The 72,089-nt window shown below is 30.2% G+C and overlaps 6 protein-coding genes across 8 annotated transcripts in view; 3 read left to right on the top strand and 3 right to left on the bottom strand.

The window, feature by feature from the left end:
- LOC101491178 (inositol hexakisphosphate and diphosphoinositol-pentakisphosphate kinase VIP2-like) overlaps nt 1-8,181 on the top strand; it is a 43,564-nt gene extending 35,383 nt beyond the window's left edge. For both annotated transcript variants that reach the window (XM_073365837.1, XM_073365836.1), the window contains exons 16-31: nt 41-119; nt 499-657; nt 783-825; nt 1,199-1,281; nt 1,460-1,522; nt 1,604-1,678; nt 1,781-1,906; nt 3,587-3,828; nt 4,402-4,446; nt 4,664-4,730; nt 4,991-5,062; nt 5,171-5,424; nt 5,515-5,572; nt 6,678-6,845; nt 7,240-7,314; nt 7,700-8,181. In XM_073365837.1, coding sequence (XP_073221938.1) covers nt 41-119; nt 499-657; nt 783-825; nt 1,199-1,281; nt 1,460-1,522; nt 1,604-1,678; nt 1,781-1,906; nt 3,587-3,828; nt 4,402-4,446; nt 4,664-4,730; nt 4,991-5,062; nt 5,171-5,424; nt 5,515-5,572; nt 6,678-6,845; nt 7,240-7,314; nt 7,700-7,957 — 1,867 coding nt within the window. In that variant the 3' untranslated portion in view covers nt 7,958-8,181. The remainder of the gene's footprint in view (nt 1-40; nt 120-498; nt 658-782; nt 826-1,198; nt 1,282-1,459; nt 1,523-1,603; nt 1,679-1,780; nt 1,907-3,586; nt 3,829-4,401; nt 4,447-4,663; nt 4,731-4,990; nt 5,063-5,170; nt 5,425-5,514; nt 5,573-6,677; nt 6,846-7,239; nt 7,315-7,699) is intronic.
- An 8,927-nt stretch (nt 8,182-17,108) lies between these two features.
- On the top strand, nt 17,109-17,609 carry LOC140919602 (uncharacterized mitochondrial protein AtMg00300-like). Its single transcript, XM_073365970.1, has one exon. The coding sequence runs from the start codon at nt 17,109-17,111 to the stop codon at nt 17,607-17,609; it is 501 nt and encodes a 166-aa protein (XP_073222071.1).
- A 12,605-nt stretch (nt 17,610-30,214) lies between these two features.
- On the bottom strand, nt 30,215-31,902 carry LOC101491494 (thioredoxin H2). The gene is made up of 3 exons (XM_004489106.4): nt 31,706-31,902; nt 31,493-31,615; nt 30,215-30,508 (listed from the first exon to the last, which is right to left on the bottom strand). Exons 1-3 carry the CDS (start codon nt 31,844-31,846, stop codon nt 30,377-30,379), a joined length of 396 nt encoding a protein of 131 aa, XP_004489163.1. The 5' UTR covers nt 31,847-31,902; the 3' UTR covers nt 30,215-30,376.
- Nucleotides 31,903-48,828: 16,926 nt separating this feature from the next.
- Nucleotides 48,829-53,565, top strand: LOC101491808 (serine/threonine-protein kinase PBL34-like). 2 transcript variants are annotated; one of them, XM_004489107.4, is made up of 6 exons: nt 48,829-49,185; nt 50,265-50,599; nt 50,699-50,834; nt 51,518-51,657; nt 51,743-51,866; nt 52,651-53,565. In XM_004489107.4, the coding sequence occupies exons 1-6, from the start codon at nt 48,999-49,001 to the stop codon at nt 53,157-53,159; spliced, it is 1,431 nt and encodes a 476-aa protein (XP_004489164.1). In that variant the 5' UTR covers nt 48,829-48,998; the 3' UTR covers nt 53,160-53,565. The 2 variants fall into 2 exon arrangements, with proteins under 2 accessions (XP_004489164.1, XP_004489165.1); XM_004489108.4 differs by having other exon boundaries at nt 48,860-49,185; nt 51,521-51,657.
- A 1,701-nt stretch (nt 53,566-55,266) lies between these two features.
- LOC101492376 (outer plastidial membrane protein porin) lies at nt 55,267-59,594 on the bottom strand. Its single transcript, XM_004489109.4, has 6 exons — nt 59,387-59,594; nt 59,202-59,269; nt 57,897-58,007; nt 56,869-56,955; nt 56,484-56,692; nt 55,267-55,867 (listed from the first exon to the last, which is right to left on the bottom strand). The coding sequence occupies exons 1-6, from the start codon at nt 59,433-59,435 to the stop codon at nt 55,561-55,563; spliced, it is 831 nt and encodes a 276-aa protein (XP_004489166.1). The 5' UTR covers nt 59,436-59,594; the 3' UTR covers nt 55,267-55,560.
- A 7,201-nt stretch (nt 59,595-66,795) lies between these two features.
- LOC101492708 (probable auxin efflux carrier component 8) lies at nt 66,796-70,898 on the bottom strand. Its single transcript, XM_004489110.4, has 6 exons — nt 70,345-70,898; nt 69,139-69,316; nt 68,583-68,668; nt 68,129-68,286; nt 67,137-67,213; nt 66,796-67,039 (listed from the first exon to the last, which is right to left on the bottom strand). The coding sequence occupies exons 1-6, from the start codon at nt 70,850-70,852 to the stop codon at nt 66,973-66,975; spliced, it is 1,074 nt and encodes a 357-aa protein (XP_004489167.1). The 5' UTR covers nt 70,853-70,898; the 3' UTR covers nt 66,796-66,972.
- Nucleotides 70,899-72,089: the final 1,191 nt, after the last annotated feature.

Raw genomic sequence — 72,089 nt, 5'->3', positions numbered from 1 at the left:
CAAGAGTTTTGAATTAACTATAGCTGTATATGTTTTCTAGACCAGATCGAGAAAGTGATAGTGAGGCTGAAGTAGAGCATGGTGAAAAGCTCCGTCAAGTTAAAGCTGTTCTCGAAGAGGTTGTTTTTTTTATGTTATTCATGAGTTTATATAGTACTAATAACCTGATTTCAATAATGACCTCTTTGAATACTTGATTTTTGATAGAACGCTGGTTTTATTTGTTCCATGTAGTGATCCCACTTAGTGAAAAAAATATTTTGTTTTTGCTGTGCATTTATCTAGATAAAAGAAAAGTTAATGTGGTGAACAAAAAATACAGGAAAGTCTGTTGGCCATGACATACCAGTCAGATTGCTTCCGAAAGAGGAAGATAATACTCCTGCTTGTACTTTTAAATCCCAAACAATTGTAGCCTTTACTTTTGTTTGTTTTCCCATGATTTTTAATCTAAAAGATTTTAGATGTTTCATAGGTTTTTTTCCCTCTGAATATCAGGGAGGGCATTTCTCTGGCATATATAGAAAAGTTCAACTAAAGCCACTAAAGTGGATCAAAGTGGCCAAAAGTAATGGTGAAGGTGAAGAAGAACGGCCTGTTGAAGCTTTGATGGTTCTTAAATATGGTGGCGTTCTCACACATGCTGGTAGGAAGCAGGTATAAATTAGTAACATAAAAATATTTCTTCTCAGCTTGAGTTTGATTGTATTGCTGAGGATAAATTTACTCTCCTATAGATAATCTTCTTTTAAGTTGTGTTGATTATGTTTTTCTCTTTGCAGGCCGAAGAACTAGGAAGATATTTCCGGAATAATATGTATCCAGGTAACTCAAATATATGTTCTTCTCTTTGATATGTTTTAATGTTTTTAAACATGTTTTATGCATTTTTACACAGTTCAAAACCGATTTTCAGCAGTTAGAAATATTTTTATGCATTTTGAAAATATTTTGTGATGCTTTTCAAATGGTTTTACTGATTTCGAAAAGTTTTGTTCAAGAAAAGTAAAATACATGCAAGTTGAACAGTAAGTGAATACACGCATATATACCATACTTTTATATTGGGAAACGGGAGCATCAGCGCGTCGTAGCTTTTAGTTGCCATAACTATTTCAAACATGATCTTTGTAACTCTTGCATGATAGTTGACTGTTGTACGTGAAATAAAGGAAAATCAAATTCTGTAAAATTGCAGGAGAAGGTACAGGCCTGCTTCGCCTCCATAGTACATATCGTCATGATCTTAAGATTTACAGTTCTGATGAGGGTCGTGTGCAGGTATGAGCTATGTTTGTCTAACCCTCCCATAATCAATATAAGGCTGAAGTGGTTTACTGGCAGTTTCTCCACTTGTTATTTGATTATTTGTTTGATATCTAGATTTTGTTTCTACTTGCCTAATCTGTCCTAAAGAGCATCATCTGAAAGTCATTATATACTTGGTATATGTTGACAGATGTCTGCGGCCGCATTTGCCAAAGGTCTTCTTGATCTTGAAGGGCAGCTAACCCCAATCCTGGTTTGTTTGTTTCCTTTTCCTGAAGAAAATATTTGATATGTTCTCTGTTCTGGATATAGTTTAACTGAAATGTTATCTCAGGTTTCCCTCGTTAGCAAGGATTCCTCTATGTTGGATGGGCTTGACAATGCCAGTATTGAAATGGATGAAGCCAAGGTTTGTGATGTTATGGTGATTTATATTGTCTTTTTTCTACCTTATAGGCATTGCAATATTGATGATAAATTGAAAGTGGATCTATGCTCGATTATTCTGTAGGCTCGGCTGAATGAAATCATTACCTCTAGTTCAAGCACAATTCATAGCAATGAAACCCCTGAATTTTCTTGGATGGTTGATGGAGCTGGATTGCCACCGAATGCATCCGAGTTGCTCCCCAAGTTGGTAATGTTTTGTAAATATAGAAATGCATCATCGTGTCTTTAATCTACTTCTTCACAATTCAGAAGGGAAGCTAAAATTTACTTGTTTGAATTGAAGAGTGTAATCTGGCTATCTTATGAAGATTCTAGTATTTAACTTCATTTTAGATTTATCTAGTGTTTCTAAAACAAGAATAATGGGAAAACTAAAGCCTTAATTCCTGTTGAGATGGACCTGCTTGTTATAGATTAAAAAGTAATGGTTTTAATTTTATATTTCTAAAAATGATTTTTATGAGAATTTATTCAAAAATCGTAGATGCTATTTCAAACTTATTTGTTTCAAATTAAAAGAGTAATTTTGACATTCAATAATTTAGATATTCATTGTTAGAGATGTTAACATAATAAAAATCCTATTTTTTTAAAACAATATTTCTCTCGAAAATGATTTTTATGTGAAGCTACATAAAATAGCTTCTCATTTTAAGCATTTTTTGAAATTTCATCCAAAAAATATTTTAGCCAAAAGATGAAATACTTAAAATGATTTTTTATGAGAAGTCATTTAAACCAATTTCTCATTTGAAGTCTTTTTTTATAAAATTCTCTTTTAAAAAAGTTATAACAAAAAACTGAAATACTCATTTTTAAAATATGCTGTAACAAATGGGCCAAAAATCTCAATCACATATTCTATTAATCATGCCATAACATTAATAATTATTTTCTTCTTGAAATGTTATTTTTAATTTGCTTTGCGATCCTAGCAACATCTTATAAATAAGAAAACTAAAATTTAAAGTTGAGCAACCCCATCTAATCAAAATAACCACTTTAAGGAGCTAAGGTGGAAAACTATTGAAAGTATCTTCAAACAATGGGCAATAACTTACTGCTACATATTTTCACAAATTAAGATGTTTGTTGCCAAAATATTGATGGAGTGGCACCAAGAAAATATCATTGCAAAGATGAAATCCATTGTAGGAGTGGTGTTGCTTGTCTGGACAAAATGATGTGGGATTGGTGCCTGATTGTTTTTTCTTCCAAAAGATATTGACATAACATGGAACCCTTTGTATCTGAGAAGTAAATGAGAAATAGTGAAAAAATGATTCATTATGTTTAAAATGCACAGTAGTAAATAAGATAGCCTTCTAAACTAGCAAACTGATAAATTGAGACCTGAAGAGGCCTCAAAATGCAGCGAAGCTGTCCAATCTAGATCAATGTGGGAAAAACTCCCCAGCGGTTGTAGGTTTTGTGAATGGACAGATGGACATTCATTTTTAAAAAAGAACAGAGCCCCTGTTAATCAACCTTGAGTAGAATGCCAAGTATGACATAATTTGAATTCTTAGACTCAATTTGTCAGAAAAAAGTTGATTTAGTTGGAAATTATCAATTTTCAGTAGATTTTGTGATTGTTAGAACAGGTTTGCTTTTCCTTTTCCAAGATCATGCTGATTTTTTCTTAGTATTTCGACCATGTCGCTTCTGCTTGTGGGAATCCTGTTTGTTGTTGTCTGAGTTTTTTAATCAAGACAGGATAGAGTATTTTTGATAAATTATTACCTCCTAATTCCTTCTTATAAGCTTTCACTATTAATACAATGTAATACCATTCTTGTATATATAATATATCTGCAACTAAAGCTATTTTTTTTCTTCCAATTTCCCCTGCTTATCTCTTGAATAGGTAAGTTTAATTAAGAAGGTTACCGAACAAGTAAGACTTCTTGCCAAGGATGAAGATGAGAAACTCACAGAAACCAGCTTATATGATGTTATTCCTCCTTATGACCAAGCAAAAGCACTTGGGAAGACAAATATTGATGTTGATCGTATAGCTTCTGGCTTACCTTGTGGTAGTGAAGGGTTTCTCTTAATGTTTGCTCGGTGGAAAAAGCTTGAAAGAGACCTATATAATCAACGGAAGGAGTAAGTATTTACCATTTTTTGATTTGATCTTGTTTGGTTTTATTCTGTTTTGGATTTTAAGAGATAAAAGGTTACTTCAAAGGCCATTATACATGAGAAAGGTTTAGTTACATACATGGCGGAAGGCTGCCACATTAGAATTTTAAGAACTATATATACTGTGAAGTCAAAACTTATTGCAGACCCCATGGTTTGCCTAGGGACACTGTATGTCTATCGCTTGATGCATAGATGAACTTATTACTATGAAAATATCTATATTAAATTATCTCATCTAAATTGCTTTTCTTGCCTATCCATTGCAATATAGCATGATTTAGTTTTACCTTTTTGCATGTTAAACCAGCAAAATATTCTTTTGCGGTTGGAATTCTAACTTTCCTTCCATTTATTAAAATGCTTTCAGCTATTTCGACTTCTAGTTTCTATTTCATATTAGCTTTTTCCAGTGACAATTTATTGACAAAGCTATTATGAATTTCTATTCGTATGTCATATATGTATAGCCATTATGCCTTCATTGTGTGTGTGTATAACTTGGTGACTAACACTCAAATGGTGTTACTTGCACAGGCGCTTTGACATAACCCAAATTCCTGACGTGTATGATTCATGCAAGTAAGTTATCTCTTTCATTAGGTTTTAATGACCGTCCTCTTCCTTAACCAAATACTTAAAACTAAATCTTATATATATTTGTGTCTCAGATATGCATAAAGATTTAACTAATGTTCAATTTCACAAATTTGAAAATTAAATTGACGGCTTCATTTAAATTATGTAGTTTCTTTTATTCTTTTCTTAGGAGAAGTTAATTTTTACTTGCAAATTACAGATATGATCTCTTGCACAATGCACATCTTAATCTAGAAGGACTGGATGAACTATTTAAAGTTGCTCAGGTATGTTATGTTAGGAAAATCTCTGCTCAGCTAGAACTGATTGAACCAGTGCAAGACAAACATTTCTTATAAAATTATGAACAGTATTTTCCCTTAAATATTTTGAATGGAACATTGTATGTTAAAAACAAAGACAGTGAGGCATTCCCTTGCAGAAATGAAACACAAAAATATGATATTTATCTTTATATTACATAACCTTCCTTATTCATGAGTACTATTTGTTCACTTTCCTTGCTGCACCGCCTTCTTATTTGCAGGCACTTGCTGATGGTGTAATTCCAAATGAATACGGAATTAATCCAATTCAGAAGCTGAAGATTGGCTCAAAGGTAACCTCCAGCTGTAAGGAGTATTGCTAATTGCCTGTATCTGTACAGAATTTTATGTTCAGTCTGATTTGATGCATTGTTTCAATTGTTTGTGCCTTTTAAATCCAGATCGCACGTCGATTATTGGGGAAAATTTTGATTGATCTGAGGAACACCCGTGAGGAAGCCATTAGTGTTTCTGAGTTAAAGAGTAACCAAGACCCCGATTCATCATTCCCAAAAACTGAAAAGGAAAATACAGACACCAAGCCAAAACTTCTAAATAAGAATGATGAAACAAGAAAATCGATTACTTTGAACGATATATCAATAGACCAAGATGATGATGATGATAAAGAGACCAAATATCGTTTGGATCCAAAGTAAATATCTGCTCTTCATTTTTTTAAGGGGAATCTTGTTTTCACTTTATGTTGTATTCTGATATTGTTTATTACTTTATTCTCTGCCAGGTATGCAAATGTAAAGACACCCGAACGTCATGTGCGAACACGCCTATACTTCACATCAGTAAGTGTTATGTTGCATTATGTTATAAACCCTCAAACAGAAATTTACTTCTCAATCCCTCCTTCCCCAGTAGATTGTTGGAAAAAAATTATTTCCTATCTCGTTAACTTAATCACTACATGATTCTCATTACATCTATACCTGTTATGTGGTTTAATTTTCCCAAACTAAAGAATTTTAAATGAATTTCTTGTTTAGTGATTTTCCCAAAATTTATCATGTTTGCTGGGCACTATTGGTAGAGATATAAATCATTTTGTTGTTGGGCACTATTGTTTTCAAAAATTTATCATGTAAATGATTTTGTCTATATAAGTTGACAATTTTAATACCTATAGTTATATTGCATCTGGTCTTTGTTCTAAATTCCAATAAACCTCGTATGCTGATTTCTCAAGATGTGAACACTTTTTAATATCAATCTTGGACAAGATTTGTTCAAACTTGCATTAATATATTTCTGTTTGTATACTTGTTGAGTTCTACTCCCTATTCTTATATGGTTGTAATTGATGCACAAAAGCTGTCAAAGGTGTTTTGATTTTCTGTTGTAAAATTCTGCTATTTGCAGAATGTCTCAGAAACCAGACTAGACATTAAAATGCTGTGGCCACCAGTTCTACAGTCAGTTTGATGTTGGTCAACCCGAAAAGATAAAATAAAAAGAAAGTGAAAAGAATTTAAAAGTAAATGTGAATTTAAAAAATAATAATTCTATATTATAGCGAAATCTGGTTTCGACTTTTGATAAAGTGCGGATTCGGGGGGTAACATGACTAGAATGTCGACATTCAAACATGAATCCATTTGACGTAAGATATTTTGTTCATTTTGTGTTGCGTATTATTATTAACATAACAATATTTTTGTGGAAAGGGGATCAGGGTTCTTTTAGTGCAAGTTTTAGGTCTGAGTTTTGTCAAGGACTTGTCAGGGAATATGTGAGAATTAATTTTAACAAATCAAATTATATTAGATGTCTTTATCTAAAACATGCATCCATATTTCTAGATTTATAAATAAAATTCTGTTACATTTGCAGAGAATTCATCTTAGTTTTGTTTCCATACCCTCGTGTTTTTTACCTTATTATTTTTGTTAACAGGAATCACATATCCATTCTCTCATGAATGTTCTTCGTTATTGTAATATGGATGAATCTCTTCAAGAAGAAGATAGCCTTGTTTGCTACAATGCTCTAGAGCGCCTATATAGAACAAAGGAGCTTGATTACATGAGTTACATTGTGCTGAGGATGTTTGAAAACACAGAGGTAGGTTATTTTGACAGTTTTGCCCAATCAACATTTCTGATTTGTTACTGCAATATCCTACCTTTTACCACTAGTTGGCATAGTAAACTTTTTATTATGATTCCTTAGTGCCCAATGCTCTATTAGTTTTTTTAATTCCTTTTATGCTTTTGATAGAAAAGTTTAGTAGGAGAGAAGGCAGAGTGCGTCTGAAGCCTTTGTAACGTAGAAAGTGATTATGTATTAAATCGAACATGACTTTAATTGGTTGTCTAGTTGAAAGCAATAATTATTTTTTAAGACATTTACAATATTTTCAAGAGACATAATTGATTGTCAGGAGATATTATAACGTGTGCTAGTATCTGTGTTGCTGTCTTTTTAAAAGAAATTACTTTTGACTTTCGAATTACAGGTGGCTTTAGAAGATCCAAAAAGGTTCCGCATAGAGCTGACCTTCAGTCGTGGTGCCGATTTATCGCCTTTGGAGGTAACTATACAGTTTATTTGGTTTGCCTAACAGAAAATCTAGAATGGGGGTTTGAACTATTAAGACATGGTTTGTATAATAAGAGTGAGATTTAATTCATTATCCCCAGGTTTTAAGGGCGATTCATTGTTTTTTCTCAAGCTATAAAACTAATGATTTTCAAGCTATACCAGATAGCTGCTGCTTTGTTTTTTCTCAAAACTTATGTAGCAGTATGCAGTGGATTTTAGTTTTGCAAACATATCCAATGTGAATTCCATTTATTATTATTGATGTGATAAACTTCATCCTCTTGACAACTTTTCATGTGAAAAATATAAGTATACAGATTACATATTGAATTTCACTCCGTTAACTTGTTTATGTTCTGTTTTATGGTTGACAGAAGAATGATAGTGAGGCTGCTTCATTACATCAGGAGCACACACTCCCTATTATGGGCCCTGAAAGGCTACAAGAAATAGGTTCATATCTCACTTTAGAAAAAATGGAGATGATGATTCGTCCATTTGCTATGCCTGCAGAAGACTTCCCTCCACCAGCAACACCTGCTGGATTTTCTGGCTATTTCTCAAAAAGCGTGCTCGAGCGTTTAGTAAATCTTTGGCCTTTTCATAAGCATGCCAATTCTAATGGGAAATAGTAAACTTGTAAAATGCTCTTCATTCCTCTCTATGCTTTAGTGTTTCCAGTTTCATGTTTGTTAATGTACATGATAAGATTCTGAAACAATCAGAGTGAATCTGGAACACGGTTGTTGGGGTTCATTTGGAGCCCATAATGATAACCTCATATTTAAACTGTTTCCTTTAGGTACTTTTGGCATTATCAAAAGTGTTTTTAAATGTGAGAAGAGCTGAGAAACAACTGAAAATGTTATTTATTTTCATTTTTAGTTTAACAATGAAAATAGTTTGTCTTTTGAGAAATGATACTAACGAATAACTTAATGGGATTTTAATTTACGATGGAGATGTTTAAACTAAACCAAAGACGTTATTAATTGTGCCACAAACAAGTGAAGCAACGATGAATTCATGCAAGCATTAGCAAATCCTTAATCCTTCACCACTAAAGTATAGCCACATAACTGAACCTTCAATTGCTTTCTACAATCGGTGTCATGGGTGACTCTGGTGCATAGCATATTTAAGATATTGAGAATATTGACAGTTTCAATTACCTAGAGCTTAATAGTTTGTATCAACACTAAACTAATAAAGCCAATGGGTCTCAACATTTTTCCGTCTCTTGGAAGAAAAGGCAATGTTTTTGACATGTTTAAGAAAGAAAAACATTAGGTGTTTATTGAGAAGAGTACTTTGTCAACGGGTGAAAATTGAAAATTCAAATCTGCAATTGAGATTCAAGATGAAAACTAGTAAAAAAATATGCAAATAAGTTAAATGCTCAAGGATCACATGAAATTTTGAGACCGTATTTCAATCTAAAATCTTAAATCAATAGACATATGGACACATCATTTATATGTCTAACCTTCAACTAATTCATAGTTAATGTTGAACATAATTACTCACATTTTAACTCAACAATATGAGTCAGCATATCCTACTATATAATATCTTGTACAGATTGTCCATAACAAGCAAGTCTTTTTACACATATGTTTTGCTCTCATAAATAGGTTGAACTTAAAACTCAATGAGTGAGATAAAAGAATACAGTTTAACAACCTATTGTGTATTGTCCCAAGCAAAAGATTTGAATTGTAATTTAGATTGTTATCTACACATATTAAGACAAATTGTGGGTTTTCTAGACTCGTTGCTCCTATACATATCCGAGATTTCCTTAAGTCCAAAATCAAAGATGTCCTTGTTAGTGGATCAATGTCTATCCCAGATTATCTAACTAACAATTTTGTGAACTTGATGAGATTAACAATAACATCATTCCTAACTTTGTTAAAGATGATAAATTAGTTTTGTCTGTTAGAAATCAAGATTGTTCTAGTTAAAAATCATATTGATTAGAATAAACCATAAACATTCTTAGTTTTAGTAAGTGTTGTAATTCAAGTTAAATATTGATTGTATGTAATTACTAACTAATTAACCATCTGATTAGTTAGTTAGGAAGTTAGAGTACAGGTAGAATGAACTATGTATAGATAACACAATTCATTCATTCAATAAATAAGTCCTACAACTCATATGCTATTTCACTTTTCTATTTTCTTGCACTTGAAGTAGTAAGCTTGAAAGCTAACAATTGTTCTAGAGCAAGGTTTTGATCCCAAAATGATAAACACGAGTGTAGTGTGAGGGTCAAACATGAGTGAAGTGAGAATGAGTTCCAGTGCAAACAATGAAAATTTTTCAGCCTACATGTCACATTTTAATGGAAAGAATTGGGATAGATGAAAAGTGCATATTCGAGCATTGTTTGGATTTCAAGAAGTGTTAGAATCATAGAGAAATGTTTAAAGATCTGGGAGCCAATCCAATAGAGGAGTAGAGGTCGATTTTTAAAGAACACAAGAAGAAAGATTGCAAGGCCACCTTCATTCCTCATCAATACTTTGACACAATCAACTTTGACAAAATATCTTATGCAGGAACTGTCAAAGAAGCCTAAGACATTCTTGAGAAGTGTTATTCTGGAGGAACCAAGGTTAAGAAAGTGAAATTGCATACCTTACAAAGATAATTCGAGTTGTTGTAGATGGATGAGCAAGAAAAGGTCTGTGGTCTGATTTCAAGATTGAGGAGCATCGCAAATCAAATGGTTGGTTGTGGGGAGAAGCTTACTGAACAGAAGCTATGTGAAAGGATATTGAGATCTTTGCATCCCATATTCGATTACATTGTGTGTGCCATTGAGGAGTCCAAAGACATTTGCACATTGAGTATTGAAGAGTTGCAAGGAACTTTATAAGCAAAAGATTTGAGAATTGAGGAAAAGAGCAAAATGAAACCTGGTATCAGGCGTTGGCAGCACAAATGTACAAGAAGGGAGATCAGAAAAAGAAGTGGAAGAAGAATAAATTCAAGAAATCTGAGGACAAGTCTGATTCTTCATCAAAGGGATGAAGTACAAGTGGTACATCCAAAGGAAAATCAAAGAATTTTGACAAGAAGAAGGTTCAATTTTACAATTGTGAGAAATTTGGACATTTGTTGATGAATGCTGGGTTAAGAAGAAGATGATGCATGTTTTGCTCAAAAAGATGACTCAGATTCACACATAGTTTTATTAATGGCTACTACAAACGAAGAACATTCTTCATCTCAGTTCTAGTTTTCTGATACTGTTTGTTCTAATCATATGGCAAGTCATAAAGAATGGTTGGTGGATGTTGATACCTCAAGAAGAAGCAACATCAGATTTGCTGATGATAGAACCTTGGAAGCTAAGGGAGCTAGCAACATGGTGATCAAGAGAAGAAATGGCAAGACAGTAGTGATTGAAAATGTGACGTATGTACCAGGAATGAAAAACAATTTGAGCATTTAGCAACGGATTCAAAAAGGGTTTCAGGTGATCGTGAAGGATGATGCTTTAGAGATGTATGATGGGCAGAAGAAGAAGATATTATAGACTCATTTTTCAAAAAACATAACCTTTGTTATCAACATACAAGCTGCAAATATTCAATGTTCGAAGTCAGTAAGCTCAATTGATAACAACTGGTTGTGGCATTCAAGATTTGGTTGTCTTAGCTTCAAAAGCTAACAGCATCTTGGAGTCAAGAAAATGGTGAGTGGAATTCCTATGATTGATGTCCCTGAGAAGGTGTTCGAAGTGTGTATGGCAGGAAAGCAATTAAGAAATTCCTTTAAATCACAAGTGCAAGCAAGAGCGAAGGGAGTTCTTGAAATGGTTCATAGTGACATATGTGGACCATTTGAGGTGCCATCATTAGGAGGAAATAAGTATTTCATAATCTTTGTTGATGAATTCAGTAGGATGTTATGGATTTATTTGATTAAAACAAAAGATGAAGCATTGAACATATTCAAGAACTTCAAGATTAAAGTGAAGAAACAAAGTGGAGAAGTTGTCAAGGTGCTAAGTACAGATGAAGGAAGAGAATATACTTCACATGAATTCAAGGAGTTTTGTGTCAAGAATGAAATTGAACATGAGGTAACAGCTCCTTACACACCTTAACACAATGGTCTGACTGAAAGAAGGAATAGAACCATTCTTGACATGACTAGAAGTATGATAAAAGAGGGACTGCCACCCAAGTTCTGAGGAGAGGTTGCATCAATTGGTGTCTAAATTCTTAATAAATGTCCAACAAAGAAACTGCTAGAGAAGGTACTAGAGGAGACCTGGAGTGGAAGGAAGCCATCGGTAGGGAACTTGAGAATATTTGGTGTTTTATGTTTTAAACATGTACCAGATCAGAAGAAAAGAAAGTTGCAAGACAAAAGTGAAGTCATGATCTTGGTTGGGTATCATCCAACTAGGCATACAAGCTATATGATCCTGTCAGAGGCAAGGTGGTAGTCAGTAGGGATGTCAAGATCATTGAGCAAGAAAGTTGGGACTGGAAATAGATAGGCAACATCAGCTATGACTGGAGCGAAAAGAACAGAAGCCAGCACTGCAACTAGGAACAAGAGACCAGTAACACAAGCCATCCCATACAAATACCTATGCAAGAGCAACATGATCATCATACCAATGGAGACAGAGATGAAGAAAGAGTGGAGTCAAGTAGACCTCATAGGGCAAGACAACTACAAACACATTTAAGAGAATTTGAAGTGTACAATGATAGTGAAATTGACAAAAATAGAGATCTAGTTCATGTTGCCTTATTTGCAGATACAATACCTTTGAATATTGAAGAAACATTGAAGAAAAGACCTTGGAAGGAAGCAATGATGGAAGAGATCAATGGAATTGAGAAGAATCAAACATGGTACTTGACTGAATTGCCTCCAAAACAGAAGCAGAATAAAGTGAAATGGGTCTACAAATTGAAGTTGAATTCTGATGGAACAATTGCTAAGTACAAAGCTAGATTGGTTGCCAAGAGATTCCTACAAAAGGCAAGCATAGACTATTCTTAAGTGTTTGCTCCAGTGGCCAGAATTGAAATAATCAGACTCGTAATTGCACTGACCTATGCTAGGGGCTGACTGATGTGCCAACTTGATGTGAAATTTTTATTTCTGAATGGATGGTTGGAAGAATAGGTGTATGTCTCTCAACCACCAAGATTTGTGATTGAGGGACATGAGATAAAGTGCTCAGATTGAGGAAAGCTCTCAATGGTTTGAAGCAAGCACCAAGAGCATGGAACAAAAGAATTAATTCATTCTTAATTGGCCTTGGATTCATCAAGTGTATAGTGAAGTATGGATTTTATGTGAAGCATTTCACACTGAATGGAAGGCCTGCAATGATCCTGATGTTCCTATATGTTTATAACATGTTGGTAACTAGCAGCAGCAACAAAGCAATTACTGATTTCAAGGAAATCATGAAAGATGAGTTTGAAATGGCAAACTTGGGGAAACTAAGCTATTTTTTGGGCATGGAGTTTACTGAGATTGAAGAAGGCTTGTTGATAAATCAGAAGAAGTATGTAAGAGAGATCTTAAGAAGGTTCAATATGACTGGCTGCAACCCTGAGGTCATTCCAATGGAGATCAATGCAAAGTTGAGAACATAAATTGAAGAAGAACAGGTTGATTCGACCCTGTTTAAGTAGGTTGTGGGTTCCGTAAGATACTTGTGCAATACAAGACCTGATATTTGTTATAGTGTGGGCGTGGTAACCATATTCATGGAGAGACCCAAGCATTCTCATTGGTTGGCTTTTTAGAGAATCGTGAGATATGTTCAAGGCACATTGGAGCATGGAATTCTATTTCCAAAAGATTTAAAGCAAGATTGGTGTGGAGATAAGAATGGTAGAAGGAGCACTTCAGGTTATGTGTTCAAGTTCATGAAATCTCCAATAGCATGGAGCTCAAAGAAGCAGCCATTAATAGCATTGCCATCATGTGAAGCTGAGTACATTGTTGGAAGCCAGCCTGCCAAGCATTATGGCTGGAATCATTGATAGCAGAATTGAAGATTGAAGTGTGCAGGCCAGTACCATTCATGATTGACAACATCTCAGCCATAAACCTAGCAAAGAATCATGTGTCTCATGGAAAAAGCAAGCACATTGAAACAAGGTTTCATTTCCTAAGAGATCAAGTTGGAAGATGCAAGCTTAAACTCATTTATTATCAAACTAAAGTACAATTGGCAGATATCATGACCAAGGCATTGAGGACAATCAGATTTGAAGAGTTAAGAAGATTGTTAGGTGTAAAATCACTTAGAAACTTGAATTAAGAGAAAATGTTAGAAACTAAGATTGTTCTAGTTAAAATCCAGACTATTCAAAATAAACCAAGAACATTCTTGGTTTTTGAAAACGTTGTAATTCAAGTTAAACATTGATTGTGTGTAATCAATAACTAATTAACCACTTGATTAGTTAGTTAGGAAGTTAGATGACAGTTAGAATGAACCATGTATAAATAACATAATTCATTCATTCAATAAATAAGTCCTACAACTCATATGTTATTCCACTTTTCTATTTTCTTGCACTTGAAGTAATAAGCTTGAAAGCTAATATGGTCAACATCGAATTATGGTGATATGAATTTCAAGGAAACTTATTACTTTATCGATCTGCATAGTCAATAAATGTGTTCCATATGTGGTACTAAATTAGAAGACTTTGGAGATGAAATCTGTTTTGGGTAGTTAGTTTTCAGTTAGTTAGTTATAACTACCTTTGTTTGTTACTCCAAAATTATATATATATATATATATAGTTAAAAATATATCGGGTTGCTGAAAATTGTATCTATCAATTGAGTTGCGACGAAAGTAGATATTTTTATCAAATGGTTTGAGAGGTTATGGGTGAAATGGTAATTTTGAAAAATATATAGATATTTAGATATTTGTTAAGTTATAATTAATATATATATATATATATGTTTGGAGGGAAAAGGAAAGGAAGGAAAAAGAAAGAAAGGAAAAACAAAGGAAAACAGATGAAAACAAAAACGTTTCCTCCCTGCCTCGCGACCATTCCTTCTTCTTCCTTTTTCCTTCCACTTCTTTTTTCTTTCTTTGGCTTCAAGAAAAGAAACCCAAGACTTGGTGGGTGAGAAAGAACAGATTTCCAAGCTTCCTTCTTCTTCTCTGTTCGAAAACAAGGAAAACGGTGTTAGGGGTTTTCAAAATCGTCAAACCCAAATCTCTGTTTTTCTTCGACGTTTGAGCTTCGTTTCGAGAAGTGATAGAAGGGAAAACTGCTCATCTCTCCGCTACAGTGCTAGTGAGCTAACTTTTAAAGCGACGTCGCGAACTTAAATTTTACCAGAATTAATCGCGGTGTCGTAATTGTTTGCTAAAGGTACCGTTAAGGTAAGAGCTCCTTCTAAATTTCTAGTTTGCATACAGGACTCTATATGTGTATTGTGGAAGATGAATTTTAATGTGATTTATGAGTGTTTGTGGAAATTGAATTTGGAGGTTTATGTTTGAAAATGTGGAGTTTTGAATTTGGTGATTTATGGTTGAAATTTGTGGAGATTAAATTTGGTGATTAATGTTTGAAAATTTTGGAGATTGAATATGGGTGATTTAAGTTGAATTTGGGGAGAATTAAATTAAATTTGATTATGTGTTCATAAATGATGTTATGAATGTTTTATGTGTTTGAGGTATATTTGTGGAAAATGAATTTAATTCAATTTATGTGTGAATTGGTGGAAGATGAATTTAGTTCAATTTATGTGCGGATTGAAGTTGGAGATGTGTTTTATGTGTAGATTTGTGGAAAATGAATTTAAGTGTGGTTGAGGAAATTGTTTTGATGTGTTTGAGGGGTGGTTTGTGGAAATTAATTTGGTGTAAAATTATGTTTTAAATTGTGGAAATTAATAGGTGAATTATGGTTGAAATATGTGGAGTTGTAATATGGGCGATTTGCGGATTAAATTTGGTGGGAATTGAGAAAATTGAAATTGATCAGTGAATTGTTGAATTAAATTAGTGGTGGTTAGTGGGTGAATTTGTGGAGATTAATTTGGATGTGATTATGTGCTCATAATTGATATTATGAATGATTGTGGTGTGATTATGTGTGATGTTGTGGTGATTAAGTTTTGATGTGATTATGTGTTCAAAACTCCTATATGTATGTTTAAGGTGCGTTGAGATGCGATTAAGTGGTGACCGCGATGTTTAAGTGGTGACTGCGATGGGCCACGATGTTTAAGTGGTGACCGCAATGGTCCACGATGTTAAGTGGTGACCGCGATGGGCCACGGGATGGTTCCATGAGTGGAGTTGTTCATCTTATCCTTACGAGGATTTAACTATGGTGTTTGTCCGTGAGAGACTACACCCTAGTAAATTGTGTTTGTCCGTGAGAGACTGCACTGGTGTTTATTCGTGAGAGACTACACCCTATTAAATTATGTTTGTCCATGAGAGACTGCACTGGTGTTTGTCCGTGAGAGACTGCACTGGTGTTTGTTCGTGAGAGACTACACCCTAGTAAATTGTGTTTGTTCGTGAGAGATTGTACTGGTGTTTGTCCGTGAGAGACTACACCTTAGTAAATCGTGTTTATCCGTGAGATATTGCATTGGTGTTTGTCCGTGAGAGACTACACCCTAGAGAATTGTGTTTGTCCGTGAGAGACTGCACTCGTGATTGCGAAACCATTTCAAAACTGAATTCTGCATTTTTCTGCTGTTGTATTCGAATACAGTTGTGCTGTTTTTGCTACTGACATGTCATGTCTCGTATCCGACTACATCCTGTCACGTATTCGAATACAATTGTGCTGATTTTGCTACTGACTTATGAATTAGCATTGTATTCGAATACAAGAATGATGTATTTGAATACGATAGTGCAGTTTTGTTAAAAACTTCGTTTTTCAACTTTGATTATGAATGTTTGGCATATGAAAACCCTTTCAAAGAGTATGCTAAGTTGGAAGGTTATTTTGTGCATTTAAAATTTAAATGTTATGTGATATTTGTTAATTTCGGTTGGTGACCTTTACAATTATTGTGGAAATCTGGGTTTTGCCCTCATATGAGAACCAGGATCATCCTACCGGTTAGTACCCTGGAGATGGGAAGGTAGTTAGGCATACCTGACCGATGTTGTGTTAGAAAGATCTTGCGGGGCGTGTGGAGATCACCTGGGTTGTATAGCTTTTTGCAACATGATCAGATTAGATGGTTGTATGGGGACTAGTTGTCTTTCTTTTGTGGATGTATTTATTTCAATTTAGAAGATTGTACCTATACCTCATATTGTGAGCTAGACTTTTATTTTGATGGGTCCTTGTACCACTTTCGATGCGACGTGGGGAAGTTTAAATTCTTGGGGCAATGCTTTGGTGCAGGGTTTAGGGGTATGAGCTATGTCCGATAGGTCTCATAGCCCCGATGTATTTTGTTGTTTAAATACTTTGGGTTTGTGTTTCAAAAACTATTTCTGCTGCTTGTAAATATTTGTTGACTCTTGTCGTTATGTTACGACTTAAATATTTTATCCAAAAGTATTTCTTTCTTTATTTCTTTGTTTTATGAATTTGTTTTATGAATTTGTTTTATGAATTTGTTTTAAAAAAAAAATACACTCGCGCTGTTAAAAATCGGGGTGTTACATATAGCCTCTGAACGATGTGAAAGCACATAAGTTCTTATGGAAAATTCAACTAAGATCATAGAGATTGGTTTCTTGACTACAAAGAAACTGATGGAGGCAATGTGATTATGGGGAACAAATCAGCCTGCAAGGTAGTTGGAATTGGTTCAATCAAGCTAAAGCTGGAAGATGGAACCATGAAGATTTTGTCAAAGATCATACATGTTCCAGAGCTGGAGAGGAAGTTAATTTCTCTAGGAATGTTGGAAGAAGTTGGTTGTTCATACAAAGCAGAGAAAGACACTCTAAAAGTCATAAAAGGATCATTGATAATCATGAAGGGAACAAGAGACCATGGCATCTACCTTCTCAATGGTCAAGCAGTGACAAGAATGGCAGCAATAGTTGTCCAAGCATCAAGTAAAGTCAATATGTGGCATCAAAGGGTGGGACATGTTAGTCTAAAGGGAATGCAAGTTTTGGACACGCAATGCATGCTAGGTGGGGACAAGATTAGTGATCTTGAATTTTGTGAGCATTGTGTGTATGGAAAGATGCATAGGGTCAAATTCTCTACAGGGAAATATTGCTCAAAAGAAATTATGGAACATATTCACAGTGATCTATAGGGCCCTACAAAGATTGCTTCACATGGAGGTAACAAGTACTTCATTACATTTCTTGATGATTATAGTAGAAAAGTATGGATTTATTTGTTGAAAAGTAAGGATGAAGCATTCAAAACCTTTAAAGACTAAAAATCTATGGTTGAAAACAGAACTGATAAGAGGATTAAAACTCACATCAAATTGAAGCTGAAAGGTTTGGTCTTGAGGTGGAGCAAGCTGCAGAAAAGGAGCAAGATCAAAAGGAGAAGGATCAACAAAAACCAAGAACGTTCTTGGTTTCAGAACAACAACAGGCTCAGCAAGACAAGATTGATGATAACCCAGCAGAACATGTTATGTTTTCAAAATAGGAATTAGTTGATTATAACCTCATCAGGGACAGAGAAAGAAGGACATCAAAACCCATTCAAAGATATGGATATGCAGACATGATCAAATATGCATTACATGTTGCTGAAGAGATCATACAAGAAGATCCCAAGAACTACAATGAAGTTTTCAGGTCTCAAGACAAAGACAAATGAATTTTAGTTATGACTAAGGAGTTCAAACTCATACCTAAGCCAACCAACTCTAGAATTGTAGACAACAAGTGGATCTTCAAGAGGAAAGAGGGAATTCCAGGAGTTGAACTACCCAGGTCCAAAGCAAGGCTAGTAGCAAAGGGATTCACTAAAAGGGAATGTGTAGACTATAATGAAATCTTTTCTCATGTAGTCAAGCATGCATTTATAAGGATAATTCAATCCATGGTAGCACACTTTGACAAGAAGTTAGAGCAGATGGATGTCAAAACAAAATTTCTCCATGGTGATCTAAATGAAACAATCTTAATGCAACAACCAGATGACTTTAAGACTCAAGGAAAGGATTATTGGGTATATTTGCTAAAGAGATCAGTCTATGGGCTAAATCAATCACCAAGACAATGGTATTTGAGATTTGATCCATTCATGCTTAGTCAAAGTTATGCTAGAAGTAATTTTGATAGTTGTGTATATTACAAACAAGTATCATCAACAACCTACATTTACTTGCTGCTATATGTGGATGACATGCTAATAGCATCTAAAAGTATGAAAGAAATAGAAAAATTAAAGAGCCAGCTAAAGAAAGAATTCGAGATGCATGACTTGGGCCAGCCAAGAGGATCATATGAATGGAAATCATTAGAATTAAAGAACAAGAAAAACTGTAATTTCCCAAGAGAGCTACATTGGAAAGGTTCTAAATAAATTCAATATGAGTGAATCAAAGGAAGTCAACTCTCCACTAGCAGTTTACTTCAAACTTTCTTCAACCATGTCACCAAACACAAACTAAGAAGCAGAAGACATGAAGAATATACCATATGCAAGTGCCATATGGAGTATCATGTATGTTATGGTCTGCTCAAGGCCAGACATTTCTCATGTTGTAAGTGTCACAAGCAGGTTTATGGGAAATCCAAGAATGGGCCATTGGCAAGCTGTCAAATGAATTCTAAGGTACCTAAAAGGAACTCAAAGCATGTGTTTGGAATACAGCAAAAGTTCAAATCCATCAAAACCGATCCAAGGATTTGTAGACTCTGATTATGCTGGAGATTTAGATAGAAGAAGATCTCTTACAGGATATGTGTTCACAGTGTTTAACAACATAGTCAGTTGGAAAGCTAATCTTCAACACATAATGGCATTATCAACAACAGAAGCAGAATATGTTGCTCTTGCTGAAGCTGTGAAAGAAGGAATTTAACTGAGAGGATTGATCACTGAACTTGGTGTTAAACAAAAGTCTGTTTGCATAAGTTGTGACAACCAAAGTGCTATTCATTTAAGTAAAAATCAAATATATCATGAAAGAACCAAACATATAGACATCAGGCTTCATTTCATCACGTATGTCATTGAAAGGGGTGAGATAAATGTGGCAAAGGTGCACACAAGTGACAATCCAACTGACAGGTTTACAAAACCTGCCACACTTAGCAAATTCAGGCATTGTTTGAATTTTCTTAATATCAATTTCAGAAATTGAGATCTAGGACTAAGAGGATCAAATTTATATGATCACAAGCTGAAGTTTCTCATTTGGTACCAAGGTGAAATTTTTCATTTGGTACCAAGGTGAAATTTCTCATTTGGTACCAAGGTGGAAATTAGAAGACTTTGGAGATGAAATCTGTTTTTGGTAGTTAGTTTTCAGTTAGTTAGTTGTAACTACTTTTGTTTGTTACTCCAAAATTATAAACAGTTTGTATATAAGGCAAAGCAAGACTAGCAAATATAGTATATAGAAGCAAGTTGTAGTTTTGTATAATTGTGTTGAAAACTGGCTGCACAAAGCTTGTTGAAAGTTGAAATCATTTTCATCTCATAATAGTGATAATTCAAGTCGGATCCAGTCCCCCAGATGTAGGAGTTAATATCTGAATTGGGTTAACAATTGTGTGTGTTCATTTTAGCATTGCAAGGCTTAATTCAGTTTGACAGAAAACACAGAACTTCTCTGTTTTGAAATCTGAACATTGTGCATTTTTTTTATAAACCAAGAACATTCTTGGTTTAGTTACTGATTAATCATCGTTTTATTTTCAATCAATCTCTAATCTGACACCAATGACATTCTTAGTTTATTGACTGATTGATCTTCATTTTTAACAGCAAAAGTATTTCTTGATTTGGTGCATCTTCCTTGATAAAAAGGCCTATGGATGAAAAACTTCACAAAAGGGGATTATAGTGATCTCATTTTGCTCTCTTTGTGGACAAGAAATCGAGGATGCTAAACATTTTTTTTGGAATGTCCCTTTGCTACTAGATTTTGGATTTGTCGGGGTGAAAATCTACGCATGATAGCACTAGTCTTTTTATTTTTTTTCCTGTAGGGATAAGAATTTTCTCCTTAACTAATATAATTTCTCTTGATGGTAATAGATTTGTTATCAATGTTGATTGTCACTTTGGAATTATGTATTCGTGTATAGTGCACTCTTTGCACTCTTTTTTCCTTCTTGGTAGTCATGGATTCTTATCGAGATAGTTGTTCATCTTAAATAATTAGTTTTGTATTTTGATTTAATTCTCTAAGGTTTTATTTTATTTTTCTTTATTTTTTAATAATATTTTATTGAGATGATGCAAGAATTATGTCTCTGCGCTTCATTCACCTTTTAAAAAAATTCTAAAAAATATAGACAAAAATAATGAAAATAAATTTGATTTTATCTCAAAATATTAAAATTAAGTATATATAATTATAATAAATATGAAGATCAACTGTAATAAATATATATTTACCATTTTTATGAATAATTTTTTTAGTGGGTAATTGTGGTAGTAGAATAGAGATACAATGAGTATGGTCAACAAGTGTCTGCAAATAAATATAATAATAATTTACTACATGTTTTGTTGGATAAAAAATTAAAAATAATATACGTGTCTCTCTCATATACTTGTGAATCTGAAATTGCTATATATATATATATATATAATTGCAGTTTTTGTCATCCTATTTTAGCTGAATCACGAAATAGTCTTTCTATTTTATTTTTCTTCAATTTTAGTCTCCAAACAGAATTTTGGTACAAAATTTGTTTAAGTGTCCTTTTTTTTGCGCTTATTTAAGTTGTAAGACCCGTAATTTTTAAAGTACCATTTATGTATTTTTGGTGTATTTTGGATTTTGGCTCGGAGGCTTTTAAGCCTAAGTTAATAATATTTTGGAGTTTTATAATCAAAAAGATATTTTGATGCCAATTAAAATTTCTCGTCGATAAATAAATTGAATTTAACTGCGTTGAATCCTTTACGGAGAATTTAATGCGTTTCGGGTGAAACGGTAATTTAACAAATATCTAGATTTTGAGATATTTGTTAAGTTATATTTATTTTATCTATATATGTTTGGTTGGAGGGAAAAAGAAAGGAAAACTAGAAGGAAGGAAAAGGAAAAGAAAATAGTATAAAAGGAAGGAAGGAAAAAGGAAGAAAGGAAAAAGAAAGGAAAGAAAAAGAAAGGAAGGAAAATTGAAAATCCATCGTCTTCTTCCTCTCCCGCGGCCAAATTTCTCTCTTTTCTCCCATTTTCAGTTTCGTCGCTTTCTTTTCTTCAAAACTAGTAACCCAAGGTTGGGTGAGAGTTAGAACAAGGATTTCGCAACTCCACTCTTCCTCTTTGATTCGAAAACGAAGAAAAACGGTTTTTGAGATCCAAACACAAACCCCTCCGTTTCTTCTAGATCCAAACCTCATTTCTCGAAGAGATAGAAGGGAAAGTTGCTCACCACCACGCTACGGTGCTAGTGAACTAATTTGGAAGCGGCGTTGCGAGCGGAGATTTTACCGGAATTACTCGCGGTACCGGAAACGCACGTTAAAGCTAACGTTGAGGTAAGGGCTCCTTCCAAACTTCTAGTTGCATTAGGGACTTATCTATCTTTTAATACCTCGGTTTACTTAATGTGTATTTGAGGAAAATGTTTAAGTTAACTGGGCGTTGAGAATGGGGAATCTCTTAATGTCTCGGTTACTTAACTATCGTTTTTGAAAATCGTTTCGGTAAATGAGTATTAAGAATGGGGAATCTCTTAATATGACTGTTTGCTTAACGTTTTGTTTTGAAAATCATTAAGTTAAATCGGTATTAAGAACGGGGAATCTCTTAATGACTTATTTAATTAATGTTGTTTGAAAGTCGTTTAAGTAAATGGGTATTAAAAATGGGGAATCTTTTAATACCTCGGTTTACTTAATGTGTATTTGAGGAAAATGTTTAAGTTAACTGGGCGTTGAGAATGGGGAATCTCTTAATGTCTCGGTTACTTAACTATCGTTTTTGAAAATCGTTTCGGTAAATGAGTATTAAGAATGGGGAATCTCTTAATATGACTGTTTGCTTAACGTTTTGTTTTGAAAATCATTAAGTTAAATCGGTATTAAGAACGGGGAATCTCTTAATGACTTATTTAATTAATGTTGTTTGAAAGTCGTTTAAGTTAAATGGGTATTAAAAATGGGGAATCTTTTAATATCTGCATTTGCTTAACGATTGTTGTGAATGGAGTCTGTGTATGCTCATGCATTTCATTTTGGTAAATTGTGTTGACCCGTGATAGGTGACACCTCGGTAAACTGTATTGACCCGTGATAGGTTGTACGTTTACGATTTACTATTTAGTAATTCGTGTTGACCCGTGATAGGTGACACCATGGTAACTGTACTGACCCGTGATAGGTGGTACGTTTACGATTTACGTTTTTGGTGAATTGTGCTGACCCGTGATAGGTGGCACCTCGGTAAACAGTATTGGTCTGTGATAGGCGGTACGTTTACGATTCCCGCTTTTTCTTTTAGTAAATCGTGTTGACCCGTGATAGGTGACACCATGGTAACTGTACTGACCCGTGATAGGTGGTACATTTACGATTTCCGCTTTTTCTTTTAGTAAATCGTGTTGACCCGTGATAGGTGACACCTCGGTAAACTGTACTGACCCGTGATAGGTGGTACGTTTATGATTTACGCATTTTAGTAAATCGTGCTGACCCGTGATAGGTGGCACCTCGGTAAACGATACGGGCCCGTGATAGGCAGTACGTTTATGGTTTACGCTTTTTAGTAAATCGTGCAGACCCGTGATAGGTGGCACCTTGGTAATCGGTACTTTGGCCTGCGATAGGCGGTACAATTATGATTTACGGCCCTTCGAGGAGGGTTTTGGTTTGGAATTCCGAGTCCATGCATTTTGGCATATACGCATTGCATTAGGGTGCTTGGCACGCGAGTCGTGGTTGATTTGAGTTTTATGATTAAGTGATTTGAATTTGAGTCGTTGTGGTAATTGCGTTGAAAATGCTAAGTGTTATGTGTTGATTGTTGTGTGTAAGTATGATGGTTATCGAGATCCCAATTGCCGTGGTAATCGTGTAGGAATTGCTAAGTGTTAGGTTGTGAACTTGATTAGGAATGACTTGAGTTAATGCATGAAATTTTGGAAAAACGATCAGGGAAATCGATTTCCCAATCGATTGGATGAGTTGCAGGAAGTTCACCATTTTGACCTAATCGATTTGCCAATCGATTGTATAAATATATCTTTCAAAATCTTTTAAGAAATCGATTTGGAAATCGATTGGCAGAGAGGCAGGAACTCAGCAAAACTGCCGAAATCGATTTGGAAATCGATTTGGCAACACAGGGACTCATCAGAACTGACAAAATCGACTTAGAAATCGATTTGGTCATGCAAAAACTCAGCAGAACTGACCAAATCGATTTGGCAATCGATTGGCTCAGCAAAAGTCCTCATTTTGAGTTAGATAATCGATTGCTCAATTGATTTATCAATGCTTTGGTCAGTTATGTATTACTTGATGGTTGGAGAACTTCATTTTGAGTTCATTGTTAATTGGCAAGCATTATATGAACTTTTAGCATATGGAAAATCCTGTTAAGGTGCATGCTTAGTTGAAAAGTTGTTTTGAGCATTTAAAAACTTAATTGTTATGTGTTAACTGTTATTTTCTGGTTGGTGACCCTTTACAATTATTGTGGAAATCTGGGCTTTGCCCTCAGATGAGAGTCAGGACGGTTTTACCGGTTCGTACCCTACGGACGGGAATGGAGATGGGAACGATTGACTGCAGTCACGTTAGGAGGATCTCACGGGGCGCGTGGAGATACTCAGGGTGTATAGCTTTTTGGTAGGATGATCAGATTAGGATGATGTATAGGGACTAGGTGTCCTTCTGTTTGGATTGGAGTATTTTTTTAGTTTGGGAAAATTGTATTTATACTATCATTGTCAGTTCGACTTCTTATGTGAATGGGTTCCATGTACCATTTATGGTTATGTAAATGTTTTGGATTTATAATTGGAGAAACCTTTCCGCTGCTTGTAAATTTTAATGACTCAGTTATTTATCCAAAGGCATTTCTTTATCTATTTCTCTGTTTTAGTTTAATTACTTTTGAAGAAAAAAAATATACCCTCGCTTTGAAAAACGGGGTGTTACATAAGTCAAATCATGTCTCAAGATCTCGTGGTGCAACAATTATACCTGAAATTTATTATCAAAAATCGTATGGTGTGGCTTAAAAAAATCACATTTCATCAAATTTTTGACCAAAATTTTGTTTGGGGAGAAATAAAATGATAGGACTATTTTTGTGATTCAGCTAAAATAGGGGGACCAAAACTGCAATTATGCCATATAAACATAAATATTTTTGAAAAACTTGCATTAAGTAAAAAATAATTAACTTTTTAAATTTTGTCCATTTGCTTTCTCTTTTTTGGCCAACAAAATTAGTAATAACTAAATTAATAAACTCAATATTTAACATATCCATCTATATTCAAACATGCAATTTATTTCTCATTTTAGGAAAAATAATATATGAGTAAGAAGGTAGTTTAGTAAACATCATCCTAAGATTATGCTCAATTTTTCTTTTACCATTTTTAAAGAAAATAAATATAGATTAATAAAATACATGTTAAATACATGATTAATCGCATAATTTTAATGGTTTATGATATTATTAAGTGGTTAATAGACTTGTTTATTGAAGATGTTTTTAAAAATAATTTTTATAGTGTTTTATATTTTTATTACAATATTTCCATAAAAAAAAGATAAAATAAAGTTTCAAATGAAAAAAATGATTTAAATAATTTATCTTAAAATATCATTTTAGTTATTTCATCTATTTCTTACAACTTTTTTTCAATAATAAAATTTCAAAAAATAATTAAAACGAAAAATTATTTTGAGAAGTTTTATAAAAATTATTTTTGAAAGATAGTTTTTAGAAAAAATAATCTTTATTATATTAAAATCTATAATAATAAAGATAAACAAGAACGTTTTTTATATTTTACTGCAAAGATAATTTAATAAAAAGCACCCCCACTTGCTCTTTTTGTCTTTTCCAATATTTGTTGAATCTTAGTACATATATTGTCTCTATATCGTAGCATGATTTATTTCTGTTTTACAATCTTTACTGTAATGTAATGTTTCAAGCCTTCAAGTAATGTTATGATATGCTTATCTCTATACTCCAATACAACCATGTTGAAAGCCTCGCACATGTTTACTTGGAGGTCACATTGCGTAATAGTGTGAAATGCAGACCTAGTCCACATAGATGGTGGGAGTTGCATTATGTCTTTTCAAGCATCTTCATTGATTGCCTTAATTTTTTGCATTGTTTTCTCCCAGTCCTGGACCACCGTAGCCCTTGCTGCCAACCAAAGAAGTTCTTTCATATGTCATGCGGGATACTTTTTTTTTTCAATTTACATACAAGTGGTTAACACATAATCCGTGTTCCACATGGGCCCCAATGTTGGCAATGGCAGGTACCAATCTTGAAATCAATTCATAATAATTCAACAGAGCTAATGAAGACAAATCAATTCATAATATTATAAGAATAATAGAACCAATATAACCAAACCCATCATAACTATATGAAGGAAAATCAGTTCATAATATTATAAGAGGACCAATCAGTTCAGATTGCATAATGTTAAAAAGAATTCAACAACTTCAGCATACATACCTTTTGTTGATCTGAAATGAATGCATATTGCATATGTTGAACATTGTTTAGATCATCCAGTAAAAGATTCAGGAACCATTGCCATGAGTCTCTTGTTTCCGCTTCAACAATTGAATATGCAATGGGAATCATTTGATTATTCTCATCTTTACATACTGCAGCTATTAACTGACTGCCATATTCTCCCTTCAAGAAACAAGCATCCAACCCAATTAAAGGCCTGCATGTATTAGCAAATGCAGCCTTACAAGCCTCCAAACATACATATATTCTCTTAAAAATTGGTTCAACATCAGACATACCACACTTAATAATAACCGTAAAGTTTGGATTTGATCTCCTAAGTTCATCGACATATTCTCTCAAGTGTCCATATTTCTCCCTTTGAGCACCTTGAATCATTTCTATGGCTCTTACTTTGGCTCTATATGCTTGGTATGTAGACAATTTCACACCCCATTTCTCAAGTGCCTCAACAATCAATCCATTGAGTTTCATTTCAGGTGTATGTCTCAACATAGGAACGAAATTCTTGGCAAGTCATTTAGTCTTAGCTTATTTGTTTTTTGTCCTCCTATGACATGTATGATCATCTATGAGACTCACTAATTGCCAATATTCGTTTGAAGTTCTCTTACTAATCCTCATGTAAAATGGACATTTTGGCTCACACCTAACAATCATTCTATTTCTATCATTCTTTTTGAAATACAAGTTTTTCTTAGTCTCCATTGCAAAATCTTTAATAGCATTCTTAACCAGCTCTTTTATATTGAATTTAAGGCCCAACTCAAAACTTATTTCATCACCATTTTCAGGTTGGTTAAATTTAGGAAATTTCCTAATATCTTCTTCATCAACTTCACTTCCTGGTGGAGTATCCAAATCATCATAATTCACATCATTTTCTTCAAAACCAGTTGCAAAACTAGGCATTAGGTTTCCTCTTAGGTTTGCAGGTCTTTCAGATGAATTTTCATCACTTACAACATTAACAAATATCTTAGTTGGTATTTCAGAAATTCAGTCCCAATCCTTGCCCTCATATAATTCACCCATATCATCATCTTCATCATCTGAATTAGCAACATAATCTTCATCTTCTTCACTCACATAATCTTCACCTGCTTCTTGTCCAATTTCAACATGGACTAGTTCAGATTATGGTTGAACTGGTTCAGTTTGAACAGGTTCAGTTTGAATTCTTCAGCTTGAATTGGTTCAGTTTGAACTTGTTTAGCTTCACCTTGGAGTTTTTCAGCTTCAACTGGCTCTTGAATTGGACTTTTATCGCTAATAATGGGATTGTCTATAGAGTGTTCTACAAGTACTTCAATACTTTGAACCCTTTGACATCTTCAACAAATTTTACTACATCGTCATCATTGTTGAGACGTCTAAGCCCACATGTAAATGAGTATTTGGGATGTTGGTACCACAAACATTTAATATTCATATATCCCCAAACTTTTAACCAATTTAATAATTTGCATGTGGGACATTAAGTCTACATCCCAAGACCAATTCATCTCATCCACTTGGGCACCAACGTACATCTTCACTAGGTGATTTACAAAACTACCCTCATGGTTAATTCTTAACCTAACTCTGTGGACTTTAGTTGGCCTACACAAAACTAACTATTGAATAACTCAGTCAAATTATAATACAAAAAACTACACATGGACCACAAAATAACACAACAAAGCATATGGACCACATTAATAAAAAGGCATAAAGGCATAGAGTTTAATACTGTTAACATTGTAAAGATAAAATTTTGGCCCGAATTTTTTGAATACAGAGTTTAATAATGTTAATAAAAAAGCAAAGTGAAAACCTTAAAATTACATACCTAGCACAAAAAGTTGTATCTTCTTTCGTCCGTGAAGATGGAGAGAACTTGAAATGGCTTGGTCGATTTTAGGGTTTAGGTTTTTCAAATTTTATTTTTGAATTATCGTATGTGCGTCTAATTTGTGTTAGATATGTTTTTTTAATTATTTGGCTTATTAAATTTTGTTTCAAAAAACAGAATTTGTATTTTTTTAATTTGGAATAATATAATAATTTATTTAATCCACATAGACCTCTGCCACATCACCATTTTTTTACACGTCATTAAAAAAATGACAATTCATCAAGATTTGGAACCAAATTATGTTTTGGGATCAAAACTGAGGACAAATAAAATTAGGGGATTATTTTCGCGATTCACCTAAAATAAGGGGACCCAAAGTGCAATTAAGTAAAACTAATAATACCAATTATTATTAAGATTACATGATCAATCGTGAATTTATCAGTAGAATCTACAGTCGTGTAACAAGAAGTTCACCATCAACTCTACCCATACTTGATTTAATTTGAAAAAATATATAAATTAAAAAATATAGCAAATTTAATTTATATATATAAATACAATATGTTAAAAAAATAATGTACTTATTTAAAAAAAAATATATATGCATTTGGAAAATTTGAGTAATATTCTAAATTTTTTAAACTTTCATCTTCATTGAAATTTTTGAAATGTAATATTACATTTCGAAAGTTTTATTTTGAAAATTTTCAAAAATTTTAATGTTTCGAATGCTTCAAAATTCCAAAAATGTGCATTTTGAAACGTAATTTTTACATTTCACTCCTCCTCCTCCTCCTTCTTCTTCTTAGAACCACAAATCACATAATTAATTATCTAATAGCAGTAAGCGTGAAGTACATTTTGAAGTAGATATTGATTTCAGCAGTAAGTGTAGAACGCATCATAGTAATTACATTTTTTGAAATACCTTTATTGATTTTGTGCAGCTTGTGATTGCGATACTTAAACTGCATATTGGTTCTCATTTAAACTGCATATTAAAGAAGAAGAAAAAGAAGGAGAAGGAGGTGGAATGGAATTAGAGATTAGAATATGAATGTTATTTTTTTAAGTTTTTGTAATTAAATGATATAATATAATAGGAAATGTGCTTTAAAAAATAGAAAATGTGTTTTATAAATTATGAATAATAATAAAATGTAATTAATCCACATGGAATCTTCCACATCATCTTTTTTTTTTACACATCATTAAAAAAAATGACACTATTAAATTTTGATTAAGATTTTATTTAGAGGACCAAAACTGAGAACAAATAAAATAGATTGACTATTTTTGTGATTCAACTAAAATAAAAAACTAAAACTGCAATTAATCATTATCTATTTGTCTAAAAATTAATAATCTAATTTTAGCATCCCGACTTTTGAGTTTTGATCTTCATATCAATGGTAGTAGATAATCTTGACGGAAGTCGAGTAATATGGAGGGAATGTCCCCCAAAAGGTGACATCAGATTTTATAATGAGAATTTCCCCCATACTATTGGAATATTTTATAATTTAATTATAACGGGAGTAAATATATTTATAACAATTATACAAAGTTCAGATTAGTTTAGTTGTTATTTACGGGAATTATTTTACGATTTATTAATTGATAAAGCAGTCAAAGATTAATTATTTATACAAACAAATAAAACTTATTTATATATAGACTAATCAATGATTTATTAATTGATAAAATAGTCAAAGACTAAATATTTATACAAGCAAATAATACTTATTGATATATAGACTTATCAATTAGCAGATTAACTAATACAAAGCAACCAAAGTCCAAGAATTAAAACTAATTAATAACAATAATATCAAACAATAAAGATATCCTATAAAATATAAAATTAAGTAACTTCATTAATTGCAAAACAAAAAATTATTTTATAATAATTTAACAAGTTCAGATTAATTGCGAAAAAAACAAAAGTCAATGAATACTTAGTATTCATCTCTTTTTCCATTTGTTTTTCAGGATGGCAGTCGAGAAATTATCCACCTAAGAAAAAAATATATAGTGATTGTACAACCCCTGAATTTTGTTTGAGAGATCCTTGAGTTTAATTGTATGATGATAAAGAAAAAATTAATATGATGGTCAATAAATTACACACAAATACCTATTGACATCAACTCTACCACATTCACGAATCATGACTAAACAAAAATGCAAGACAAACTACCAAATACCATTTATTTTGCTAAACAATAAAATATACATTATCTCAGTGAATCAACCCAATAAGTTCAAATTTTACAACATCATCATCACGATAAGATTATTATCAGTTTTATATCATATTTTAAAGAAAATACAGATAAATACATAACTAAGCTATATGCTTTTGAATCATGGTTTTAAGTTCATCCTTCCTGGCCCCAACAAGCCTATCAATCTCTTTCCTTTCCTTCCACAAAACAAATGTTGGCATAGCCTGCACCTCAAATTTCTGCGCCACATCCTATTATTTTCCCCAAAAAACAGAGAAAAAAAGATTATAAATAAATAAGTTTAATTTTCATGCAAGTACTTTAAGTGTAAAATGTTCTGCAATGTGTGATTTGAAAATAAAATATACTATATTTATATTATATTTCATTTTTTTTAAATAAAATATAAATAAAATTAGTCTATACGTTTTAAAATAAAAAATATAAGTAAAAATCAATAATTTCTCTCTTATTTTTTGTTCAAAAAGTCTTTCCTATTTAGGAAAGATAGTAAAGATACCCTTCATTTTAATTTCTATTGTAATTGTTTAGATTATATTATGTGTAATTTGAGATGGTGTCCAGTTTGAAGTAAAGAAAATCTTAAGACTCCGAAATATTTATGAAGAAATTTATATTTAGCTTATTTTTTCTTGTAATTTATTCCAATTTTTTACACCGTTAATAAATCACAGCTATTCATAAAATAATTATAGATAAAAACCAAATATATTTAATAATTTAATCATTATACAATATAAAATCTATTCACATTAAAAAGTATATAAATTAAATCTTATATAAATATTATGAGAGTAATGATAGTGGATGTCAGTTATAACACACCAAGAGTCATTGCTATTATAATTTTTAATAGATTGAAGTTATTATAAGATAAAATTATGATAAAATCAATAATAACCATTATGTAAAATTGGTTTAAACCGCACTACCTTTTCTCATATATTATTATTATATAGGATTCAATACGTTTTTAATCATTGTTATATCACTTTTAGTTTCATAAAAAAATTTGGCACTTATAGTCCTACAAATAATATTTTTTTCAATTTTAATCCTACAATTAAAATTTAAAACAATGATATTTGTAGGACTAACAAGTGTGAAAAATTTTATAATCTAAATATTTATTTAACATTATTATATATATATAAAAAAGTAAAACTAAAAAACAGAATAGTTGATAGAAATGAAATTAGGAATAAGAATGTTACAGATAATTCGTCAACATCGATCTTGACGAAATCAACGTCAGTGATCTCGTTAGCCATAGCACGAATAATCGGCTCCATAATTTTACAAGGTCCACACCAGGACGCAGAGAAATCAATCACAACCTTCACAACAGATCCAAAAAGTCAAACACCAGAAAAATTAGGAGAAAAAAAAAGGGGGAAAAACGAGATCTGAAGAGAAATAGAGTTTACGAGGCGAGAAGTTTCGTTGATGTAATGGTGCAAGAGTTCGGATGAGTGGCAGGTTTTGACGCGATTATTATCCGGCGAATCGGAAGCGGCGGATGAACCTTCGGAGGAACCGCCGATGAAGGAAGAGAGAAATGAACCCATTGAAGTTGCTTTGCTTGCTTACTACGCCTTATTATATGCAGTTTCTAAGATATTTCTATTATTTCTCTTTTATATACTACCTCATTCCTAACCTTTAACTATTATCTAACGTCATTTATTATACTTTTTTTTTTTTATAAATATTTTATAATTTATAAATTATTCTTTTTAGGGATTTTTAAAAAAATTAAAGAGTTATTTTATATTTATCTGTCGTAATAAAAATCAGTTTTTAGATTTTTATTTTTATAAAAAGAATATATTAGTATATGTAAAATTTTGAAATTATTTTATTTTAGGCTAAATTACATTTGTGGTCCCTTAACTTAATTTCAGATAACGTTTTAGTTCTCATCTTTTTTTTCTTCCCGATTTAGTCCTTTATTCCTAATAATATCAAATAAAGTATGAAAATATGAGTTTATTTGAAGATTTGTGTTACGAATTTGATGAAATTTGTATTATATTGAAGAATATAATTAATTTTATGAGTTTTGATTGAATTTTTTTTTTGAATTTTTGTTTAAAAAAGGATAACGTTATTGAAATTTTAAAACATAAAATATCAAATTGTCATTTAAAATTCAAATAAAGGACTAAGTCGGGAAAAAAAAAAAAGATAAAGGACTAAAACGTTACCTGAAATTAAGTTAATGGACCACAAATGTAATTTATCCTTTATTTTATTTTGTTTAAGAAAATAATCAGATGCACATGTGTTTGTTGTGCCGTTTTGATTGATATTTAAAAAAAAAGTTATTTAATTTACAAATATTTAATAATATATTTTAAAAAAACATTTATCTAAATTAATGTGATTAGTTTTTTATTTATTTAGATTATAATTATAAACAAAAAATTTGGAATTTTTTTTTTGAAATAAAATAGAAAAGAAATTTTATAAAATTTATTGATTGAATTGGATTTTATGAAGTTGTCCAGGAATATTTTATATCTTGAAAAAAAATTATTTAAAAATATGTGTTCACTTAATATTAGAGATTTGAAATATTTTGAATAACATTTTCATTTAATAGTTTTTGAAAATAATTTTATAAAACCAATTTTAAAAATCAGTTTTTAGAAAGAGAATAAAATAAAATCTGTTTAACTATCTATTTTTTTAAAATTATTTTAGAGTTGAGAAAAAGTGAAAAATTGTTTGGCAATCAAATTTTTTAAAACTAGTTTTATGATCAGAATAAAAATTAATAATCTAATTTTTCAAATCTATATTATTATATTTAACATATAAATTAAAAAACTATGATACATTTTTGGAAATATAAAAATTCAACAAATATACATTAAGTACAAATAAGACAAGGACAAAATAATAGTACAAATAAAATATTTTAGGTAAAATTAATTGTCTTTATACTTCAAATAATTATAAAAAATTGGTTATCTATTATAAGTATTTCTAATCAAAATATAATCAACACAAAAAATTGTTATATAAAAGTCTAACTACCACAAAAAGACAAGTAGAACTAGTGAACAACAAGCCAATATTAGTCAACAATACTAATATTAATTAGTATAATTCAATTTTACATGAGATTAAATGTACTTAACTATCAATAAGTGTAAAATATGCATTTTTGCTTATAATTGAAGTTTGAGGGAGTACATATAACTTTTTTTATTAAATTCAAGATGAGATTATATTTTAATAATTTTAAAATTATAAAATGATTTAATAAAATGTTATTAAATATTTTAAGAATTTCCACACACAAAAAATGGAAACAAATTCCATATTATCCCAATGTTTGAGAGCTACAATGTTTGACCACCGAAGCACCACTCATGAATGCAAGTACTAACGGCTAATTTCATATTAGATAGCAAATGTACAAGTAATATTAATTCTTGAGAATTTTTTAGTTCCACTATTTTTTGGGATGAAACATTTTTATTAACTTATTTTTGTTGCTTATTTTATTTATAAATGAAAAAAATTAAAAATCAATTAATTTTATTTTATTTATGTATATTTAAAATTAAATTTTTTAAATAGTATTTTAAATTTTATCTTATTTAATTTTTTATCTTTATATTTTTAAATTTTTTATCTTATTTAATATATATATATATATTTAAATATTAAAAATAATTTTATTTATGAATAAAATATCTAAAAATAAATTAAAGTTAAAATATATAAACATTATTTTTTTATTCAATAATAATTTAAAACTTTAAAACATTTAAAAAATATTTATTTTATTTTTAACATAAAATTTAATTTTAATATTTTAAATATAAAATTAATAAATTTTTAAATATTTTAAAGTTTTAAATTATTGTTGGATAAAATGAAAAAAATAATTTAAATATTTTATTTAAATATAAAAATAAGTTAACTATTAAATAATATTAAAAATGTAATAAATTTCAACATGAAATATAAAATTAAAATATTTAAAATAAAATTTTAACTATATAATATAAATATTTTAGCATTTAAAATTATGAAAAAAGTTAAATAAGATTAATAAATTTTAAATATTTTTTTAAAAAATAATTTTAATTTTATATATATTAAGATATATTAATAAATAAAATTAATTGATTTTCAATATTATATTATTTTAATATGTGAATAAAATTAATAACAAAAATTAGCTAATGAGATTTTATGATTAAATTGTATGAGATTAACTTTTGTGGTAAGAAATTAATGTGCTTTCATCCTTTCTATGCTTTTAAAAAGAAGACTACAAGACCTCTCCTTTTTTTCTTTTAATGTTCTGACCTTGTCTTCCATCTCTTTCTCTATAGAATCATATTCGTTTCCTTTCCTTTTTTGGATTCTAAAAAGAGAAATGAGAATGTGTTGGTGTCTTAGAAAGTTGGAGCTATCATTAGAAATTAGAATAGATTCAGTGAGAATTTGGGCAATGCTTCAAAAGAGAAAATGTGGGAAATAATTTGGGAAAGCTTACGGGGTAATTATGTCGGTGACATTTTTTTTTAAAATTTTATTCTTCAAAACTTTTGGTTTTGTGATTTTAAAAGTGTAATTTTCCAAAAAAAAAATAATAATATATTGTTGTTGTTAGATTTCCATTGAAAAAGATTAAGACTCTTTTGTTGTTGTTAATAATGGTTATAATAAAACAAAAGCCTCTACTTCTTTTGTCTCTTAAGTTGTGGCTGCTCATATATGTGGGAAGGATGATTTTGTGGTTTTTAATTTATTGGTTAAGTAAGTATGAAGTTGGTATCTTGTGTTGCTTGAATAATGAGAGAATAAAAAAAAGTAAACCCCCACTATTATTTGATGGGGACAAACTCTAGGGACTAAAAAGAGGAAATTTCAATTGTAGTTGTGTTTGAGTTATGTAATTAGTTATTTTTAAATAAATAAGTTTGATTTAGAGTTAAAATTTTTATTAAATATGTTGCAGATGTTAAATTTAGAAGAAAAAAAATGTCAAATTTCATTTAATTAATGTGTTAGTAGCAAAATTTTACAAACAAAATTCATATATTTGGGAAGTGCGATTGTTGGATTTTAACTCTAAGCGTTATGACATGAGAAATGAAAGATTTAATTGAGTTAACAAGCTTCAAAATCAAATTGAGAAATTGGAAGTTTTGTAGTGAGTATTTTTGAAAGAATTATTTTATAAATTTATATATTTATGTAGTTAGTTATTTGAGTCTCAAAAAAGAACTGAGACCGTTGACTCAGATTTAGCAGTGGAGAGAACTTTAAATATTTTATGTTTGTTGTATTGAAATTTTTAAGGAAGAGAAATAGAAACAAAAAGATCATGGTAAATTTTTTGGAATAAGATTTGAAATAAAGTGGTAAATGAATTGTTGTGGTTTGTTTTAATTCAAAAATATTTGAGTGGCTGAAATTTTATGAACTTTAAATAAGTTAGGAAAAAAGTTCTCTTATGGTACTTAATTGTGGTATAAATTAAAATTTGGAGTCGTATAAAGATTGGAATTATATGAGTTGTTGTCCGTGATTATTTAAGGTGTTCTGAACAAGTTTTGGATTTGGAATTTTTTTGAAAGACTTTGATGAGTAAAATAGATTTTAGTCGAATGGTATATATATCGAGGGAGTTGAGGTAGGAAAGTAATAAATAATTCATGTTATGGATGGAAGTGTTTGAAGATTTACTAAAAATGTTGTGTTATGATTATAATAGTTTTCATTAGTGAGATTACTAAGACAGTTAGAGTCAATGATGAATAAGACATTGTATTGTTTCTTAAGATGAAATTGATGGATTTAGACGATGTTATGAATATTTTGAGATTTCGAGGATTAGATTTTAGAATTTTATTCAATGATAGAGTGTGAAAAGGAAGAAATGTAACAAATGATTTATGGTTTAGTTTTTGGTCTTGGGATGTCAAGTGTTACGATTTGAAATGAGTGTTTCAGTGACTAGATGGACGATGAAGGTATGTGGTTCTTGAAGATATTTTATTACAAAGTTATGAGGATGATGTTTAGAGAAAATTATTCCTTAGAAGATGCTTAGTGGGAATATCTGATGAGTAGTTCTTTATGACGTTCAATTGTTTGGACTCATTTAGTTGGTACCTCGATAAAGGTTGGGAACGAATAAGAATCCAGCGAGTGAACCAAATTTTGAAAAATGTACCAAGAAAACTAGTTGCAGCAACACATGAAGATGGGGCTTATGTTAATTAAGGATTCATTAAAGGAATTAACTCACTCATATTCGAACATCGTTACTGGAAGGGTATGCCAATGATTCAAAGGCGCAACTTGAATGCATGTCATGGCAGTAAGTTATTGTGTTCGTCAATAAAAAGAGTTAAGTGTTTGTTTGGTAGGAAAGAATCGAGCATGGAGTATGATAGCAAATGAGCTAAGCAAATAAAGGACTCTGAATGTTGATCACGTGGACGGTTGAATGACGGTGGAGGTGAAAAGTGTTTTGAGATATATTTTTTATGTAGAATATTTCATAGAAAGCATGAAAATTAGAAGGGATTAAGATTTTATTTGGATTGTTGAAGGAATTTCGAATGGCCAGGATGACAAGCTTATTCGAAGAAAGAAAAGTTTAATAGTAATAGGAAAGACAATAAAAAAATCAAGTTAGGTTGGATGACATTTTAGAATATGACATACAATGGTGCGTACCAATTGTGACTGTCAAAGAAGAGATAAATTTTGGAAAAAGACATACAAGAGTAAGCTAAGTAATGATTTCGAAATAATGAAGATGTATCAAGGTTTGAGGTAAAAATTTAAGGTTTATATAAATAGAAAAGTGATTGAGTGAATACAATTTATTTTTCCTGTCACAATGAAAAGATAATCATCAAGCTACAAACAAAAGACGCATCGAAATTGAGAAGTGTCAGAAATGAATGTTGACAGTAGATGTAGGAAAATTATTTTCAGGTTTGTCCAGAATTGCGAAGCACGTAGGAAATTCATTAGCAAGACATGAATTTGAGGTGTTAGACATGAGACAAAAATAAGGTTGGAGACGTAACTCTTGAAATGAAGCACTAAACTGAAATGAAGTTTATGTGTCGTTGATGATATAGTTTTAGCATGTTGTCGAAAATATTTGAGTTTCGATTTTTTTCTTCAGAATTTAAGTATGAAGATGATGTTGAAAATGATCAATATATTATTAGTTTTTTGGATTTTTTTTATTCAATAATTTTTTCCCTTTAGATTTAAATATGAAAATGAAGTTGAAAAAGACGAAGATGTTCTTGAGTTTATAGATTTTCATTAAAAATATTTATACTAAAAATAAAATTATTAAAGATATTTGTGTGGCTTGTAACTTCAGCATTTTTTAATAAAAAATAAAATAAATGATTAATTTATACATATTTTATAAAAGAAATGACCTATAAAAGACAAAAATTTATAAAAAGAATCAAATATATAAATTTTTATATAATTCAATAAAATAAAGAATCAAATATATAAATTTTTCTAATTTAAATTATTATCATTATTATCACCATTAGAAAATATTTTAAACAAAATAAAGAATCAAATATAGAAATTTTATTATTATTAAACAAAAAAATTAAATAAAGACCTCCAAAAATATATACTTAATAAAAATAAATAATATTTTAGTATTTTCAAAATTAAAATCAATAAAATCTTACATAAAATTAATATTGTTTCAAAAAATAATAAATATTTAATTGGTAAATTACTAATTTAAAAATTATTATACAAAATCAATTATATTAATTTAATAAATAATCATTTATTCCAAATCATTTAAAAAAAATTATGAAAAATTTAATAATTTTACTAAAATATTATTTTGGCTCTAAAAGCTAGTCTCACATTAAAATTCACTTTATATTGAGTTTACCCTATTTGTATCATAAACTTATAATTTATTTCGTATTGAATTGACCCTATTTGTATCATAAGCTTATAATTTATGATATTCAAGGTTTTTCTGAGCAATGGGCTACACATGGTTTTAAAAAATAATCACCACTACTCAAAATTTATGCATCTATCCCTAATAATACTAATCAATTTAGTGAACAGTAAAATGTGCTCGACTATTTTGGGGGTACAGTTAACAATTTTGTAATTGAAATGGACCATAAAAGTTTGTATTGTGATATCAAATAGAACCCAAATAACTTATATCATCTATTGGAGTTTTGTACCGTGCACCCCCCACATGTATCTCCCATCTCCCCTATTTTAATAGAAAATACCATATTGTTCTTTTTTATTATGTATAAACCATCAAAAAAATTTACCACTTTATTTTTCACCCTCACTTTCCAAAATTACAAAATCTTACTAAAATTCGAAAATATCAAACTTTCGAAATATAAAAAAGTAAATTTTGTTGACATTTTCGAAAGTTTTGTTAAATATGAAACTTTCGAAACTTAAATTTCCAGAAATTTTAACAAATTTCGAAACTTTTGATAAATGTCAAAGTTTCGAAATGCATTTTCCAGGATGTTATGAAACTTTCGAAAATTTGGATTAATTTGAAAGTTTCGAAGTGTGTTTTTCCAGAAATCATCAAAACTTTTGAAAGTTTTGATTAATTTGAAACTTTCGAAACGTAATGCTCGAAACTTTCAAATTTTCGAAACACATAACATTTTCAAATTTTCGAACTAATTCAATTTCGAAAATTTCAAAAAAATTTTAAACTTTTGAAAGTTTCAATTTGTTTAAAAAAATACTTATAGTCTGTTATAATTAAAATTTTATTTTAAAAAATAAATTTATAATATTATTATTAATTAAATTTATTACTATTTTTGAAATTAAGTATGAAATTTATTACTATAAATTTATTATTCAAATTTTTGAAATGAAATTTATAATATTATTATTAATTAAATTTATTTTTGAATTTTATTACATCATGAATATCATCAGCATCATCAGTATAAGCAACATACTGCTCCTAAACCCTAAACCGTAAAAAAATGGAAAAAAAACTGAAAAAATAAAAATGCATTTCGTAACTTTCGTATTGTTCCAAATCTTTCGAAGCTTGTTTCGGAAGTTTCATTGAAGACAAACTTCCTAAACAATTTCGAAACTCCATATGAATTCCAAAGTTTTGAAACTGGAAACTTTATGTTTCTGAATTTTACATTTTGAAACTTTCAGATTGTTAGAAAGTTTCAAAGGTTTCTGCATTTTGAAAGTTTCATGTTCATGTAAACTTTTGAAAGTTTCAAAATTTTGGGAAAAATGAACTTCGAAAGTTTCATGTTCATGGAAACTTTCGAAGATTTGGAAAATTAATATTTCAAAAATTTCAATGTTTCGAAGTTTATCTTACTTTTGGATTTCAAATGTTCAAATGTTTGCAAATATGTGATTCAAACAATTCAAATTTTCGAAGAAAATGGGTGAAAAAAAGAGAGAAGAATTTTTTTTTGGGATTTTTATAGATAATAATATTAAGGGCAATATGATATTTTCCATGCAATATGATATCATCCATCGATTATTATTGAAGTACTGGTCTCTTCACATTTTTTTTTAATATATAATCCTTATCAATTTTGTATTGTATCTAGGTTCTAACACCACACTTCAAAATCATGTTTCAAAGACAATATTTAAGGCATAACTATAACAAATTGTTATTGAGAGAATTTCCCGATTTAAAATTTAAACAACATTGACAATTTTTTCCTTGACCTCCTAATTATTGCATTATTATTCTAAAAATAAAAAATAAAAAATTCTGCACTATTTAATTTTTTAATTTCAGTCACAAAATTAACTTTATATCACAAAAATTTAAACATTAATAATAAATTATATTTATAATAAATAAAAGGAAACTTATCATTGAAGATAATATATTTATAATTTAATTTATTACAATTATTAATTGATATGATTTAATCAAATTAATTTGAATTTTTGTCAAATTCCACGACCACACAGAAGTTAACCATTAAATTGGTTAGCCATTAAATTGATAAGAGTAGTCAATTGTGTCATGAGAAATCACCCTAGAAGTCCCTAGCCAACACAAAACTCCATATCACATGAGTCCAAAATGAGGACAATCAAAAAACAAATGACGAAATTTTACCACAATGTGTTACACATAGCTGTGCTTCATTTGAAATAATTCATTGCCGTAACAAGTTATCTTTTGTGGAAAAACTATTATAAAACACATTCATGCAAATAAAGAGACTTTTGATGGAACTCTAAGATGTCATGTCAATGCTAAAAAAGAAGACGAGAGCACACTTGAGACAAACTTCTCCCTCAAAATAGAACAAGTCTTGTTTACTAAGTAAGCTTTTCCACAAACATTATTCCATGACCACTTGTATGCTATTTTGTCCTGCAAATGAATGCCAATAAATCATTAATCTCCTCCACCAACCTCTCCTCCCAAGCAAACAAAATTTTCCTTCACCTCCACCCATGAACACCCTCCCTATTCAACAAATTTATCATATACAACAACTACACTTTCATCTTGTTGTAATGACAAATTAAATAAGTTACTAAACTTATCACCAAGAACTCCACCCACCAACCAATGATCTTTCCAAAATTAAGTATTATTCCCATCACCAATAACTCAAAAAATATTTTTGTTTAACCACCCTACTTCAAAACCATGTTTATTAGATAACATCATAACTCTAGCTTTAACCTCCAAGGCTATTTTCTCAACAATGGTAAGTTGAAAGCTTTCAAATCTTTCACCCATAAGCAAACTTGTTCTCATTTAACCCAATAAATTTTATGTGTTTCCTAACTCTCACCTCAAAGAAAATATTTAAAAATAGACTTAATTTGAGAAATGATACTTAAAGGAGCCTTGAAAAAGGAAATGTAATAAATCGATAATACAAATAAAATAACTTTTAAAAGTATTAAGCGATCACCCAACAACAAATTTATGGAGTTCTAATTTGACAATCTATTATAAATCCTCTCAATAACCGGAGACCAAAACGCCACCTTCAAAAATTGTCACCAATAGATAATTTCAAATATTTGAAAGACATTGTACCCGTCCTACAATTAAACATTTTTGTTGCAGTTTGCAATCAAGAACTATTTAAGTTAACACTTACCAATATGCTCTTGTAAAAATTAACCTTACCAAAAGAAGAACGACAACAATTAATCAATAACTCTAATATTTTCCCAACACATTTCATCCAAAATTAAAATATGATTAGCAAACTGTAAATAAAACACTTGAAAACCATTAAGTTTCAACCTCAAAACTTGTAAATCAATTGGCTTCTATTGAGGCATTAAACAAAACATTTACACCCTTTGCAGCAATCTGAAAATTCTAAAATATTATGAGAGTATTTTGCTTTTCATCCTTACCTTACTCGTATACTTATCTATCTCTTATACATAATATTCTATTAATTTCATTAAACAATTTTATATAAATAAACTCTAATTTATATAATATAATATAATATATTCTATATGATTTAATTTTTTATCTTGCGATATTAAAAAAAAGTAAAATAGTAAAGAATATAATTATATTCACAATATTTATAATATTTAGTTCAACTGACAAATACTAATATTGTTAAATTAAAAATTATATTTCGAGTTCGAATTCAAAACTTCAGATGTGCAAATTTTTTTACGATTTCATTCATGAATAAAAAAAAAGAACTATATCCACAAATTTTGGTAAAAAGAAAAATAATTATACATAAAATAGTTCATTGATACTAACAGCACAATCACTGAACCCACACTGTTAGCTTTTGCACCCCCATTTAAACTTGTACCCCCAATTTGTTAAAAACTCAGTTTTATTCTTAATAAATTCATTCACGTGAGCGGTAAAAAAAAATTACTCCAAAATCTAACCCCTCGTTGAAATTTCCGGTAGTTATATTTTCAATACCGGAAATTTCAAATTTCCGGAAGCTACCGGAAATTTCAAAAATCCGGTAGTTTTTTTTTTTTTTGAATATTTTTTTAATTTGTTTGTTATTTTATTTTAATTTTTTTTTTTTTTGAAATAGGGATGGAAAACACACAACCAGTATTTATAGATTTAACTGAAGCATTTACAACTGATCAAATTTTTGAGTCACGAGAAGCTGTCATATCATGGGCAGGAGAGATAGGTCGACAAAATCGAGTAGCAGTTATCATTACTCGATCAGACGTAGAGACTGGAAAGAGAGTAAGAAAGTCAAAATTAATTCTTGGTTGTGATAGAGGTGGACTATATAAGTCAAATAAAAATGACACGGGTACTTCAACTAAAAGGTGTGGATGTCTGTTTAAACTTAGATCGAGACCACTGAAAAATGATGAAGGATGGATTATTAGTTTAATCTGTGGACTTCACAACCATGAGTTAGTAGCTACTTTTGATAATAATGCATTTATGGGACGCTTAACAGAAGAAGATAAGAAACATGTTGACGAGTTGACAAAATATCACGTTGCACCGAGACACATCTTGTCATATTTGAGAGATCGAGATACGGAGAATGTGACTAGTATCTATCAAATTTACAAGCGACGAAGTACATACAGGAAGAATTTGATGGGACCTAGAACTGATATGCAACATTTGTTGACGTTACTTGAAGCTGAGAAATATACTTGTTGGAGCAGGACTCGTGAGGACTCCAACGTTGTGAGGGATATGTTTTGGATGCACCCAGATTTCATAACTTTGCTGAACATGTTCCCTCTTGTATTAATCATGGATAGCACCTACAAAACCAACAAGTATAGGTTACCGTTGTTTGAAATTGTTGGTGTAACTTCAATTGGGTTGACATTTAATGTTGCATTTGCTTATATGGATTCTGAACGTCAAGACAACTTTTGGTGGGCATTGGAGAAGTTAAAAGAGTTGTTTTTTTCAAACACGCCATTTCCTCAGGTGATTGTGACTGACAGAGAACTGGCTTTAATGAATGCAATTAAAGTTGTATTTCCATCTTCAACAAATTTACTTTGTCAACTTCATATTAACAAAAATGTTGGAGCCAAATGCAAACAGTATATATTAAAGAAAGACATGCAAGAACTGGATTTTGAACGTCAAGACAACTTTTGGTGGGCATTGAAGAAGTTAAAAGAGTTGTTTGTTTCAAACACGTCATTTCCTCAGGTGATTGTGACTGACAGAGAACTTGCTTTAATGAATGCAATTAAAGTTGTATTTCCATCTTCAACAAATTTACTCTGTCAACTTCATATTAACAAAAATGTTGGAGCCAAATGCAAACAGTATATATTAAAGAAAGACATGCAAGAACCCATTCTTGAGTTGTGGATGAAAATTGTTTATTGTTCTGAAGAGAAGGAGTACGAGGAACTTTTGCAAATATTTGAGCAAGCATGTGTCGATAATATTATTTTCTTTGACTACGTCAGAGACACATGGTTGAATCCTCATAAGGAAAGATTTGTTGAAGCATGGACCAATCGAGTATTGCATCTAGGAAATACTACGACTAATAGGTATGTCATTAAAATTTCACATTTTGTATTTTTTTGTTTAAATATTAGTGTTGAGTCTGCTCATTGATCATTGAAGAGATTTTTGAAACACAATAAAGGAGATTTTTGTAAGGCGTGGAATGGTATGAATGACATGTTGAAGTTTCAAATTATTAAGATCAAAGGTTCATTTGAGATAAGTAAGGGTCGCAAAGAGCATATACACAACAATCCATTCTTTGAGAAATTGACTTGGGTGGTATCCAAGAAAGCCTTAGGTGATATTGTTGAAGAATACAAGATGGTTGTAGTCGAATACAGATATAAGGATTTTGGCCTCTGACTTGCAGTGTATTCGACTACACATAGTCGTAGTCGAATACAACTTTGAGACTTTTGCTTCTCACTTGCTTTGTATTCGAATATAAGATGCTGTATTCGAATACACTTATGTATTTTGTCAAAAATATGATTTTTAAGACGTTGTTAACGTTGTTTTGACTTTTGAAAATACTTTAAATGCATATGTAAATATGATTTGTTCTCATGTAATTGAAATATTGGTTTGTATCATGTACCTTTACATTTTAACATTTAATGTTTCGATTTGAAGCTTATTAATGAAGATATTTGATCTTCTTTTTGATCTTGTTGCATTGACCATAATTGTTGATTTTTGTCTTCATAAAAAACATGTAGTTTTACAAAGTCGCTAAAAATAACTCTGAATAATAAATAAGTCGCTAATAATAACTCTGAATAATAAATAAGTCGCTAAAAATAACTCTGAATAATAAATAAGTCGCTAAAAATAACTCTGAATAATAAATAAGTCGCTAATAATAACTCTGAATAATAAATAAGTCGCTAATAATAACTCTGAATAATAAATAAGTCACTAATTAATTAAGTCTGAATAATAAATAACTAACTAAATAAGTCTGAATAAGTCGCTAATAAAATAAGTCTGAATAACAAATAACCCGCGAATAATACAACTATAATACTACTGATAATCTCTTCCTCTAGAAATGTGTAAAGCTATCTCTAATAAGACACGCATCTGATCTTCAGGACCACCCATATGCAAATCTAAACTCTGCTGTATAAGACCGCCAAATGCGTGACACCGTGTACACCTAGTATCGGGACCAGCATCATGACTAGGACCAACATCATGACTATGACCAGCATCAGGACCAGGACCAGGACCAGCATCAGCATCATAACTAGGACCAGCATATACAGCAACATAAGGGATCACCCGAGGATGAGATATCCTATAATACCACTGGATGTATCCCTCAACACACTCATGTGGATATGCAACTGGGTGCAATTTAGCTCGAAGTGATCGTACAGAATTCCGGTACATACTTCATTCAACGTCCACATCACGTGCAACAAGCATCGGTAGTGTAGGAGGAATGTGTTGAGTATACCCAAACTGTCGTATGCACCTCTCGGGTAAATACGGAACCATCGTGAAACACCAACGAATGTATCCTGTAAATAATGACACAGACTGAAATCGTGTCACAGCGTTCTCATCGTAATTCGGTGCCCAGATAATATCAGTATCCCTCAAAGCATCCAACTTTTCCATGTAATATGCAACATTCCCAGATGTTTGTTTTGCAGTCCAACGAAACATTCGTGGCATCGAGGAAATATGTTCATCCATATCCCGTTTACAAATATCAGGAAAATGTTCATAAATCCAAATCTGTAAATAATTGAAATGTAGTAAAATTATTAAGGTGATGAAATAATTAAAAAAATAATGATAAGTATAATAAATATAATAGTACCTGAAATAAAGATAAATATCCTCCAATCTGTTTGGCTGCAGGCAATGTACTATCTCTAAGATAGTCATATAACACAACAAGTGCAGCCGGTCCCCATGCCCATTTACCACAACTATCAAGATCTTGAAACAGAAAGAGATATTTTACAGATACAAGTGTAAAACTTTTATCAGCAAGAATGGTACACCCTACCAAATGAAGTAGATATGCCCTAGCTGCACAATCATATCTTCGTTCATGAAGTTTCTTAAAAAATACCTCTTTCAACCACTCAAAACTATACGAGGCCCCTCTATTGGTCCTAGTCTCAGTGACAGCTTCATCATATGCAACTCCCAACAACTCAACAGCAGCAGCAATTGTCAAATCTTCATTGACATTTGCGGGAGGTGTGAAAAACTCTCCAGTACATGGGATGCTCAAAAGATCCCTGACATCGTCAAGAGTAATAGTCATTTCACCGAATGGCAGGTGAAATGAACTAGTCTTTGTGTGCCATCTCTCAGCAAAAGCAAATATCATATTACCCTCAATCATATGCAAACTACATCTTCTCAGATGACGTAATCCAAATATATTAATCTAATGATCTATTTGAGCAGGTAAATGATATCTAATATCAATGAATTTGTCTTGCTTTTTGTCATGTAAAACAACTTTCAAGGCACGTCTATCCTGTTTAATTAAAAATAACACAATTACAAATATATTATAATCTTATACTACAAATAAATTATAATGTGTAATAAAATAACCTATACTACAAATATATTATAATATGTAATAAAATAAATTATTTACTAACCTATCCATTCCACACATTAATTGCAATATGATGCTCATAATCTTTAAGGACAGAAAGATCATAAGGACCTCCAGGAAACATGGGTTATTCAGGCTGGTGCCGCCGACCATGTTCATCATCAAATTGTTGCTGTTGTTGATCATGTTCATCATCAAACACATGATCTTGCTGGGGCTGCTCATTCAGGGGCTGCTCATCCTGTTCTGCATCAAACATAGGATTTTGTTGGGGCTGCTCATCCTGGGGCGCCTGCCTTTCCTCATTTCTCTTTCTCCTTTTTTCAACAGCAACTCTCCTATTTGATTGTGTAGGAGGCCGAACTCGCGAATGATCACCGTCAGTTTTTCCACCTCTGGTCCTCACTAACAAAATTCAATAAAAAAAAATTACACAGTGTACCGGAAATTTCAAAAAGGAATGAAATTTCCGGTAAACAAACCGGAAATTTGAAATTTCCGGTAGTTCAAAATGCATACCAGAAATTTCAAAAAATGAAATTTCTGGGAAGGCATCCGAAAATTTCAAATTTCTGGTATTGATTTTGAACTACCGGATTTTTCAATTTTCCAATGAACCTTCCCGGAAATTTCAAAATTTCCGGTATGCATTTTGAACTACCGAAAATTTCAATCCTCTTAAAATTTCCGGTAAAAACTTTTTTTTCAGAAAAACTCATTTTTCTGAATTTTTCAAGTGTGGGGTACAACTGTTTTGATTTTTTCTTATTTTGACTTTTACTGATTTTTTTAAGGTTATTTTGGATATTTCACTCAAAAAACATTAAATTGGAGGGTATAAGTTTAAATGGGGGTACAAAAGCTAACCGTCCTGAACCCAACCCAACATTTTTAATGGCCTAGTGGAGTTATATGAAAAGGCAGCTTTTTTTCCACATATTTTCTCAAAAAACCTCCAATTTTTTATTTGAATTAACAATTTTTGTAAAATTGAATTCCAAACATGTATTTAAAAATATAGCTGAGAGAGAACGTATAAAAATTATTGATTCCATTGTCTCTCCCTTCATGATTTGGCTCACCAAACATTATGCACTATACTATTGCTCTAGTTATGAGTTGTCCCATTCGCGTACATGAAAATGAGATAATAAATATAGTTTAATTCTCATGCAATATTAATATAGAACATTTTATATTATCAAACATCACAATTATTTAAAAATATAATTTTAAAAATGATTAAAATAAAAATTAAATAATTTTAATATTTTACTAATTATAAATGAATAATCAAATAAAAACTATTTACATTAACATTTTATATGAATTAATCTTAATAGATATGGCATGTAAAGGAAAAACAGTTTTGGCATATATGTGAATTAATCTTAAACATATATGTTTATCTTAAGATATTATAATATATACATTAGAACAAAAATTGCGCATGAAATAATTATTTGGCATAATTCAAATGATGTTAGCTTTCAGGGCCTACCACTTTGTAGACATACATGTTTTTGAATGATAGACATTTATAGATATGCAACTTAATAAATACTATAAGAGTTTGAGTAAAAAAATATATATAAAATATAAATTAGTTTTATACTGATGTTTAATAAAATTAAAATGTATAATAATATTTTTTTAAAATTATTAAATAAATTTACACAATAAGATAATAAATTTTCATTGAATAATAATATAAAATTATTTTATATTATTAATAGATGATAGTCACTAAATTAGAAGATATATCTAAAAATAGTAACTCATATATAGATTAAATGTAGTAATACACTAAATATAAATTAATCTAGAAATTTTCTGGTATTTTTAACTTTATAGATAAAAATTAATTAAAAAAAAAGTTTTTGTAAACATAAATGTGTAAATAATATAAAACCAAATGAATTTGATTAATGTTTATTTAGAAAGATTGAAGGTTATAAAAGATGAAAAGCAGAAAACTGTGAAAAAGGATGCTCTTAATTTTTTTCTCTCTTATGTTTTATTAAGTCTTTAATCTTTTTTAGTTACATGAGATAAAAAAAAAATTGTGGATATCAATCAATTTATCAAATAATACAACACATGATTTTCATTTAATGATTGATTTTTTAATAAAAAAAAAAATATTATCTTCTTCAAGAATGAAAAAAACAAAGTCAAACAAATTAAGAGAAAAGCAGCAAAAAAGCAAAAGCAAATGGCTGTCCTTTTCTCTCTCTTGCCCGTACTGCCCGTTTTCTTTCTTTCACATTTGAAGCCTGCCCGTCCTGCCCGTTGTTGAAAATAAACTCTCCTTTCACATGCAAATGCAATCTCTCTTCCAACCATACACCCCCTTTGGACTCAACTGAGTTAATCTTTGTTTTAATCATTAGTTTTGTTTACTTCTTTTGATCCTTTTGTTTTAACCATGATGTTCTTGTTCTTTCAGTTCCATAAATAATTTTCATGAATTTCACACCCTTCAATTATTTGATTTGAGTTTACTTGAATTGGGTGTTTTTAATTTTTGTCTTTTTTCATAACCCTTGTCTAAAGTTTGAAACTTTGTGGTGAAATTTTGAGTATGTCAATTTTTCTATAAGAGTTTTTGTGGAAGATGGGGTTTAGGAATAATGCAATTCAAGCTGGAAGTTTGGATTTTGGGAAGTCAAAGGGAAAAATGAAGAAAGATGATGATGAGAAGGAAATTGGGTGTTGTGTTAAATTTAGTTGCTTTGGAAAGTGCTTACCTTCAAGATCAAAGGTTGATACTTCCATAAGTGGTACTACAAGTGCTCATAGTGGTAATTTTTCTTTCCTTTTATACCCTATTTCCTTAGTTTCTGGAAATAATTTCTGATTCACATTACTGTTAGGTAGAATTAGAAAGATTTGTTTTTTAATCTTCACTCTTAGAGTCTTAGGTTTTGTTCTGTCCATCTATTGTTTTTTTATCTCTGAGCTGCTAATTTTAGTTTCTGGCCATATCTAGATAAATAGCTTAATATAAGTGTTTATGTGTAAGCTATTTCTATAACAGAAGGTATAATAAAGTAGTCAACTTGTTATCATATAAGCTATAAGATTTTTTCAGCAGTTATCATGGAGAGTATGAAAAAAAAGATAAAAACAGCTTATGGACATGTTATAAGCTGCTTCCATAAACTCTCCTAAACAGTTTCACAAGTGCTTATGCTAATAAATATGCTCAAATAAGTCAATCCAAGCATGCCTTTAAGAAACAATATAGGTTCTGAGTTAACTGAAGTGATGCAAATTCAAGGTCATGTTTGCAAATAATTAAGTTCCAAAACTATGTTCTGTTGTGCATTACCTTCTGCCAGCTGCATAATAATCTCTTTATAAGTATTAGCAGTAGAACTGTCTTCATTTGATCTTACCTAAAAGGTAGAGGAGAAAGAGTATTTTTGTTGATTTCATCATAAGGAAAATGAACTTATTTATGATTCAAAACTAGTGTTGACATTTATAGGTCATTGTGTAATGATATAAAATAATGAAACTTTAACGTTTTTCTTTTTTTCTTGATCTTCTATGGATAAATTCTTTAGCATTACTCTACTTAGTTGTACGTAGTTACTGTACAATCTTGCTGATAAATAATGAAGTTGCACCAAGTGTAGAATAGAATGTCAGGTTATGTAGCACCTACACTTTAGATTAAAGGTGTGTTTGATGTGTGATGTTTGGCAGTGACATGACACTTGTCATTGTACACAATCACTTCTATGTGTCAATAATGTATCAAGTGTCTGTGTTGTTTGTGCTTCATAGATGTCAGGATTATATGATGTTAGTGTGTTTTTTTAATTCTTTAGTCGTGAATTTAATTGATAAGAATTAGTATATTTTCTTTTACTAGTGGAAAAAACATCTGCATATGAGAAAAGAAAAAAGGAAAAAAGTGCTCCTCCAGGATCATCTACAACTAGTAATGCAGAAAGTATACCTTCCACTCCAAAGTTCAGTGAGGAATTGAAGGTTTCTTCTCATTTGAGAAAATTCACATTCAATGAGCTAAAGTTGGCAACTAGGAATTTCAGACCGGAGAGTCTTCTTGGCGAGGGAGGATTCGGTTGCGTCTTCAAGGGTTGGATCGAGGAGAACGGAACTGCACCTGTGAAACCAGGTACTGGACTTACCGTCGCAGTAAAGACCCTCAATCATGACGGACTTCAGGGTCACAAAGAGTGGCTTGTACGAAACTTATTTCTCGACTTTTTTTTCCCTTCGATGAATTTCTTTTATAATCCGTTTTCGTTAACATTCGAAGTTTTTATTTGTTTCCCTTTCCAGGCTGAGTTAGACATTCTTGGTGATATTGTCCACTCGAATCTCGTTAAATTGATCGGTTTCTGTATTGAAGATGACCAAAGATTATTGGTTTATCAGTTTATGCCCCGTGGAAGTTTGGAGAACCACCTCTTCAGAAGTACGATATGAACTTTTTTGTTTCTATTTGCATGCCTTCACTACCGCTTTTTTGTGTATGCAGTCCCTTGTCATTGCTGCACATTTAAAGATTTTTGACACACATTAAGGACCTGTTTAGATTGATTTATTTGAGTTTATCTACTGCATAAGAACTTATAAGACGGTTTGGGAGAATTTATGGAAATAACTTAAGAGATGTACATAAGTTGTTTTCAGCTTATTTCCATAACTCTCTAGAATAGCTTATGAAAAAAATTTGACTTTATTTTCTCTTTTGTTATAGAAATAGCGTATACATAAGCCCTTATATGATAAGCGATTATGATGTAAGTGTTTAATTAAGTTGTTTGTCCAAACAGAACCTAAATCATATTTTTATCACACTGCACTTAAAGTTTAGTTTAAAAAGAGTTTGATTATTGCTGTAGCTACAACTTTGCTAAATACAAACATTAAATTTGCATTTCCTATTCAATGTTCTACCATAATTTTGATACAGTATTTAATTCAGATCTAACTCTTATCAAGTTCCTAGGATTTTATATGTCAATAAAACAAAAACTAAAATTAACTGAATCTCTTCCTAAATTGTATCTTATTTCTGCTTTGCACTATGTTTTTAGAAAATTCATATGCATAAGGAAATTTATTGTTTTCTGGTAACAACCATGAATTATGCAGAAGGGTCCTTGCCTCTTCCTTGGTCTATCAGAATGAAAATCGCTCTTGGAGCCGCAAAAGGTCTTCATTTTCTTCATGAAGAAGCTCAAAGGCCTATAATCTATCGCGATTTCAAGACATCCAATATTCTATTAGATGCAGTACGTTAGTTCGTTGGAAAAAGGTTTTTAATTATTTTCTATTCTTCTTCCAATTTCAAAACATAAAACCGAAATTTGTTTTTAGGAATACAATGCAAAGCTCTCTGATTTTGGACTTGCCAAAGATGGTCCTCAAGGGGAAAAGACACACATATCAACAAGAGTTATGGGAACATATGGTTATGCCGCTCCTGAGTATGTTATGACCGGTTAGTTTCCTTTTCTAAATTTCTGTTTCATAAATTTTAAACTATATAACTTGATTGAGGCACTAGGTCGATGAAGCATTGAAGCTAACATGAAGATACTGGTAATAATTTGAGAAAATGAATTAATTGAAAGTAATTACATGTGTGTCGTGTCGGTGTTCAACACCGACATGTGTCGGACATTGAACACGCGTTTAATCAGAAGTGTTGGTGCTACAGAACTCTAGATTGCTAATTGATTCTTTTGTTGCATTAATATTAATTTTAACCTAAATTTCTGCTTGTTATAAGTTTTATGACCTGTAATAAATTTCTCCCTTTTATTCGGTAGTATAAATTTAAGATTTTGTATGCATGATGAATTGACATAATAAATGGTAAATATTTGTAAATTGTTTTATACATTTTTTTCCTTTCATGTTAGATTGTTTTTGTTTACTACTTTGTGAACCCTCAGTTGTAGTAGTTAGAAGAACTTTTCCTTGTAAGACAAATCTAAACATTCAAATGATCATGTTACCAATAAATATATTGTCACTTTGTTTCCTAATTTTCAAAGATTTGTAAATTGTTTTAATTGTCTTATACAAATCTTCGAAAATATAAAATAAAGTGAAAGCAATATGACATTATTGTAATTATTAGTTAAAACATAACATATTTTTCAAACAAAAAGGGCCCTTATATTGACTTTTTAGATACAAAATCATTCTATAACTTTGTTGCATCATTGCACCACACGCTTGCAGTTTTCATTTTGACCTAAGCTGATTATTCTAATTAGGTCATTTGACATCAAAAAGCGACGTCTATAGTTTTGGAGTTGTGCTACTTGAAATGCTCACTGGTCGGCGAGCTGTTGATAAGAATAGACCAAACGGAGAACACAACCTTGTGGAATGGGCAAGACCTGTACTTGGAGACCGAAGATTGTTATTCCAAATAATTGATCCTCGTCTTGAAGGTCACTTCTCGATCAAAGGGGCACAAAAATCTGCCCAACTAGCCGCTCAGTGTCTTAGCCGTGATCCAAAAGTTAGACCTATGATGAGTCAAGTTGTTCAAGCTCTAAAGCCTTTGCAAAACCTCAAGGATATGGCTATCGCATCTTATCATTTTCAAGTTGTTCGAGTAGATCGTACGATGTCCATGCCGAATTCTAAAAACAGTATGCAAAAACAGTTAACTTCTTTATCAAGAAAGGGTCAACCCGTAAGGATCTTGTCGAGTCCAAATGGTCAACATGGTTCTCCGTATCGTCATTACACCAAGTCACCAAAACCTAATGGATAAGAATCGTGATTCGCTCGTTAATTTGATTCTCTGTTCATTCGGCTCCCTCAACCTAAGCAATTAGCTCAACAGAAACTGTTGTGTTTTGACAATTTGCCTTTCTAAAACATTAGAAATCACTAAGTTATATGTTGTCAATGTGAATTTGTTATACACTTTCCACCTTTTCATAGGGTTTCTTCCTTTCATAATGTATTTTTTTTTTTTTGTAAAGAAAACAAATGGTGGTGTTAGTTCATGCTGTTATTCATAGATATTTACATACTCATTGGTCAATGTACTCATCAGTAAATACTTATATTATTAATGTAATCAAATGTCATACTTGTAAGAGAAACATGCTATAGAGCTAGCTTTGAAGGACTTCTAAATTTCTGGATTTAATTTTTAGTTATCCTTTTCCTTAGGTTATTATTACTAATGTGTTGGATTAGTTGCTTGTTCATTATGGATTATCAATATCTGTGTATTGTAATCATGATTCTATTCATTAAAATTTTGCATGCAAAGGTGTTGGGATATTGAGGCTCCCAAGTTGAGTGACATAAAGTTTTAGGTCCAACTTTTTTCACCCCCAAAAGTACTTTGGATGTACACATTCAGGACAAAAAAGACACACACAATCTATGTAGTTTGAGTGTGTATTGTCAGTCACAGATTTTTCTCCATTTGAAAGTGTATTTTTCCTACAATACACACTCGGACTAAACAATGATGGAAAAAACCTGTATAATCTGAGTGTGTATTGGTTGTTTTTCACAAAATTTGGGCCATACAATTTCTATGCGGTGTTGGCTAGCTTGTAAGGGTATTTCTTCTCTTATCCCTTCGTGAGCTCAAATACATCTTTGAATTGATCAATTTGGATAAAATTTGAGGCTTTTGAGAAGACTTGGGGTTGTCAATGTGCTTTCTATATGGAGTTAAATAAGTTGTGAGCTTCTTCTCTCCTCCATGTTTACTCAAAAGTCCTAAATTTTTACACTCAAAAGTCCTAAATTTTTACACGATTGAATTAACCAATCAAGACATATATTTGAGAACATAAGGGGTGAGAGAAGAAAGTGTCAAATAAATTTGCAACATAATAAATGGTTTTTTTAGAGGGACACTCCAGATGATTAACTTATCTACATGCTAGTAAGACATGTATTAAATATTGCAAGTTTGAGGGTATGATTATTAAGAATTCTTACAATAATCATATAATTTTTTAAGCAATAGCTTTTCATATAATTGAAATTTGCTTTCCATTACCAAAGTCTGTTTGATGGTCCATTATTTGGTAACAAAGATGTAGAATGCTGATCAATGTAATTCAACCAAAAAGCTGAATGACCTAGCTAATATTGAAGATTAAGTTGATCAAGTCGCTGAATACAGAATGTTTGTTTGACTATATTGTATGTTGTAACCAATACTCAACTATGTTTTGAAGACGTTGAGCATGTAGCTATAGGGTAACTTTTTATTTTTACAGTAGAAAGTTTACGAGTTAGGTAACTTAGGTTTTAAAGACTAGTCAGGATTGAGGCATACTTCAAACGCTTGCAGCAGAAGTTAAAACTACACCCTTGTGGAGCATGAACCAACTTCTTACAAACAGAAAATACAGATTCGGCTAGAGCAACCAAAGCTGCACCCCATAACTAGTTGCTACCAAAACCGTTATTCATCACCAGATGACACTATCACAACTGCACCACCAACCAAACCACCATTAAAGCTCCTCTGAGCCGCCACATGGTCTATCATCACCATAGACACCACTCTCCAACCATAGACTCTATTATTTGAATTATTACAAGGGCTAATCAAGAATGCCTTTTCGTTTTACAAGTTTAAAATGACTATCAAAACTTCTATAGTCGGTGCTTTAAAAAAAGTTCTTGGAAGTTGTTTGCCAAAATAAAATAAATCTTAAAATGTTGGAATAGGGGATGAGAATTTAAAATTCCAATATAAGAAAGCATTCAAATACACATTGCATAACATTTCCAAAAATAGTTTAAAACATACCAAAAATAAACGCCTTCCACGTTCAACGTTGCAAACGAGAATCGAGATATTAAAACATTAATCAAACCACAATATATATGCAAATAAATTCCGCAAAAAATTACGATAATATATGAATCCAAAAAATGCCATCAAAACTCAAGAGTACCAATTCTCAGTTCAATAAAAGAGGCGTGCTGAGCTTGTGGCTAGCTTGTAAACATTCGAAAGTAACATTTGGTTCATAAAAAACCTATTTATTTTCTACAATGTTGAATTGGTCAACTGCAAAGAAAACAACCATGAACACTTCTTACCCAAGAAGAGAACCAACATCAATCCCACAAACTATATGGTTTTCCTAAACCCTACCTCAATTTCTTGCCAGGATGGATCAAAATTATCAGGGTTTGAGAGCCAAACTCAATCCAACCTTAGCACTCTTTTCAATGGCCTTGGTGTCTACCTCACCGGAAATGGTAAAGAGTGATTTGGGACGCCACTCGTGCTGGATAAGAGCACTTGCCTTGCCAGCGTTGGTCACGCGAGCCTTCACTGTGGTCAATGAATCCAATGCATGCTGGGTGCCAAGTGTGAAGGTGTTCTCTTTGGTTGAGAATCTATGATTCACATCAACACCAAAAGCAGTGTTGGTCAAGGGGTTAACAAGATGATAGAATGAAGCATTCAGCGCATCACCTTTGTTGTTCCTACACACAAGAAAGAATCACATTATAAAGCATATAAACACACTATCATCCAATACAAAAACAACAGAAATAGCTCAAAGACTGTACACAAGTAAACAGGTATATTTCAGGGGAACGGTGGAATATAGCAAAAGCAAAAACAGAAAAAACTAAGAACTTAAGAGTCCATTTTGTCAGTATTTTTTAGAAGAAAAAAATCCACTTTTGTATTAAAAAATAACCACTTTTAGGAATTTTCATTCGTTTGTCACAGATTATTAAAAAAATAAAAAACCGAAAAAAAATCTAAACTATTTCAAATGAGAAGCTATTGTGAGTGAGTAGCTTCTCTTAAAAGTCGTTTTCAATAGATGATTTAAAAAATATGATTTTCGTCTATAGTAATCAAACACAATAATATCTACTTTTCTTTATAATCTCTAAAATAAAATCTCTAAATTATTGAATACCAAAGATTACTTTCATAATCTATGACAAATGTACCCTAAATGTGTCAATAGATTAATTAGGAAACTCCATAACTCCCACACGTAATGGCTAACATTCATGTTGAAGTGAAATAAATGCAGATAGTAAACTGGAAATACTCCAGAATAGAGAAGCAACAGTTACTCACAGAGTCAATGAGGCAATCAAGTCATCTTTGGCGTAGCTCAGTCCAGCATTAGATTTTGTCAACTCCCCAAGTTTGGTATCAAAAGAAAGATCAGCACCAATAGCAAGAACATTAGTTCCAACAACACTAGATAAGTTAACAATTGGGTTTGCTTTCAACCCAAAGCTGCCGCTCAATCCAGCATAGTCGTGCAAGTATTGTAGTTCCACCTGTTCCATAAAACAGAGTACACAATTTACTGCCACAAAGGAATAAGATGCAAGAGCTCTGCTATCTAGACAATTTTAATTAGCTTTCTTCCTCAAACTATGTAATTTTCACTGTTTAGAACTAGATTTTCTTTAATTTTTGAAAGCTTGTTTATGTGAAATGGTTGAAATCTTACCTTCCCAGAAGTCTGATCAGGGACTTTGAAGCTTAAAATAGCCTTCACACCAGGAGCAGGTTCGTTGACAGTGATAGTTGTGAAAAGCTGGAATGTACAAGCAATTATCAACTTCAGTGAAATGATCATAGTAATACGGAGGTCATAATAGGTCCAAGTATCTTCAGATAAAATTAAATTTAACTACCAAGAGTAAAAGAATTTTGTCTGGTTTTACATGTAAAGAAAAAACAGGTCTAGACAAAAGAAACAAAGTTAATTCATCAAACAACAGCAACCATCATATTCCACTCTGTATTGCGGGCACATGATATGCAGAAGCAAAGGAGTATCGCATATATTTTAGTAACTACAGAATTTCAACAGTAAAATAAGCACATATTTCGGATCATTAGCTGGCTGCCGTATTCAAAGAAACTAACCAATATTCAAACAAACTCTTACAAATGAAAGGAATAAGGTCGTTTGTAGACAAAAAGACACTGAAAGAAAGATAAAGTATTTCAACCTCAGACTACACATAATTAAAAGAGGCCCAAACATTTATGATCATGGCCAGATATTTTTAACATATCTATATTATAATTCTGATATATACACTTAACCAATTCATAAATTTGTTTTGAAGCTTTCAATGTAAAAATAATTAATCTGAGACAAACAGTAACAAATAGATAATTGCAAATTAAATAGTACTTTCATTAAACCTTGCATACATAGGATGATACATAGGATGATATATATATATATGGTAAGAAAAGCTTGACTAGGCTTACCTAAAAATGTACAGTTAAAAGGTGATCTCCATAAAACAATTCAATGTATTCAATGTCGGACATAATAATTCTACATGCTATCCTAAAATATAATAAACCAAGAAACAGACTCTTGTGGAGACACCTTCCAAGAGTGGTAAAACAAAAAAAAATAATTGGTTTGATAGTTCTGTAGAGGCATGCAAATCAGAAACAAGTATAGATCTCAATTGCTGCCAACAGCAGAGAATAATAAAGGAATGCAAAACTCACGTTAGATTCTGTATCAACTTTGATATCAGTGGTGACGTTTTTGTTCTTCAACTGGGTATTAACATCAGCCAGAAACAGTTCACCTTTCTTTGTACCTGATGAAGTGATAGCCTATAGCACAAGACAAAAAAATGTGTGTTAAGACATAAATTGCTAAACATTGGCTTTAAATCATGTAACTGCACCCGATACTTTACATAAACATCTGTTATGTGATTCCTTTTTGCTATGAACATGTTACAACATTAGTACTAAATATAAAAAAAATTATTTCGTGATGTTAAAAAACAAGGGAATAAATAGTATCCAAAGTAGACTGTGGCAGAACATAGGGAAAAGCAGCCATACTAAAATGTTATGACCACAGAGTGAATCCGAAAGCAGCTGCTATAATAAAGATAGCCGCGGTTGTAATGGAAAAACTATAAAATCTGATAAAAATACATAAATAATCATCTCTAGATTTAAAGCCTTAAACAACCAACAATGGACAATAAACAGAGTTCTAGCTCAAAATTTATGAAGCATATCAGTTAAATATGTCAGCGTGATATAAAAGTTAAACTACAAATAATAAATGTGTGTGTAGCAAAACTAAACACGGAAAACTATTCAATAAAAAGGACGGTGATGTATTGAAAGGGACAAGAATACTCCATGTTAACATTAAAATTAATAATAAATCAGAAAAGTCTATTTCTAAAATCTAAAAATGGTTAAAACATAAATCAAGTTTAGTTGATACACTGCGTTATAAAATAACATAACTCAATTTCCACTTGTAGGTCATTCCCACCATGCAAAACTAAAACAACATTTAGAGAAAAGGAAGCTATATAAAACTACAATCCCTTCAGAAAATGACTAAAAAACAAAAAATGCAAGTGAAAAACTAAAAAGCTATGACTCTAACACTTGGGTAAAAATTTGAGAAAATTAATTAATTAAATGTAATCAAATTTTTGTGTCGAAGTCGACACATCTTTGATGAGAGGTGTCAGTGCTACATAGATAAAAAGTAAAAACCCACAGCGGAACACCAAAGCATCACAAACATAAGCCATTTTTTCATTTCTAAATAACATAAAAATGCTTAATTAGATCCTTTTAAAAAAACCATAAGCCACTGTAGAAGCAAACAAATCTTCCAACTAAACCATCCCATTTTCTTCAACCAGCTCCTTGATTTTACCAACATCGTCATCGTCGTCACTATTAATTATTACTATTCATACAAATAACATAGAACACCAAATAACAAACAGAATAGTGAAAAATGAATTTGTTTAAAAAAATTCCACTCACAACTCCAGTTGGTGAGTAAGTGGTGATGCTGAATTTCTGATCACTGTGATAGTCCTTGAACAACAGATCTACAAAAATCCATCACAAATTTCATCAATTAAACATAGATACAAAAAAAAAACCTAAAGAAATGGAATCAGAATTTCGACAACACAAAGTTCGGTCTAGAGAGAGAGAGAGAGTACCTCTGGCTTTCTTGCCGATGTCGGTGTAGAGACCTGGACCCTTAGCCATGGCTTGTTTCGGTGGAAATGAAGGATCGAGAAAAGAGGTGAAGAAGCTGAGACTGTGTGATGCGAATGAATGAATGAATGAAATCAAAACTAAGCTTTTTCCCCAAATAAATATATAACCCCAAACCCTAATTCTACCCTTTCTTTATGGACAAGATTTTTTTTTTAGAAAATTTATGGACAGGATTTTATTAATGTTATTTGTTATTTAATATTTATTGAAATAAAATTTTTAAGAATTGAAATATTTTTTTATGGATAATATTTTATATTATTTATTTATTAAAAGATATTTATTATTATTCATCAAATAGATTATTTTAGAATTTAATTCATATATATAGTGTAAATTTTTTCTACTCGTGCATCTAGTCAAGTGATTCTATATAGACCTTTGTAAATATATTCTATGAATTAACCTAAGAAATTGATCCTGTGATTTATTTTAATGTAAGAAAATTGTAAATTGTTGCTATATAAAATTAATTTATTATGTTTATTGAGTTTTAATTTTTAATTAGTAATTAACCTTATTTTAATATATTGACAAAAATATATTTCAAATATTTTTCTTTAAATTTATATTGTTTTTTACATAAAAAATGTATTATAATTCATTTTCTAGAACGAATAAAATATATTTTTTTTAGTGTGTGCATATTTAGTGTATGTGTTCAAATGCATAATGATATATAAGGGAAAATTCTTCATTTGTTAATTTCTAATCAATAATTAATCCTATTTTATCATATAGGGGATAATATATCTTAAAATAATTCATTTAAATTTTATATTTACTTTTTGATACAGAAAAGTGTATGATATTTCATTTTCTATAAATAATAAAATATACGTTTTTTTTAATGTGTCCAGGTTTAGTGCATGTATTCGCATTCATAATGATACAAGGGAATTTATTTATTTGTTAATTTTTAACATAATTAATCCTATTCTAACATATAGGGAAAAGTATACGTTAAAAAAATTCTTCAAATGTTATATATCCTTTTTTTTACGAAAAAAAGTATTATATTTCATTTTCTAGAAGAATAAAATATATATTTCATTTAGTGTATGTATTCAAAAGAAAAATGTATTCATTTGTTAATATGTATTTCCAAAATATTATTAGATTTAATAATTGATCGTGTTTTAATAAATAGGAAAGAGCATATTTAAATTTTTTTTAATGTTATATTTCCATTTTTTTTATGAAGAAAATTCTATTTCATTTTTTTAAAAGAAAAATAAATCATATATTTTTCAGTGTCTATGTTTAGCATACGGTCAAATGTATGATGATATTTTAAAGGAAATTTTTCATTTGTTAACAATTTCTTTACAAAATATTATTAGTTTTAATTAACTTTATAACACTCCGTTAAAAAAAATTAACTTTTTAATATAACTTATATTTTCATTGTTTTTACAATATTAAATATTAGACAAGTTAATTCGAATAGTATATACATTAATTGATTTAATTAATCAATAAAATAAACGCTAGGATACACTTCATTTTTTTTAATAAGTCCGGGATACATTTGATATAGACATGCTTAATCACTGTCAAAAAAAAAAATCTTAATCACAATAGTTATTGTTTGTGAGATTATACATAAAATATATTGATTATTTATTCGCCCTTCAATTACTCGGCTAAATAACATTTGTGATACTTTAACGGGATTTCAGTTAACGTTTTAGTTATTTATTTAATTTATTTTTTTTATTTAGTTCTTTATTTTAATTTTAAATGACAATTTGATTTTTTATGTTTAAAATGTCAACAATGTTATCTTTTTTTTTATTTTGTAAAAATTAATTAAAAATTTCAAACGAAACTCATAAAATTAATTATCATCTTCAATATAATGCAAATTTCATTAAATTCAAAACATAAATCTTTAAATAAACTCATATTTTCATCTCTAACAACATCAAATAAAAAATGAAAATATGAGTTTATTTGAATATTTGAGTTACGAATTTGATTAAATTTATATTATATTAAAAAATATAATTAATTTTATAGATTTTGTTTGAAAAATTTGATGAAATTTTTAAATTTTTGTAAAAAAAATGATATCATTTTTTATATTTTAAAATATAAAAGATCAAATTGTCACTTAAAATGAAAATAATGGACCATATTGAAAAGAAAAAAAAAATAAACCTAAAACGTTAATAGAAATTAAATTAAATAGCCACGTATACTATTTATCATAAGTATAAAAATAATATAAAATATATGTTTTTTGTAATATTTTTCATTCAATTTTAACTACCAAAAACACATGCCATAAGTTATTAGACATGTTTACAATAAAAAGCAATGATATTTGTCTAAAAAAAACTCGAAGGAGTCACCTAAACAAGAAGAATCCACTAACCAATACACAAGTGATTTATGAATTTAAGTGATTGGTTTTAATTGTTAAGATATATATTTTTTGGTTAAATATAATTTTTGTTTTTAAAAAATTTCAATTTTTTAATTTTAATCTTCATAAAATAAAAATATATTTTATAGTTTTTATAAAAAATTTATGGATATAGTTTTAGTCTTTACTGTTAAATAAAAATATTTTTTTGAATTAATTTTTTCCAAATATATTTATAACTATATAAAAAATTAACCCATAAAAAATGAGTTCAAAATTTAATTTTTAAATTTATATTTTCATTACTTTTATCTTGACTTTTATACCTTTAAAAAGTTTATATTTAATTCATAAAAACTAAAAAAAATTCCATTACGAAATAATTTTTTATAATGTTCTAAATATATTTACAAAACGATTATTTAAAATGTTTTAAGTTGAAGAACAATTAAACATATTTTATTTCAACAAAGACTAAAACTATTGGCGAGATAATTTTGCAGAGACTAAAAGTTGTATTTTTATTTTATAGTGATTAAAATTAAAATATAAAAATTTTATAGGAATTAAAAATATATTTAACAATATATTTCTAAGTGAGGCTTTTATGATACATTATTTGCGATAAATATCATTTTCATAAAATACACTACGGATGGGACTCAAATGGTAAAGAGTGAAATGATTCATACTCTACTTTTTTTTTATAAAAAAAAACGTAGTGCAAAGATATCACATGATTAATCATATATTCTATCTATGTTGAACCCCTAAGTTAATTATATATATCGTTTGCAACACTCTAAAACATTATTAAAAGTAAAAGTAAAAAGAAAATACAAAATGTTTAGGAGGATTATATCAAAATCCAAGAAAACAATTCTCAAGGATACAAACTTCTATTTCGTTAAAAACTTTACTATGAAAATTCATAGGGATAAAACTATTGGTGAAGGAAAAAATAGTGCAATATACATCTATATACACCAGCAAAATCTATATTTAGGGAGATCAATATTCGAATTGTCTATACTTTATTTTAAGCATGTCTAATAATTTATAATGTCACATGAAAAAATTTATTTTTATAGGATTTATAATCTCTTATATATAATCAAATAGTTAGACTCACATGGTCAATAAGATTTAATTAATGACAAATTGATCGAGAATATTTAAATTTGAATATTGACCGAAATAATATTTGGTAAACATTATTTCCATCCCATTTATTTCTCATGAAAATCTTATGGTTAAAATAAAAATCTCATTTATAAGGGATAAAACTACGGGGAAGTAAAAAATATACAGTAAATCTGATGAAGGAAAAAATAGTGTAGTAAACATCTACATACATCAACAAAATCTATATTCAAGAATACCAATGTTTGAATTGTCTATACTTTATTTTAAGCATGTCTAATAATTTATCATGTCACATAGATAAATTTATTATTTTATATGATTTATAATCTCTTACATATAATCAAATAGTTAAACACAAATGGTTAATGAGATTTAATTAATGGCGATTGATCAAGAATATTTAAACTAATATTGACTGAAACAATCATTCGTAAACTCTATTTCAATCCCGTTCGTTTCTCATTTCTCCTTAAAATCTTAGGTTAAAATAAAACTTTCATTTATAACTATTAACTAATGAGTTAAATAATTTTTTTTCTTTCAATAAATAAGTTTTGAGTCTTTATAAAATTTTAATTTTTAAATTTTTGTCTCTATAAATAAATTCTTAATTTTTTAATCTCTAAATTTTTTTTATTCATTTTTAGTTCCTATTTTAAATTAAAATAAAAAATCGATAGTTTTAGTCATTCAAAACGTACCTATAAAATCACAATAGTGACTAAAAATAAAGAAATTTTTTATAGAACTAAAAATATAAATAGTGACTAAAAATATAAAGAGATATCAAAATAGTGCCTATAGAAATAAATTTTTTATAGAAATAAAAAGTGCCTATAAAATCAAAATAGTGACCAAAAGGTCAAAATTTTATAGAACTAAAAATATATTTAATTTTTAATTAATAAATACAATGGCCATTACTACTCTATAATATTTAATCCTTAATTAATAAATATAATGGCATTTATTATTATCTAATCTTTTTGATGTATATATTTATGGATGTTGATAGGGATGACAACATAACCCGCATTCGCAGGTACCCATCGAACCCGTTTTAATTTGAGCCAAAAAAACCGCTTTAATTGAATGTTGGTGCAGATTTTTTCGGAAATTAAGATTTGGGAGCAGTAACGAATTTGATTATTGATACATGTTCATATTGAATATACAACATATTTTTTTAAAATATTAAAAATTATAATATCATATCTATAGAAAATATTTTAAAATTTTATTATTGTCTAATAATAATTATTTTATTATATTAATTATAATAAATATGATTTTAGATTTATAATTTTATATATATGAATGAGTGTGGGTGTGAGCGGAGAAATCCGACCCTCGTTGCAAGCGGGGATAGGCATATAAATTTCACACTCACTAAAAAACGGAGGTGGGTGTGGATTTGCTTTGATTAGTCGAATGCGGGGTGGGGGAGGCATAATCCGCCTTTGACCTGCCCTGTTGCCATGCCTAGACGTAGATTGGTTACACTCACTGCTTCATGTACTACACTTAGGGATAAAAATAGGCCAACCGCGTGTAGGCTTGGCAACAAGTCGGGTGGGGACGACTTTTACACCGTCCCTAACTCTTTAATACTTCCTCGTTCCCCTTCCTAATCCTCGACGGGGTTGAAAAGAAGAACCCCAACTCCATAACCAATAGAGATGAGGTATACCCACATCACTCAATTCTGCATAAAAATTGTCAGTCTATTAAAAAAAATCGTCCTTCGCCTTGAACACTGAAACCATCCCCGACCCTAGCATATAAAGTATTATGAAATTCTTCATTTATTTCATTAGGGTTTATACAAGAGGTTTTCTAACTTATGGTTTTATTTAAGAGTTTGTATTTGAAGACCCAAACTCGAACTTAAACCTAGTCAAAACGTCCACCCCATCTTTTAAAATCGGGGAAAACTCAAACCCGAACTTAAACCTATTCAAAACGAGTTTTCCCTGTCATTTTAGGACGGGTTCAAGTCGGTAACTGCATGTATGGATTTTGTTAGTTTGTTACCATGCTTAACCGCATGAGTTTTTCGTGCACTTTGCCTTGGTATAACCTCTTGAGTTTGAATCATCTCCACCACACTCATTCTACTATCTATTTCTACTCTTACGTTTTCTCTTTATCTCTCACCAATTTTGTAAAAATAATTCATTTCAATGCCTGCACACCATTTTTATTCTTGTCGTACTATTGAAGCAAAATTATATATAATTGAATTTGAAAATGAAGATGATTAAATTTATGAGACTTTTAATATCGACACTTAAGAAATAAAATAAAAAATTGACAAACAGACACAATAATTTTTTTTTAATTTCCATTAGTATAAACAAATTATTGATAAAAAAAATAAAATAACAAAGAAAAAGAAAAAAGGAATACAAAGAGCAAAACTACGGAAGGAGAAAACCAAAACCCAAGCTAATTTTTTTTAAGATCACCTTTAATTTGATAGTAGTAATGATCTCTCTTTAGAGAAAGCTTCATTTTTTTACTAAGTTTATACCTTTGTAATTTAGATGTATCCACAATTAACTTATTATCAACCAAGATAATATCATTGTCTAGATTGATTTTATTCTCACCTTCCAAAAACTTGGAGGGTATTTACTCAATGAGAATGTGACCACATAGATTACTCAATGAGATCAATGTCTATTAAAATTAGAGCATAGTGACCAAATGAACAATGAACTATTACACGCAGCTTCATCAAGACATATGGGAAATTATATGCTACCAACAATTGTGAATATTATTTTGGATCCCTAGTATTTGTGAGACAAACCATGCATAAAGATCCAAACTTAAACATTTGTTAGCTTTTTGTAACTTTGGATTAAGGAGATACAAAATATTAGTTAATTCTAAGAGCTTATTGTACGCATGATATGTAAGTCTTTAACATGTTCAAAAGCATACTCATAATAATGTCTCCCTAAATGAATTACACTCCAATTACGAAAGAGTTTCAATAAATGATTTTGGCATCAGTTTTAACTTACAAGATAATTCTCATCTGGAATCTTGATTGAGAGTTCACCGTCCTTCCCTAATTTTAGTAGTTGACTTGTAGGTATGTTGCACACATTAATTAGTGTTTGTGCAAATGATTTTGTGATCTTGGTTGGAGAAAAAAACAACGGGGAAACTAATTGAACCCGTTGAGACAATGACACGTGAGACTAACGAAGACACTCGCACTAGAGTATCCTTTATGGAAAAGGGTTATTTCGTGTGTTCCAGTTTTTTCGAAGTGACAACACACAAAGATCCTTTTAAGAAATTATTTAATCAACTTCTCAGTACTAATGATATATCATATAATATAATTTATTATGAGATGTACATATATAAAAACAAAATAAAAGTTTATCGTACTTTATATATATCTTTGTCAAAAGAAAGTGTCATAGTCATCAAATTAAACCTTTTTTTAGTTGTTGTTTTAATGTTATTTTTAAATATTAAGAAAATCAATAAATTTGGTTATTTTTTATGAAATTATTTATCTTTTTTCTGTAGGATACTTTTAACTATTTTTTTAATCTCGTTTATTGTTTCTTTCTAGAATAAATTGTTAGGTGTATTATTGACAAAATAATAATTAGTGTTTTATTAAACTTTGAAAATAATAAGCTAACAGTAAACATGTAAAAAGAATCCGAATAAAAATATTTTATCTATGATTCGATTCTTAGACTTTACAATTGTGTGAATTTATGATGATATTTACTATCTCTTTTGCAAATAAAAAAAAATTGTTTATATATAACAACATTAATTAGTATGTTGATAGCATCTTTTCTTACCATAATAAATCAATTAGTGTAATTTACAAATGTGTAAAGTATTATATTTTCCAACAATAATAAGCTCTTATAATTGTTTCTAGTATATAATTAATTAACACAACCCTTCAAAGTGCTAAGAGGAAATAGAAATAATTGTTCCTAGTATATAATTAATTAACACAACCCTTCAAAGTGCTAAGAGGAAATAGAAAGCTAATTCCACTGGCAAGGCAATGAGCATTCCTAACAATATCCTGTAACAAAAAATAAGAACAGCATAAAATCATAATAAAGATGTATGTATACGTATTCAAAGTTTATGAAATATATGTTTTGACATTAATTACTTACGCAGTGCTTAAGATGGATGGATGGACATTATATTCTTTAGCAAAAACAAAAGGAACAATTCCTTGTGGTAGAGCTGCCTGCCACATGCAAATATCATATATTATTATTTAAGAATCCTACCGTCACACATTCATATTTTCATGTTCGATCAAGATCAAATAGTCTATAAACCATATTATATAAGGATTTTTTGCAGTGATTATTGTACACATTTATACATTTAATGACTGCGTGACCATCTAATCAAGGTCGGACAATTCATATTTCAATTTCGAAAAAATTTAGTTTTAAAAAAAAATCAAAATTTACTTGAAATCTGGACTATCTAATCTTGATTTGACGGTCACGCCGTCACTGACTGCGTAAATGCGTGCAATCGGTGACTTCACTAAATCCAACTTGTTTAATAAATGTGCAACTTCGTAAATGTGTAATTTTTTTGTAATTCATTTTTAATAGAATAAACCATCAATTTAATTCCTTAAATATTACACTCTATCCTATTTAGTATATATTTGGTTTAACGTCCAATAATTATTTCTTGCATTCCAAGGCGCTTCCAATGTGAATAAAAAAGGCATAAGTTGTTATTTCAAAGTTGACGTCATTTGAAACAATTTTTCCGTACAAACAAATATAGACTTAGTTCTTAACCATATGAAAATAATAAATAGTCCTTAAACTATATGAAATCCGTCAAAAAAAAATCCCAAATTACACTAAGTCGGTTTCTTTAGTCTCTAATATCTCTTGTTAACATATAATAACAATTACTAATTTGACAAATTTCACATAGCTTAGAGACTAATTAATATGACTCATTTTACATAGTTTAATAACTATTATTTTTACATACTCCGGAGACTAACTAGCAAGAGAAAGAGTCATACTTAGAAGACTAAATTAATAATTTACCTGTTCTAAAATTTAATATTTAACTTCAAATAAATGTGTTATGAAAAGTAGAACAAAAAAGAAAAAGAAAAGAACACCTGAACAATTGCAACTTTAAACAATGTGTTTCTTAATCCAATGAGAAAGGATGCCACAACCATTAGAGCAGGCCCTACCAAAACTTTCAGTCCAATTGCAACCATTGTATTCCTTGGCCCACATGTTATCATGCTTGACTGTGATGCCATAAACAGACCTGATAGATAAATTAATGTCCACCAAATTTTTAATTTAAGTCATTAATAAAAAATAAATAAATTAAATGATATTAATAATTGAAAAAAATATTTTTTGCATAAAAAATTACAGAAATTTATATGTGAATTAAATAAACAGATACAAGATAACTAACTAATTAGTGTAATTAATTAACTAATTAAGATATATATAATATAGTAGACCTTCTAATGTAAATCTAAAATTAATGATTAGATATTGTTATTTACTTATTTTCATAAGTTTATGAATAATTTATTTATATGTATTACATACCTAAGCTGAACATTGCCATGCCAAGACCTCCATTAGACAATAGTTCTATTGATTGACTAACCACTTCAGGCATATGTATTCCCCACCTGCAACAGCTTATTATTTATTAATAGTCTACTTTATGATAACTTCGGACCATATTTTAGAACTATTAAAAGAATTTTTTTAAAACAACAGTGCTGTTTCAAATAAAAATATATACGAAAAATACAAATAAAAAATACACGAAATTTGATCATAAAGTTCAACCAATTGTATATATGTTTTTTACTATTGATCGTCTGCATCACTCTTCTATTGTGATTTAAGTTTAATGTTATAGATTACAAAATTTACATTTAAATACTACAGTTCAATTTACAAGATTATTACCATGTTCTGAATTGTAGTCCAACAAATGTTTGGACTATGGTCGAGCGACTTGCACAGTACTTATCATAATCACACAACAAAATTATATACGCACACAATAATCTCTCGAATGAGATTATGAACATGATAAGACATAAGACAACCTTAAAATTGTCTCATCAATACAACCCTTCTATATTGTTACCTGAACTTTATGCTTGACCAAATGAAGCCAATTAAAGATGCAAAAGTATTTGGATTTCTTATTAGCTTCTTTCCCACTGTTACAAGAATGGGAAAAATCTTCTTTTTCCTTTTTGTTAGAACTGGATCTTCATCTTCTTCTCCTTTCAATTGCATTTCGCGAGCCGTCTCCAATTCTCCTTTAAGTAGATAATAAGAATCAGATGTAAGAAGCGTGATTTCATTATAGAGACTTAAAAAACTTTTATGTTGTAACTGCAATTGTAGATGCAGGCCGCAATCTAAAACTATAGTAAGAAAATAGAAATGAAATTATTTATGTTTTGACACTATTGATATTTAAATTTTGTACCATATACTTCCATGAAACATAAATGTGATATAACATAGACCAATGTGTTAGTTTATAAATAACTTGTATGTTGCTGAAAATGTAGGATAAAAATTAATTATCATCAAAAAGAGAAATAGATTAAGATACAAAGTGCATCTAGCTGAAGGGATAAAGAAAAAGATCAGATAGAAACATAAGACACTTAAAATATATACGGTATGGCCCCACTTTGATTGTTTTCATTACTTTATTTGGCTGAAGAAAGTTTAATTGATCATATGTTATAATTTCTTACCTTATTTAATAAAATTGAATAGAGACTATATCCAATCTCAAATGCATCAATACCATTTTTTTCTTAATAATTTTTTTTTCCTAACCTTACCCTTCAGTTTCAAAGGAAAATAGGTCCTGGTAATATGAAGTTCGTTCAAGAGTAAGTAAAATCTGACTAATAATTGTTTTGGTTAAAGTTCAAATTCGAATTCTTCTGATCGATTTAACTTTTGTTGAAGTTCATTAACCAACCATTTAGTTTCATTAGAAATTGTTTTGCATGAGAAAAAATTAAAAAGAAGAAGAAGTAAGTAATATGAAGTTTAGTCTGAAGGTAAATAAAGTCAAACCAATAATTATTTTAATTAGGGTTCAAATTCGGAATCTGATGATCAATCCGACCCTCTTGTAACAATTGAGTCCAACAACATGATTTCTTTAGAAATTGTTGGGTTCGGGAGAAAATGAAAAATGAGAAGAAAAAAAAGTGAAAATGAGCCATGTTTCTAAATTAGTATTTATCTAAATCTAAATCAAAATTCTTATACATTGTGAGATAATAATAAGACTTAATTGCTTGTTGTTAGATTAATGTACCTGTTCCTTGTGAAGGTGTTGCAGAAACCATGTTCTTAGCAGCATCAAACTCATAAAGAAACAAAAGCAAATTGTACCAAATCATACTTTGCAAGAAAACAACTTGTGCTAAAAGAACAACAGCTTCTTCCTTATACATAGCTTTAATCAAAGGAATTCCAAGAATCAAAGTATTAGGAAGTGATGACAATGAAAAACCAGTTATAATCCATTTCAAACCACCTCTGCCACTTATCTTAGTAATTGCTATCAACAAAATGATTGCAAGAAGTTTCTGAATGAAATCAGCATACATGAGTTTTAGGCTCATTTTGTAGAAGTTGTTGGATGAAATGACTTGAAATGACAAAAGGGGTACTGAGAATTTTGCAACAAATTTGTTTATTCCTGAACATTGTTCTTGTGTGAAGATTTTCCACCATTTTACTGATACATAGGCTAGTATCATTGTTACATATAATGGGACAGTTTTTGTCACTACATGATTAACATCTGATAAGGAAATCATGTTGTGGATTGGTGTTGAAACATTCAGGATCAACTACTGTTTTTTAAGCTATCTTACTTGCTTTTTAGGCTACTTTTAATTTGTAGTTTGTATCTAATGATTTTAAATTGCGGTCTGCAGTTGTAATTGCGGTCGTAATATTGCGGATTTTGAAGTCACAGTATTACTATCACAGTTGTAATGTAATTTAGACTGCATCGGTCACATCTGTCCACATTTTATTGCAATATAAAATTTTGAGCGTAACCGCAATTGCAATTTTAAACTATGACAACAACGACTCTAGTTTAAAAGATAACCAATACAAAAAAATACAAATAAAGGACATTTGAAATTTGATTACAAAGTTGTCAATTGTACCAATATATGTGATTGTAGATCTGTTCAAGTTCCTTTATGATTCATGTTTAAGGTTTCGGGTTACAACTTGTGTTTAAATACAATGGTCTTGTTGCTGTCGGTATAATATGAGTTATACTTAATAAATTGAATAGTAAAATGACTAAGATTAGGTAATGAGTTCATGCTAGGGTCGAATAAGTTCACATGTATTTTATCTTAAATCGATACTTGAAATTTTTTCAAAACTTGAATAAAAATTGATATTGTCGCCTTTTAATAGAAGTTCAATTTTTTTGACATTTTTATAATTGAGAGAATAATTGAATCAATGCTAATTTAATTAGAACAAGATAAAGTAGATTCGTTCCGCTATTCAATTAAGTGATTATTTTTAATTGATAAAAAGTTAGATTAGAAGAGTAACGCTCTTTATTACACCAAACTTCATTAAAAGATAATGATAAAATTTATGTATAGTTCATTAAACAATTTTGAATTTGAAATTAAGTCACAATTAGTTTTGTTACAATTAACAGATCCTTAATTTAGTATTTTGAGGCAAAAAAATGAAAAGAAAAATAGGAAGTAAGGCTTGGATCTTGGAACATGCGCATGAAACTAGTTTCAATATTCTTTAATTTTTTTTTTTTTTTTTTATAATAACTTTCAATATTCTCTTTAAACTATTAACCGCATGCTTATTATGTTTGTAGATTAGTATTTCACTACATAGGATGAATCTTATGATGTTTTTGGTGGATATATGTAATCAATTTGATAATAATTGAGATAGTTGAAAAAGGAGTTTATTATTAGTTAATAAAGGGAGAATATTAAAGTCCCAAAGTAGATACCAATTTTTTTTCTTGGTAACCATATTCTTTAAAACAAACTT

Source organism: Cicer arietinum, chromosome 3 (assembly GCF_000331145.2).
Source record: "Cicer arietinum cultivar CDC Frontier isolate Library 1 chromosome 3, Cicar.CDCFrontier_v2.0, whole genome shotgun sequence".
Taxonomy (NCBI): domain Eukaryota; kingdom Viridiplantae; phylum Streptophyta; class Magnoliopsida; order Fabales; family Fabaceae; genus Cicer; species Cicer arietinum.
The sequence above is the reverse complement of the archived record's forward strand: the minus strand, read 5'-3'. Positions and strand labels throughout refer to the sequence as shown.

What these genes read in the sequence shown, in the direction of transcription:
- LOC101491808 (XM_004489107.4), top strand. Translation starts at nt 48,999, where the DNA reads ATGGGGTTTAGGAATAATGCAATTCAAGCTGGAAGTTTGGATTTTGGG. An exon ending in GGAGAACCACCTCTTCAGAA is followed by an intron (nt 50,835 to 51,517) that starts GTACGATATGAA and finishes TGAATTATGCAG; the next exon opens with AAGGGTCCTTGCCTCTTCCT. An exon ending in CCAATATTCTATTAGATGCA is followed by an intron (nt 51,658 to 51,742) that starts GTACGTTAGTTC and finishes ATTTGTTTTTAG; the next exon opens with GAATACAATGCAAAGCTCTC.
- LOC140919602 (XM_073365970.1), top strand. Translation starts at nt 17,109, where the DNA reads ATGGGGAACAAATCAGCCTGCAAGGTAGTTGGAATTGGTTCAATCAAG.
- LOC101492708 (XM_004489110.4), bottom strand. Translation starts at nt 70,852, where the DNA reads ATGATTTCCTTATCAGATGTTAATCATGTAGTGACAAAAACTGTCCCA. An exon ending in AACACCTTCACAAGGAACAG is followed by an intron (nt 69,317 to 70,344) that starts GTACATTAATCT and finishes ATCTACTTAAAG; the next exon opens with GAGAATTGGAGACGGCTCGC. An exon ending in CCATCCATCTTAAGCACTGC is followed by an intron (nt 67,040 to 67,136) that starts GTAAGTAATTAA and finishes TTTTTGTTACAG; the next exon opens with GATATTGTTAGGAATGCTCA.
- LOC101491494 (XM_004489106.4), bottom strand. Translation starts at nt 31,846, where the DNA reads ATGGGTTCATTTCTCTCTTCCTTCATCGGCGGTTCCTCCGAAGGTTCA. An exon ending in TCAACGAAACTTCTCGCCTC is followed by an intron (nt 31,616 to 31,705) that starts GTAAACTCTATT and finishes TCTGTTGTGAAG; the next exon opens with GTTGTGATTGATTTCTCTGC. An exon ending in TCGATGTTGACGAATTATCT is followed by an intron (nt 30,509 to 31,492) that starts GTAACATTCTTA and finishes GGAAAATAATAG; the next exon opens with GATGTGGCGCAGAAATTTGA.
- LOC101492376 (XM_004489109.4), bottom strand. Translation starts at nt 59,435, where the DNA reads ATGGCTAAGGGTCCAGGTCTCTACACCGACATCGGCAAGAAAGCCAGA. An exon ending in CATCGGCAAGAAAGCCAGAG is followed by an intron (nt 59,270 to 59,386) that starts GTACTCTCTCTC and finishes GGATTTTTGTAG; the next exon opens with ATCTGTTGTTCAAGGACTAT. An exon ending in CTGATCAGACTTCTGGGAAG is followed by an intron (nt 56,693 to 56,868) that starts GTAAGATTTCAA and finishes TTTATGGAACAG; the next exon opens with GTGGAACTACAATACTTGCA.